Source organism: Sciurus carolinensis, chromosome 3, assembly GCF_902686445.1.
Source record: "Sciurus carolinensis chromosome 3, mSciCar1.2, whole genome shotgun sequence".
NCBI classification, from domain to species: domain Eukaryota; kingdom Metazoa; phylum Chordata; class Mammalia; order Rodentia; family Sciuridae; genus Sciurus; species Sciurus carolinensis.
Genome location: NC_062215.1, coordinates 37,228,185 through 37,300,273, shown reverse-complemented (window position 1 = coordinate 37,300,273; position 72,089 = coordinate 37,228,185). Strand labels below are relative to the sequence as shown.

General features: G+C 41.3%; 1 protein-coding gene across 1 annotated transcript; it reads left to right on the top strand.

The window, feature by feature from the left end:
* The first annotated feature begins 13,003 nt into the window (after positions 1-13,003).
* Heatr6 (HEAT repeat containing 6) lies at positions 13,004-45,329 on the top strand. The gene is made up of 20 exons (XM_047546618.1): positions 13,004-13,254; positions 15,393-15,500; positions 17,233-17,373; positions 17,965-18,080; positions 18,857-18,971; positions 20,378-20,479; positions 21,476-21,613; positions 23,471-23,769; positions 24,582-24,759; positions 30,017-30,223; positions 30,621-30,720; positions 32,465-32,820; positions 33,729-33,851; positions 34,157-34,243; positions 36,412-36,546; positions 37,746-37,868; positions 38,560-38,684; positions 39,805-39,901; positions 41,441-41,645; positions 43,228-45,329. Exons 1-20 carry the CDS (start codon positions 13,036-13,038, stop codon positions 43,797-43,799), a joined length of 3,546 nt encoding a protein of 1,181 aa, XP_047402574.1. The 5' UTR covers positions 13,004-13,035; the 3' UTR covers positions 43,800-45,329.
* Positions 45,330-72,089: the final 26,760 nt, after the last annotated feature.

Genomic DNA, 72,089 nt, shown 5'->3' with positions numbered 1-72,089 from the left:
TGCTTGTGTCTTGACCCAGGTTGCACATGCCGGTCCAGCTCAGGGGGAGGAAGAGTATTAATCTTACCCCGTGTCTGCCCAACCACATTGTCGTCAAAGGGGACCTCACTTAGTAACATCATATTGGTGTAAAATAACTTGTCTTCAATCACCCAGGTGTCTGCTAAGTTGGAATCAGGATTTGAGTGCGGGTAGCCTGGCTCTGAGCACAGGTTCTTGCCTGCTATACTGTCTAGGTCTGATAAAAGATGAAGAGGTATAGGTGGGAAGACATGCCTGTCATTCCCATGGTATCCAAATCTTATCCTACAGGCTGTGCCAGGAACCTCAGCCTTGGTCTCATGCTCTAGTTTCAGAGCGTAGGGGGCAGGGGAGTTGGAATGTGGAATAGCTGAGCACTTACCAGTTGTTGCTGGTAACAAACCCCTCACCTTGTGAAGGTTCTCACTGGGAGCAGGAGCCCTTTGGGTGGACAAGTCCCCCTAGATAATTGCCATGCTTTTCCTTATCTTGTGGAAAGATTATAGAAGATTACTTGTGACTTTATTGACTTTACCTTGGCTAATGATTATTTCAGCAGAAATTGATGATTACGTGCTAAGCTTCTTGACCTCCATATGGGCATCCATGAACCCACATACAATCATTGAGCTAACAGCTAACAATAACACTAGCTTAAGTTTTGGGGTCACTTCATGGCTCAGTTTGAGTACTCAGCAGAACAAAGTAATGTAAAGGTTCTGATTTCTCTTTATTTATTTTGTAGTATTTCCTTAATGATGTGGTACACTTTTGCACAAGCTATCAGTATATGACCTGCTTCAGGGAATAGAAAGACATACATTCCCTTTTTAAAAATCTTCACCATAGTGTCTGCCAGTTTTTAGAACTCTGTCCCAAACCACAAATGAGTATTTTAATTTCCATTCAGTTTGCCCAGCAACAAGGTAGGGAGTATGATCCAAGCTTACAGATGAGTGAAGTGAGAATCCAAAAGGGAAATTAATTTTCCTGAGACTACATAGCTAGTAAGTGATAGAACCCAGTGCAAACCAGATCTGTCACTCTCCAGAGCCCTTACTCCTGACCACTATGCTAAATTTGCTTCAGTCCTATTTTCACAATCGTAAGTCCTTTTTGCACAGTCAGAAAATAGGACCATGTTCTTCTCTCATAAAACCAAAGTTACAGTTTTTGATGGATGACATCTGCCTTTGATCTGATTGAGCACTTAAAATCCATTATAGCAATTAACTTAACTCAAAGTGGTTTTCCTCTTCTAATGAAATCTTGATCATTATTAGGCACTAATACTAGATGGAGCAGAATTCCATGTACTCCTCTGGAGTAAAAAATTATTTTGTGGGCTGGGATTGTGGTTCAGTGGTAGAGCACTTACCAAGCATGTGTAAAGCACTGGGTTCGATTCTCAGCATGGCATAAAACTAAATAAATAAAATAAAGGTCCATCAACAAATTAAAATTTTTTTTTTAATTATTTTGTAAGAATCTGAACCTAGCCTGACAATAATATATACTAGTTAAAAGCACTGAGTTTGGAGTGTGCCCTTGGTTCTACCATTTAATTATTATTTTGGGCATGTTACTAAACCTCTCTGTGGCTTAGTTTCCTCATCTGTAAAATGTCAATAATGATATTGATGTCTATCTGTACTGGAAACCATTTGGAATATTCTAATTACAGAGGCTTCCTGAATGCTCCCCGCCCCCACCTACTCCCAAAAATATACATGGGGCTCTCAGCAACTTTGTATGAACAGTTGGGGCAATGCCTGACTCAAACTGGGCCAATCAAATTCTCTCCTTCAGCATTCTGGTGATCACTTTCCTCCCACCACATGACTTGAAAAACAGAAAGAAGTTCAGCAGAGAGTGAAAGATGAAGTAGATATGAAAGTAAAGCAGAGAGATCCCCCTTCATACTAAATTCTCCCTTTTGGCAACTGGAGTCTTAACTGGCAAACCACTTCACTGTCTTGGTGGGAGTGAAAAACACAAGAACATCTGTAAAGAGTTTGACCTGGAATAAAATGAGTGCACAGAAAATAGCATTAATGGATTGTTACTCCCTTGGCTCACTTCTGGGCTGGGCTTTCTATTCAGACATGGGTCGTGTTAAGCTTGTTAGTTTATACAAGAGAAAAAAAATTCTAGAGGCACTATAGACTAAGAAATGTCTTTAAATTTAACTACAGTTAAATGTTGACTTCACCGGCAGCATAAAATAACTGCACTACAGTTAAATTCAGGTAGGAAAATCATGCATCAACAACTGGGAAATCCTTTGGGGCTTGCTGATTTTTTCTAGAGAGGTGGAGAGCCCAGTCATTTGTGTAAAATGCAAATGGGATTACTCTTGGTAATCTTTGGGGAGCCAGGTGGGTGACATTTGGTTTGCACTTCAAATTGGTGTGTAGGAACAAAACAGTCAGTCTTTTATACCAGCAAGGTTTCTGGAGAATGTGTGTTTACCTCTTTCTCCTTCCTCTAGAATAGAAGCTCCATAAGAGCAAGTACCATGCCCGTCTTGCTCCCATCACATCCCCAGCAATTAGCACAGGTTGTGGCACACAGTAGGACATCAAGAGTATTTTTTAAAAACTCAGGGCTGGGGTTATAGCTCAGTGGTAGAGCACTTGCCTAGCATGTGTGAGGCACTGGGTTTGATCCTCAGCACTATATAAAAATAAATAAATAAAATAAAGGCATTGTGTCCATCTACAACTAAAAATTTTTTTAAAAAATGAATGCAGTTCTTCACTCACTGACATTAATTACTTGCCTACAATCACACATCCCACAAGTGACCACAGGGAGGGATTCAAATAGAAGCATGTTCAGCTCCAAAGTTGTCCTTCCTGCCAGTTGTGTCTTTATGAAATTTCCACTCTGGCAACTTACGGTACCTACACAGATCCATCATCTCTCCTGCTCCAAAAATATGCCCCGACTCTGTCTACTCAACTATTTAACCAAAATCCCCCTTCATTTCTTTCTTTCTCTCTCTCTCTTTCCAACATGTGTCCTTTTATTAATTACAAAGAATAATAAATGCCCATCACTGAGCACTAAAGACAAAAGATAATTGAGACCCCATTCAGTCATCAAGATTCTCATGGGAGGGAAATGTAAAATAATAATAACAGTAATTAAGTATAATATAGCATAATAAGCACTATGACAGATTCCAAGAGAAAGTTACTTTCCCAGGTGTTGGAGTTAAGAAAAGTTTCAGAGATTACATTGGGGCTGAACCTTGATAGAAAAAGAAGAATTTGGACATGCAGAGAAGGAAAGGGAAAAGGAAATCCAAATTCAAGGAACAGTCTCAGTTGGATTAATAAAATGTGATGTTTCAGGCAAGGTGCAGCAACCAGAGCAGCCCAGAGTTCCTGGACAGTGGGGAGTGGGTGAGGAGCAAGAGGGGAGGCAAGGAGGCAGGCTGGGAGCCATTGCCAAGACTCTGAAGGTCCCCCTGGGCTCTGAGCAACCCACAGAGTCAAATAAGCACATGCCTAAGACACCCAAATTGAAATCAGATGGAGACACCTAAAAAAAGTGAGCTTAATTCAACATAACTTTGATGACTGTGCCATTTCAAAGGAATATTTTTATTTCAGCCTTTAACATTTTAAAAATTTTAAAATATCATAACTTTCTCAGCATTTAGGGTCTCTAAAGGTATTTATCAGGCTTTAGCCCTGTTAGAGGAATTAAGTACTAATCAACCTCAGTTTTGAGCTAGGCAGAATTGAGTAAAGGCAGTTTGCAAACTGCTTTATGCATGGTCTATAACTGTACCTCTTAAGTCTCTCAGAAGTACTAGCAATTTTGGTCAATTGTTTACCCAAAGGACCATCAGCTGGCAGCATTTCAGGAACTGTGACAAATGAACTGTAAGAGGGAGGGTCTCTTCCTGTAGCTCCAGAATTAGGAAGTAGGGCTCCCAGTGAAACATCAAATACCCTACTTTCTAAAGTGAAGTCAACCCTCTCCCCCAGGGAGGCTGCAAACTGACCCTGCTACCTCTAACCAGCCCAGACATCTTCTTTATCTCACATTAATATATCTAGTGGGACACAGTTCATGGCCAAAGTTGTACATGCCCTCCCCACTAGAATCACTGGGGAAGGAAGAGGGTATTTTAGAAAGCCACTCATCTAGATTATAAGTGCCTGCAAGAAGGAGGAAATGAAATCTCACGCCTGAGCTGGTTAGTTACTACATCCCCACCCTCCACTCCCACCCTAGTGCTGCAGAATGAGAGGCACCATAGGAGAGTTTAACATGTATATTGGGAGTTTGGGTTCTCAGACATGAAGCTGAACAAGGCAAAGTGGAACTCCATCTCAAGAAAATTACATATATCATTCAGGCAAAGACCATTGCACCTGCCATGTACCCAGCAGAGATGAAGAGATGAAGGCAGAGGGAGAATACAGTAGCCTGCTGTGTCACCAGTAAGGATAGGGAAGCACCCTGCTAGTCTCCCTGCTCTCAATTATAGAGGTGACAGTTGGCAGCAGGGAGAGGAGACGTGCAAGAGCAGACTGCGCTCTTGCTACATGGCACCCAGCTCCTAGATTGGAATTTCCCTGGACATAGTCCACACACGTAGCACATACTTGACACAGAGTAGACATTTAATACTTGTGTTGAAGATGAAAAATTGAATGAAAGCACATAATGAAGGTTAGTGCCCATCTCCCCTCCCCACCCCACCCACCCCACCCCAGCTTTCCCGGTTTAGGAGTCTTATTTGTTGGTTAGAGGAGGGTGTTCCCTTGGCACAGAACCTTGCTTAAGTAACATGGTATTTCCTGGGGCAGATATGGTGCAGTGTCCCACAGTGCCAGTATCTATCTGGGTGGGGTTTAGGCTTCTACTCTCCATAGGCCCACCCCTGACCTTGCATGCCAGCTCAGTGAGTGGGAGAATATAAATTTCAGCTACTCTGAGCCCTGCCACATGCGTACCTAAGACTTTCAACAGCAACATGAAGTTGGGAGGCTTCCTTCTGCTTGTGGCACTCATCTTCCTCAGCCTAGAGGTACAGGAGCTTCAGGCTGCAGTGAGACCACTGCAACTTTTGGGTGAGTCCAGCTAGAAGGCAGCCCTATTCTCCTTCAAATGAAAACTCCAGAAGGTAGGATGTCAGGTACCAGCGTGTGCAAGAGGAAGGGGGTAAGGAGGAGTAAAGGAAAGATCCTCCTTAAGGAGTCACTGAAAGGACCCACGTGTGCCTTGATGGCCACCACTCAGCTCCCTGGTGCAGGAGCTCTCTCCTGCCTCCACTTTCTCTACCTCCTTTCCCTAGTTCATCCCAGATCTGGACTCTCCACTCTTTTTCTGCCCCCTCATCAGCCACCCTCCACCTCCCAGCATCTCCCTCTCCACTAACTTCTTTCTTGAATTGTCTGGAGGAAATATTTTCTTCATCATGTTAAACATGAACTATCACAACTTTTCCTTTTACCATTTTCAAAGAAGCATTCTTAATTCTCTGCACTTACTTGGTAACTTGGTCCTTAACACCTTGAAGCCTCAATTCATGCCCCATTATTCTCCCAAAGCTTCTTTCCCTGGTCCCCTTGAAGAATCCCCTGACTCCTCAGTTGCAAAGTCTTCAACCTCCACAGCATCTCATGCTGTTTGCCCTCCTTCAGTCCTCACTTCCTTCTCTTCTGGAGTACCTTTCACCGTATCTTCTTCTCCCTAAATATCAGAGGATTTAATTTACTCCTCTCTCTTCTTTGCTCTTCTCCTCCCACCCCACCCCATTTTGGTCCACTCTTTGAAACTGTTTCTTCACCTGTTCCTTCACCTCCTACTGCCCCACTGTTTCAGCCTGATTGTTCCATTCTTGGGTCATCTCAACAGCTACCTACCCCCTCTCCTGACCCTCTCTCTCTTCCTTTTGAAGTTTGCTCGCTTATTAAATCCTGCTCCAACTTGTGCTCTGACACCAGAATGAGCCTCACAAATGAACAGCTATCACCTCCCTCTCTGGGCCAATCAAATGAAATCCCAAGTCCATAGGTCCTGGACGTCTGCCCGCCCTTATTGTGTCCCATGCTTGCTTTTCCTGCTTAGCTTCCAACTACTCCCTAATACTTACCCAGACTTCCATTTGTCATTCCTCTTGGATTCCTCTTATTTCAGGATCAGGGGTGAGACCCATGAGGTGCCTAGGGTGCAAGATTTAAAGCTGCACTTGTCGTGGGGTTGCGCAAACTCCTCATGTTTTGGACTATACACACCTCACTGACCTCCCCCTCGCCCCAGCCCTGTTGCATTTTCCCCTTGTGAATTTTTGCTAGTAATTCTTTATCACAACACTCCATCTGCCTCCTCCCACTAATTCTGCTTTCTAAATATCCCTGCACCTCTACACTCACCTTTTAAGATTACTCTAATTGGAAGTAATGTCTTTATTTCCTCTGAGCCTCCTGAGTCTTCTGGATCTACCTCTCTCTGGACACTTGTGAAATACTGCTTTGGTTTTTATACAAACATTTATTTTTTTAAAAAATTGTAGATGGACACACTACCTTTGTTTTATTTATTTATTTATTTATTTATTTATTCATTTTTACATGGTGCTGAGGATCCAACCCAGTGCCTTACATGTGCCAGGCAAGCACTCGACCACTGAGCCACAGCCCCAGCCCCGTTGCTTTGTTTTTAGTACTTTGAATATAAGTTTTATCTCAACTGTTAGCCTCTGAGCTGCTTGTCTTACATCTTTGTATTTCCTGAATAACTTCCTCTATGCTTCTTTATATAGTAAGAAATTAACAGATGAGTACTTACTGAGTGACCGAACTGCCATCAGTGGGGACAAGGGCTCTTTGACCTTCACACATCCAATCAACAGCTACTGGAAACTTGGAGGGATGACACTGATTTTCTCTGAAGCCTGTAAAGTACATTGTAAGCATCCCAGCAGGACCCTTCTTACACCCCTGAGACACTGCTGGTCAATCATGGCACTCTTTTCTCTCTGAGCATGGATACGGCATCAGAGCCTGCTCAACACAGCACCAGAGAGCCATCTCCATTGATTGGAGTTCACAATGGAGAATGATTTTTATTTCTCCTGGGTGATCTAAGGACCCTGTTTTACAGAGGTGGAAACAAAGGCCTAGAGAGGTACAGAGATAGAATCAGGTAGAGCAATTCCTGAAAACAGCTGAGTAGCCAATCTAGGCACAGCATACATTCATCTAGGGCACTGCATGGTACTTTGTTAGAAGTCCCTGTGGAGTCTTAACCATCTCTTTGGTCCTACTTCATTGGTTCCAAAGACCAATCTTGAGACTCTGGGGACTTGGGGAGCCTTCACTCAGGTCAAGAGTGTCTCTTTGAAACTTGGAGATGTTCTCTTCATGTCAGGTCAGTTTCACCACGTGGGACAGCAGAAGGAGCTTGGGCCTAGGGGCCAGGCAGTTATGGGGTGAATCCCACTTCTGTACCTACTAGTAGGCAAGTCATATCTGTGAACCCCAGCTGCAAAACCTATAAAATGGGACTAGTAAGACTCACCACAAGGGTGACTGCAAGGGACCCTTGAAGACAGTCAGTAAATGTGAATCTCCCCTTCCCTGCATGTGGGGAAGTAAGGACATTCAGGGGCCTCTTTGCACTTCCCCTCCACAAACACACACTCTATCCCCATCTCTAAGGTAGGCTTTAGTTTGCGGAGTTTATTTAATTGAAATATACAACATGTTAATGAGTATTAGTCTACCAGTAATCATTTACATGTGCTGACCTGAAAGAAAGAAGTGGAACTTCCTCCTTAATCCAAGGGTGTCATCCCCAGTGCTTGAGGATCACAGTGCTCAGGCACAGTGGGTTTCAGCTGGTCTGTTCTCACTTAGGGTCCTGTGCTGAGCACTGCAGAGGTGACTGGGACTGTGGACCTGGGGAGCATTGTCGCAGCACTGAGTGTGGACAAACCTGTGCTTCGGACTAAAGACAGGTAAAAACATCCTGCTTCCTCAAACCTTGTCCTGCCCAGGCAGGTTGTACACATGGTTCCCACGGGACTTTCCAAAACCAGGTGAGACAGAAGTCTACCTGTCTCCTGGTAGCCTCTCCCTCTTCACCCCCAATAAAAGGTGCATCCCATCACAGAATAGTGATTTCCAAACTTTTAAAATAATTTCCTTACCCAGTATATCCTGGGGGAAAAAAAATCAGGCTATATTTTTAGCAAAAAAAAAAAAAAACAAAAGAAGAAGAAGAAGATAAAAATCACCCATAACCCCCCATCCCCCAAAAATGTCTGCTTAACGTGGTGGTGCATATTTTAAACACAAATATATAATATGCATTTTAAAATGAGACTCTTGTTCCTATTTCAATTTCTCAACTATTTGACTTAAAAATTACTAGTGAAAAATTTTAGTATTAATACTAAGTCCTCCATCCCATCACCTCTACTGGTGTTACAGCCCCTCATATGTGCTCATGTACTCAATAACCTCCATTAATACACACTTAACATAGTTCCTATTTTTATATTATTAATATGACTAGAATGAATACTAAATTAAACAGGTCCTTATGAATTCCCTTGGGATAAATTCTAAGAAGTATAGTTATTGACCAAAGAGTCTATTTATTAAAAGCCTTTGATACATATTGCCATGTTGACCTACAAGGATCCCTTTCCTATAAAAAATATTTCAGGGGACACACATGATAGTTTCTTTATTTTCAGTAGCTATTAATTGAAGTGAGCATAGTAAAAAGCCACCCTGATTCAGTTTTCATTATAAATTAAGTTGTATTTAACACAACAGAATCAGTACACACTTTCAAAACAAACCATTTATGTTCAAAACATAGTATTTGTCCAATCCACCTGCAATCCTTGGAATGCTTAGGATCCTGCTGACTGCTTGCAGCTGCTATGGATTTCCAAAATTGTATTTTGCAGATCCAGGTCCCAAAAAGAGTAGGTCTCACATATACATTTTTTGTCCATTTTTCAAAGAATGATCATAAAGGCCATCTTCTCTAATAACTGCTCATCTTTTCCTGTAGTTTCTGCCTGCGAAGATGGGACTGTTTGGGGCTTCTTGAACAGGAAGAGAGATGAAAATGGGGACCTGTGGATGGAGACTGCAAGTAGTATGGGGAGGGAAGAGGGAGTGTTTGTTTCAATAAACCATCACTGCAAAAGCATCCATGCTACGTGAGTTATTTGGTCAGAGGTGACAGTGAAGATGAGGAAGGTGAGGAGGAAGATACATGACATTTGTTGAACATTTTTTATGCAACAAGGGATATGCTAAATTCTCCATAAGCGTTATCTATGTTATTTTTACAACAATCTTTTGACTATGCTTATCATGACCATTTCATATGTAAGAAATGAGTTTGGGTGAATTAAGTAATTTTCCCAAAGTCATACACAAGATAGGTGTCAGGGCCTACACTTTAATCCCATGTCAAACTCCAAGGGATGGGCATTACAACACAGTATACAGGACCATCCACTCTGAATTTCAAACCAAAGCACACCTCACAGTTGTGGGGCCTTCAGCAAGTACCCTGACATTTTTGTGCTTCAGTTTCCTCATTTGTATAATAGTACAGACATCATAGACCTACAAAGATAAGACTGTAGTTCTTGTAGAGTGCTTGGCATAGTGCCTGACAGAGTGGTCCCAACAGTTAGTTCACTGTATCCATGGGTTCCAAATCCATAGATTCAACCAGCTGCAGGCTGAAAATAGGTGGAACAAAAACAGTTGTATCTGCAATGAACACGTGCAGACTTTTATTCTCTTGTCATTACTCTAAACAATCCAGTATAACAACTATTTAAATGGCATTTGTATTGTAATAGATATTATAAGTAATCTAGAAATGACTTAGACTACTCAGCAAGATGTATGCAGGTGATATGCAAATACTGTGCATTTTATATAAGAGACTTGAACATTCTCAGATTTTTATATCCTTGGGGGGTCCTAGAACCAATCCATCATGAACTCCAAGAGATTACTATATTCAATAAATGTTTACTACTACTACTACTACTACTACTACTACTACTACTACTGTTAATACCAAGTAGATGGGCTGTTGACCCTTTATTTCATAAGACTCCAGAACAGAACCCAAGGCCAATCCTCTTCCTAGTCTCTACTAGCTCAATTTTTAATCTGGATACTGAAGGTCGGTCCCTCATTTCGTTTTTTTTTTTTTTTTCCCTATTACGAAATATGGGAGGTAAAAATATCTAATAATTTCTGGTCTGTATTCTTCATAATCACAGACTTAAGACTCAGCTGGCCTAGGTTAAAGTCTGATTTTGATCAATACTGTTTATGTGGACCTTGACAAACTATTTAAGCTCCCTAGCATCATTTTCTTCACTGTAAAGAGGGAAAATAATAATATATACCTCATTTTGGATGCTAAAATTTATAACTTTACAGTTTACAAAGCATTTTCACAAAAAGTGCCATTTGATTCTCATATCACTCAAGAGGATGGAAAAGAGAGGGCCCAGGATAAACAATGAGTGAATTTACTCATTTTATCAACAAGTATAGGTGTATGCCTACCACATCCATCGACTTGCTAGCACTGAGGATCCAAGGATCCAAGGATCAAGTGCCCTCATGAAACTCACATTCTAGAGGAGGAAACAGATAACATACAAGTAAACAAACAAACAAAAAAGATAACTACAGATTATCATAAATGTTCTCAAAAAATAAAGATGACAACTAGAGTGGAGGTATGCAAGCTGTCTTTAGGTAGTACAATTCAAACCCTAGAAAAGTAATAAAAATGAAGTCTGAAAAAGGTTACAAATGTGAAAGAAATGAAATTCCAGAATAAGGTTCCAGGTCAGTCAATGAAGAATTTGAAAGGAAAATGGCTATAAACTTGCCTAACACTCCTTAAAGCCCCTCAATAACTCTAAGACTATTTAAATGTTACGAATGAGGAGTATCAAAGATGTGTGGGAATTTTCTTGGGAGAGACTGTGAGTTTTCATAGTCTCAGGGTTGGAGGTGGGTGTTGGGGTGCTACTGTCTAAACTCAAGTCAATGAAATGGGCTTTCAAAAGTCTCTCTGGGAGCTTGATAAATTTTTCTTTCAGTTGGTGATCACCAGAAATAAGAATATTTCTTTCTATCCACAAGGATATAATCTATCATAACTCAACAGATTGACATTGATATACTTTACAATACCTGGGTCATTCAGTGTTAAATAACACTATATATGAGTAAACTATGTTGTAGCCTACTATGAAGCCCTCTAAACCCAGGCTTTTCCCACAGTCTCTTCACACTCATCCAGTATGGTAATGACTATGCCTTACATCTTTCTATCCTAGTGTGTTGAACATCTCTTAAGCACTGCTTCAAATACCTTTGGTCTTAAACTCTTGGAATCACAGTTACAGCAATGGTTTACCTCAGTCAACTACTAGCTTAGCACAAATATAAGTTGTCAGAACCTTGCCTCAGACATATACCCTGTATCCCAAACCACCTCAGTTTTGCCTCAGAGCTGCTTTAACTATGCAATAGGAGACTCCTCTAGGAACCATTGCACATTGATGCATGTTAACCACAGAGCTAATGCCTGACCAGGTGATAATTGACAATAGAAGTTAAAAGCTGGCAGATATATGCATCTGTCCTCCATTCCTCAGGAGGGGGTTCTGAGAACATTCCATAAGATTTCTCAGAAACTCCAAAGGGTTGAGCAATCATCTCTTGCAATGCCTAACTCAAGAGCATATGTTTGTATTGATTCTCCTTCCTTCCCTGTTTATTCCTGAATAGATCACTCACATATCAATCTTGTCTGAGGCTCTACTTTGAGGGAGTCCCAATTAAAACAGCTAGTGACTAGGTTTCAGCTTTTGATCTTCTCTGAGCAAATGCTTAAATAGTATCATAAATACACGTGCATACATGCACATATCTAACACTTATACACACATATTCCAAGAATTAACAATAATATACAAGTATAATGGAATATAAATCCAAACAAAAATAAATAAACAAACATTTTCCCCAAAGAAACCCAAAGTCTTCAAAGGACTAGCTCTGCTAAAGCACATTCACAATTTTCAATGATGAGCAGTGTTTCATTCTCAGGATAAAACATGTATATTCAGATGATTTCAAGATTTTTCCAGGAGCCAGAGGTGAGGATTTGCTTTATAATTGTAGTCCTAAAGATGGTTTTTCCAGTCTGCCCAAATGTGAATGTTCAGCCCTCACCTCCTGGGTAACTGAAAATTGATCACAATTGTTTAAATGGCTGCTTTATTTTCCAGCTTCTTGCCTTCAACCTTTCAGAAAATCCTGGGGTCTTCAATCCCAACCAGGTCACCCTGAGGCAGGTTATATTTTACATAGTTCAATTTAAACTTCAAAATTACTTTCCTAGTGGTGAGAGGTGGCTCATGATCCACAAGAGTACTCATTGTCAGAAGGGGAGAAAAGGGACAGAGGCAGTCAGCTGTCACCAAAGTACTGGGAAGCTACCCTATATTTTATTGGCCAGATTTTAATCAGATAGATAGAGCCAATTGCAAAGAATACTGGGTTATGTAACCTTTATTCCGGGTGGTTTTGTGTTTGGGGGACAATCAGGGGCTCTAATACGATGTAAGAGGAGGATAAGGACATCCGAGAACCAGCAGTTTCCACCATTGCCATTCACAGCAACTCCAGTCCTAATCTGAAACTCTAGTACTAAACAGTAAGGAAACCCTGCCCAAGAACAAACTTTCTGAGAGGCCAAATTGAAACCCCACTTTTCAGTATGTGCCCAGAAGAGGTGGGCAGGGAAATATTTCTAAGCTAATTTCAAGCAGCATTTGCAGGGTACCAGACTTAAGGGTACGGTAGTCATGGAAACCCTCCTTTGCCGGTCTGGTCCGTATTAGGTATTTCCGGAACTAGAACGCAGAACCCGGGAATGCCCCGGAAGTATTTCCCCGCACCTTATGAAGGGAAGATGGCGGCGGTGCAAGTTGCCGGCTCCCTTTCGGGCGGGCAGCCACGGGAGGCGCCACGGGAGCCGCCCCCTGAGCAGGACAATGGGTTCCGCCGCTTGTCAGCCAGGCTCCGCGCCCTGCGCCCGGATGACAGCAGCTCCGCACGCACGGAGATCCACCTGCTCTTTGACCAGCTCATCTCCGAGAACTACAGCGAGGGCGGTGGCGTGGCCGCAGAGGTAGGCGCCTCGCGGGTGGGAGGCTGGGAGCGGCGCTGCTGCCCTGGCCCCACCCTTCGCCGAACCCGGCTGGTAGCTCCAGCCTGCCTCTCCTGGCTGTTCCCTACCCGTGCCCCGGATGACTTAATTCCAGCTGGTTTGCTCCCTCCGATCCTGGCGTATTCTCTGCCCTCTTCCATCTCAACGATTCTGCAGTGGTTGGCAAACTCGCATCTTTCGAAACCCAGTTTGATGATTTCTGCTGTTAACACTTCGCATCTGGTACCATCTTTCTTTCCTCACACTCCACTCCCATTCTGTGCATCCCAAACGCTTTTGTCGATTAAATTCGTAACTACAGTTTATTGAATGTATACTTTCCCACGAACCGTTCCAGGAATCTTAGAATGTGCATAATTACTAGGTCAGGTCATTTTTGCCGATTGAAACATCGAAGTTCACAAAGATCCATTTTCACGTTGTTGGCAAACAACAGCTAGAAGTGGAGCCTAGATCTGTAACAAAGTCCCTCTATTTTCCGTTCTTCCTCCACCCCCTCTTTAGGAGTTCTTTTCACTGTTTGAGAAATCTTATTCATACACATCAGGCCTTGAATACCACTTAATTTCCTGAACATTTGAACCACAACCTTCTCATGCTTACAGGCAACTCAAACTTGATAGTTTCTAAAAATGATTGTTTTCTCCATACACTTCCATCCCCAGTCCTTCCCTATTCCATCCTATCGTCAAGAATAGATATGCACAGTCCACCAGATCATGCAAAGCACAAACCCTGGTTCTTTTCCCTTTCCTTTGACTTGGAGACTATTCAATCCATATTCTTCAGAATCTCTTTCAAACATGTTTCTCAGTTCATACCTTCCTTTGTTCCCATTGCTAGTGCCTTAGGCAAGATGACTCTTGCCTGGACTATTGCACTAACTGAATCCTCTAACTGAATTCCTTCCTCCAGCCCAACCTTTTTGCTGTGCTGCCACAATGATTTTTTCTTTGGTTTAAAAAAAAAAAAAACTCTGCCTATAAAAGTGAAAGTCTGATTTGGGAAGCTCTACTATACATTTTGGTAAATGGTTGAAGCAAATTACAAAACAATTCATACAGTCAATATGGAGTTCAAGAAAGGAAGGAAATTTAAAAATATGTGTATGTTTATATGTGCAGGAAAAAATCCAGAAGAGTTCATAGCAAAATAATAGTGTGCTTCACCAGGGAGCACAATGGGATTAAGAAGAAATCAGGAAAACTTGATTTATTTTTATACTTTGCAAAAATAGGTGCTTTTCCAGTTTTCTCTCCTGTCACTCCTCCTTCTGTGTCTTGTCTGCATTTCAAAGGTACTGTTCTTACTGCAGGTGTTTCTCATCTCCCAAGTCTTTGTACAGTATTTTTTTTTCTTGAAGTGTTTTTTTTTTTTGGATAACTGATCTGTTTAGAAAAATTCTATTCATTCTTCGGTTCATTCCAGATTCTATTTAACAGTCCACAAGGCTTGTTAAATAGATGGGAAAATCACTGTTTCCCCATGAAGTTTGTACTTAATTCTTTCAGCTCTTAATTTAATTATTTCTGTGTATTTCTGTCTCCCTCACTAGATTGTGAGCTCTTTGAGGTTCAGGAAAATGTTTGCTTCACCTTTGGAGCCCAAGGATCTAGCCTACTACCTGGCACATAGTAGGTGCTCAGAGCCTTTTTATTCAGTAAACATCAATGAATGAATGATGTGTTTTGCAGATAGGTTCTTTTCTTATAATTCCCCAATTTTACATAAAATCCATCTGTCATTTCCAATTTTCCTAATGACATTGAAATCTAGTTGGTTTACATTTTTTGGTATTTTTAATTTCTTTTTGTGCTTTTATATGCTGGAAGCCTTTCTTTGGTTATTTAATTCTATTATCTGTACATGGCAGAAACTCTGGAGTCTTTAGTTTGACAAAAACCATATTTATACTTTTCCTTTTTTAGCATATTCTGTTTTTGTGCTGTTATTTCATCTTTGCCTCACATTTCATACAGATGTCATCTTTCTTCAGTATGAACATTCACTTTAATTCTTACATTTTCCTGTGTTTGGGGGTGGGGGTGGCTTTCAAATTGGAAATATTACCTTTGTGTGTTGTTGTTGTTTTTTTGTAGGATGTCAGTGCTCTTCTTGTCCAAGCTTGCCGACTGGTACCTCTTAATCAGAATCATCTTGTCAGCAAAGTGTCTCAGCTGATCCACCATTTACTAAACAGATTACAGGTAATCATGTATGTAACTTTAGGATTCAGATCATGAACTTTGGGAATAAGCAAATGCCTTTGAAATACTACATCCATAGTAGGTCTGATAAGCTAATCTTTTGAGATACTAGGAAAAGCAAATACCTCAGTATGATACTAAAGCAAGCCGGGCATGGTGGTGCGTATCTGTAACTCCCTGCAACTCGGGAGGCTGAGGCAGGAGGATCACCAGTTTGATGCCAGCTACTTAGGGAGATCCTCAGCAATTTAGTGATACCATGTCTTAAAATAAAATGTAAAAATGACAAACAAATATAACTCTGACCAGAAAAACACAATTCTGCACAATTCTAGAAGTTTGTCTATTAGAAGTATATTAGAAGTATTCCTATTGATTCAATAACCAATGTGTCATTCAGGCCTCTTAGGCTTAGATTTTTTTTTTTCATGGCACGTACAGTTGACCAAGATACATCTCAGGATTGAAATGATCCCAGAATTCTTTCCTACCAGTATTTTTTCCCCTTTCCTCAACTATCATTTTTGTGATTCACTTTTCATGTACATAAAACCTAAGAAGTAGCTTAGGAGAGCGGGTACACCAGGATAAAAAGACCCCAGTTATTAATATCAAGATCTACACTGCAGCTTCATATCTCTAGAACCTTTTCCAACTTACTCGATAAACCCACAATGATTTTTAGGATTAAGATTGTTATACAGGTACATGAATGTATTTAAGAGTGCAAAGTGTTATCAATTAGCATATGTCTACTAGGATGCTTTGGGTTCAAAAAACAGAAAAGCCAACCCAAAGTACCAAAACAATAAAAAAGAAGAAACAGTTAATGCCACATTGCAAGTCCCAAGGGAATCAACTTTAGCGTCCCTTAATAATAAGAGGTTTACTGACATTTTTCCATTCTGCAATCCTCAGTTCTGTTCCCTGGGGATCAAGACTGCCTCTGGTTGAGAACCACTAAACTAATTAGGATTTGCTTGTGGGTTTCATGTGGGAGAGATGGGCATTAAAGTAGAATCAGAGCTCTCGCATGAGAGGAGAAGATGGATGCAGATAGGTAGCCAAAAGTGTCTACTACATGAGATAAGGCTGTTTTCAAGTTTAGAATGTTTCAAGCTCATGTGAGGTGGCTTCCAAATGTTTACTCTTCTCAGGTGTATACCTGTGGCACCTACAGCCCATAACCAGCTTTCTGGCATTGATGACAGTTTGTCTCAGATGTCCATAAATTGATCCTTGAATTAGCCTGATCTGTCCCAAAAAGATTATAAACTTAGTATGGACAGAGATGTGCCATCTCTTATTGTATTCCCCATACCATGCTAGCAACTTAGTAGCTATTTAGCAGGTATATTAATTCCCCATATATTGTGTGATTACTATGTATAAGGTAGTTGAGTTGAATTAAGACATTTCAGTGTTTTGAGTCCTGTATGTGAGTATTTACCACTGTCAGTGTCTAGTTAGTTCAAGGAAAAGTTACAAAGACTTTACCAGGTTTTACTTTGAGTGGAGGGACTAAAGGGAAAGAAGTGAATGAGTCCCTGGGACAAGTCGAAGTCCCCTATCCTGACCAAACTTTCAAATATTTAGAGCTAATCCTTTTGACACAAAAAAGATGAATATATCCTCCTTGCACAACTTGATTCAGGTGAGCATAGATAATCTGTAAAAAGATAAAAACATTTTTAAGAAGTTCAATCATCTGTATTTTTTCCTCTCTTGGTAGGTGATTGTTGATGAACAGAACTTGGATTTCCTGATGGGATATACTATTTCAGCTATTCAGCAATGTAGTTCCTGGACACACATGGAAATTCTTCAAGCCCTGGCAGCTCTGGTTTACTGCAATGGCTCAAAATGTCAAAAGGTAGTTTTAGGGGCTGGGGTTGTGGCTCAGTGGTAAAGTACTTGCCTCACATGTAAGAGGCACGGGTTCTATCCCCAGCACTGCGTAAAAATAAATAAATAAAGTAAAGGTATTGTGTCCATCTACAACTAAAAGTAAAAATATATTTTTAAAAGGTAGTTTTAACTGTGTTCTTTTTTTTTTTTTTTTTTAACAGTTAGGCACATAGACTTTGGAGCCAACAGACCTGTGTTCAGGTTTCTATCCTGCCATTAATTGGACGTGTAGCTTTGAGCAATCTGAGCCTTATAAATACTTGGCGCTCTTAACTATTAACCATCATTATTATCATTATCCATCATCTTCACAGCTGTGACTAAAGAGCTTCAGCAACTACCTAGTCATGATTCTTACTGCCATTTTTTGGCATATTTTTTACTACACCCTTCTGAAAGATTTACCTAACACCTAGTCTTTTTTTTTTTTTCTTTTTTTAACAGCTAGTCTTTTGACATTTAACTGCCCTTTAGTTAAAAAAATAAAATTTGTCTACACAGTAATATTTTTCTGGAAGTTTTTCTTAAGCCAACATTGACTGTTATTTTGTTTTAGTACCTTCCAGACTTGCTTGGCAAGACCGGTCTCTTAACAACATTGAGTGACTTGGCTCAGTCTGACCCTGAAGTCAGGAGAGCTGCAGTGCATTGTATGGCAAACTTATGTCTCAGGTATGTGGATCCAGGCAGTTTTCCCAGTAATCAGAAGATAGGACCTCTCTTGAGCCCTTTATAAGTTGTTTCATCTGTCTGAAACAAGAGCCAGCTTAGAAAAAATATCACTTTGCATTTCCCATGCTATTTAATAAGGTCATCTTATATTGTGTGATTTTAATCAAATAAAGTTCATAATGAAGAAAAATATATATGCTAAAAGTGATATATGTGCAATATGCCAATATTTTATTTTCTGTTGGTGTGCACTCTAGTCATATTGTCTTTCAGAAAGGTATATTCATACCAGCTTAAACTCTGATGAGATTTATCTGTCGAGACCAGTTTCTTATCTTTTAAGAAGATGGAACTAGTCTACAATATGCAATAGAAAATTAGCAGCACAAACTTGAACTTGTTTCTGTGTAGCATAGTGGTGTCTGGTGGCTAAGAACACAGGTTCAGTCATGTGATTCTAACTCAACAGGACCTCTTTGCATTATTTCTCTCTTAGAACTGAAAAGCAGAACTAAAAACTTGTCTTTCTCCATACTTTTTCCACTACAATCTTCTGTAACTTTTCCCTATGGAAATCACTCTTTCTTCTTCATATTTATTAGAGCCTGGGTCTGTCCCTCAGTGGTAACTAAATGACCAAAGTGCACAGTTTTTTTTAGTAAGATTGCATTCAGGGGTATATTACAATTCTATTATTTTGTATTATTACTATTATTCTTTTGAAGGCACCATTTCAAAGGAGACAGCCTGAGTTGTTCTCTCTGTTTGTGTTTTAGTGTGCCAGGACAGCCATACTTGGAGGAGCCCTACCAAAATATCTGCTTCCAAGCTTTCTTGACCACTTTACAGTCTTCAAAATCATCAGATATGGATGACATAACATTTTGCATGGTAGGTAGAACTATTGCTGATCTTACAGATGTTGTAGATGTGTTTAAAGCAGAAGTAAAACAGGCTGTTACCAAAGAGTTTAATTTCAGCTGCTCTGTTAGTTTTATCTAGAGATATATACAGGTACATGGAATGTTTGTAAGCCAAAAAGACTGAAACCATACCTTTGAGTTTAAATTTCAAGAAACCTTTTTTATTTGTTTTGTTTTCCTTTGCCATTTTAGGTTTTTAAATAAAGCTCTCCTTATTCTTTTTCCTCTTGAGTATAAAAACAATCTAATTTCAGGCTAGTGCCTCATGTTTAAGGTGAAAGGGAAAAGAGTAGATTTCAATGACATCTATACTATTTCTTCTTAAAAGAATTGTATGCAAATATGGCAATTTATTAACATGTTTTAAATTCAGGTTGACACATTCATACATTAAAGATCCAAGATAGTGAAAGTTCCTTATAGTTTCCTTGCTCATATAATCCCTGGAGATGATCTGCGCTCTTAGATTTTTTTTTCCTATGTATGAATGCGTATATTTATCATTTTAAAATAGAATAATGTTTAATATGCTGTTTTGAAACTTTCTGGTTTTTTAAATCTTAATGTCTCTGGGACATCTTTTTAGTACCTATTAATATACCTCATGCTTTCTAATTTCTGTAGCTAGGAGATCTTGGGAAAATTACTTAACTGCTCAGAGCCCATGTGTTCCTCACTGAAATGGTACTAATGTAACTACATTGTAGGGTTCATGTGAGAAGTATATAAAATATGTTTTTAAAGTGCTTACCTGCAACTGTTGTTGCTGAGTTTCACATTTAGAAAGTTAGCTTCTTACATAATCATTGTGATCATTGTAATTGATAAAAATTGCCTTTTTTTAAAAAATTTTTTTCACTATTTCAAACAAGGCTGTTTCACATCCTCCCTCTAGGAAGTATTTCTGAAGGATGGAGTCTAAGAAGTGAGATTACTGAATTAAAAATCAGTCTTGATCCAGAATTTGCCTCCAGAGACCACATTTTTATCATTTATCATCTGCTCCCACATCTACCCTGTTTCCTTTTAAGAGCTGCTAAGGTTGCCATATTAGAGAACTTTCTTGCTTCTGGTTTCTGCTGCCACTTTTTCATTCCTTATCACAGTCTTCTCACTAAATCTCTTCCTTTTTATTTTTCTTGCCCACATTTATACATGCTGGTTTATAAGCATGTACTCTTCTAGAAAATAACTCAAAGTGGATTATCAAGTTTCTTTTCTGAATCTTGACCTCCACTTTGTGAGTGTGTTTCAAAAGGTTTTTTTTCATCATCTAGAGATTTTTCCTCTTCCATTTTAAGTAATGTTAATAGATCCCTGGGCAACCAAAATCTATTCCTCCTCCTAACTCAGTCTCTCTTTTTTCCTCCCTAGTTGTTACAAAATGCATTAAAAGGCATTCAGTCACTTCTAAATGGTGGAAAAATGAAACTAACACAGACCGATGAACTTGGAGCTCTTCTAGCTGTACTAAAGGTAAGGCAGTTCTTCATTATGATCAGTGTTTTTCCCATTTAAACCCCAGATGTGAGTACCATTTTACATCATCTTTCTAAGGCTAACTGTTAAGGTATTAAATGTTCCCATATATATTCTAAGAGAGCAGAATAAAATGTTCATATATATATGTATGTATATATATGAATGTATGTATGTGTGTGTGTGTGTATATATATATATATATATATACATAATATTAAGAACAAATAACCTGCTCTTTAAATAAATGTATCATAATTTTTAAATTATTTTTGAATCTTAGGAAGGAACAAGTTGTGAGATATGATCTGCAGATTATTTCATTACATCTTGTCTTTAACCTGCTTTTACCTGATTGTACGTAAGAAAAGAGTCAGGGCTTCCTCTGGCATCCTTTGCCTTGTAGAAGGCAGGTTAATTAAGACACATGTCAGCACACTGCCATCATTAGCTTCCAAACCTGCCAGGCAGGAGGAGGATGAACTCACCTCGCTGGGGACCCAGCTATCTCCAGTTTGGCCAGGAAAAGAAAAGAGACTTTTGTGCTCACCTTGAGTCAATGCTATCTGTGACAATATAGCTTTATCATAACTAAGTTTTTAACTTTTCTCCTGTGCTATTTCTCTTACCCCCAAATCAAATAAAGACAGATAACTAGATTTAGAGATAGATGACTAAATAAAAATGATAAATTAGTTTTAAAATTAATAGTTAAAATAACTGGATAAAATGTTTGGATTAAATAAATAAGTAAATAAAGGTACACTAAAATCAAACCTAATCTGATGTGGCCAAACCAGATCCAGCTTGAGTGTAGGTGAGATTAAGCTCTTCTTTAAGCCTTAAACTTTCAAGGTGTCTATTTTCTGTCCCATTTTTATTACTTAATAGTCTTTAAATGTTAATCTGTTTGTGTTCTGATCCAGAGCATGGTGAATAATTCTGTTTTAAGATTTATGTTTGTGTGTGTTTTCCTTATTCATCACTATTTAGAAAGCCATGTTTCATGGACTCCCTGGACTAAACATAGAGATGCCCACGGTATTATACCCAACTCCACTTCCTCAGTATGATGGGCGACCACCTGTCAAAGCACAGCAGTCAGAATCCTCTGCTTCTCGACCAACTATGGTACATTTTTGTCTATTTGAATTTAAGTTGTGGGATTGTTTTGAATAGCTTGCTTTGCATATTTTCTGTGTTTTGCTCCAAAAACCCACTTTGAATTTGGTTTCAATTTGAGGTAATTAGCAAAGTAAATTTAAATTTATCAGACTTTTGAAAACATTTAAAGCACCTCATGCTTCTGAGAGGTCCAGGCAGTGTAACAGCTTTCAAAAATGATCATTCACCTTACACACAAAGTCAAGCATCCTCATCCCCATACTTCTCAAGACCAAGGATCAACAATTTTTTTCTGTTAAGGACTGACTGGTAAATATTTTAGCTCTCTATCACAACTACCCACTTCATTGTCATAGCACAAAAGCAGCCAGAGATGCCCTGTGTAAACAGATGGGCATGACTGTATTCCAGTAAACTCTATTTACAGAAACAGACAGTGGGCTGGGCTAGCTTTGACCTCTAGACCATAATTGGTAGCCCTTCTGTGGACCATTAGAAAACCACCTACCTCTCAGCACACTGTCTCCACACTCCTGACATTTACCACATTTCTCAGCCTCCCCCAAAAGCTGTTGTCCCCTTCACATTTCTGTTGGAGAACCTGTAGCATACAGGTATGTGTCCCAAGATTTTACATCCCAAATGTAATACCTGGTTAAAAAGAAAGCTTCAAATTAGGAATTCTTTTACTCATTTACTTATTCAACATTGACCAAACATCTGTTATATCCAAGATATTGTGCTAAACGTGAAGTATACAAACACTGGCTATTCTTAGGAGTTTGGGGTAGAAAGCAAAGATGGATAAGTAAACTACAAAGTAATATTATAATTTCTTTCATCAAAATATTCTCAGAGTACTCAAAACACATGCAGGATACCCAGTCCAAATGGAGGAGGAAGAGGCTTTTAAAAGCTGTGGTGACTAAACTGAGTTTCAGGAATGAATAACAGTACTGAGAAGGAGGAAAGAGTGTTTCAGGAGAACACAGAGAATGACTGTGTATGCTCTTAGTCTAACTGGTAGGGTAGAGTTTCAGATGCATGGAGGGAAAGGGTGGGGCAAATAAATGTGCAGCAGAGGCAAATCACAAGGGTCTTGTATGCTAAGGAATTTGGGTTTGTATCTCGTAGGTGAGGAAAGAATATTAAATAGCAAAATGATGTGATCAGATTTACATCTTAAGAAAACCACCATGGTAGCAAATAAAAGAGTCTGGGCCATATTAGTAGTCCAAGGTAGATGTGATGAGAACCTTCCCTCCTTGCAGAGAGGGACTTTAGAATGCACAGGTTCCAGAGATATTTAAATGTCAGAAAGAAGAAAGTAGGAGAAAAGAAACTGACTTTTATTTAGCATCTACTACTTTATAGCCCCAAGGCCCTAGCACATGCACTGTGTGTAATGGATTAACATCTATCTCACATATCTTAATTGGGAGGACTGAGAAAACAGGCACTTAAGTCATTTTCCATAGGCTTTAATTCTCTTGGATAATCTCCATTGTTTTTACTATAGCTGTTCAAGGTAGGTGCCTCATACTAACAGATCAGGAACTTCAACCTTAGAGAAGCTAAGTGCTTTGTCCAGAGTTACAGAGGTAGAATTTGAATCCAGACCACATGTCTTGCTCTGACCCATGGACTTCATGCCTTATTTCTTAAGTCCAGGATGATGTGTGTGAGTACTTAGCATTGTGCCTGATACATAGGATACTAAGTAAGTGTTATTTTTCTCTTCTCGTTTCTTTAAACTACATGTGGGGAACTTATTTAGTCATTTTTCAAATGAGGAAGTACCAATGATTCAGTTAAAAGTCATTTATAAATAATATGTATGTCTTCGTTTACTCCTAAAATCAGAATAAAAAGAAAAAATACAAAGTTAAGCCAAAGAAAAACCAGCAAGGAGAGGAAGAGGAAGAAGACTCTAGTGGTGAGATGGAAGTGGTCCCAAGCACTGGCACAGGCAGAGTGAACATGCGTGAAGGGAACACTCTGCACTCCTCCTCCCTGGGCATCCAGGGTTTGCCTGTAGATGGAAGTGGAGCTTCTGGAAAAGAGCGAGTCTCCTCACCCTTCACCACTTCCAGCTGGAAAAGGGTCAGCAGTAGCGAGTCAGACTATTCTGATGCCGAAGGAGGCTTGCAGGGTAAAATGAGGTAGTAGTATTTTGTTATGTTTTTATACTTCAGTGTTCTAAGTTGCATGTCAGTTATTACTTTGCTTAAAAACCTGATTGCTACCTGGGATGGAACATGAGAATTTTCACTTACGTGGAGCTTTGCATTGCTCTGAACATTTTTTGGTCACTTGATCTGCCTTTGTATTTTCCTCTCCCTGGAATAGTCTTTTCTCCCACTCATCTCCACCCCCTACCTTTTTTTTCCTTTTTGTATTTTTAATAACTACTCTTCTTCTCAATGAGCTCAAAAATCATATTCTCTGGGAAAACTTGTCCAATCCCTCCCATTCTGGTTTATGGTCCCCCTTCTGTGCGACCCTTTGACTTAACCTTTGCCCTAGCATTATTCAAAATGTGTTATTATATCTTGAACTTTCCTTCACTTCCATTAATAAGCTTATTATGAGCAGGGACTTTGTTTGTCTGCCAGCCCTAGCATAATGTCTGGTACCTACATGAGGTCACTCATGGGATATTTGTTAAATGGGTGGATAAATACTCGGCAGTGTTTAATATCTAACACTAGTTTCCTAACATCAAAATGTTGCCCTCTTATTCTCTAGCTAGTTTTGGCTTTTGTCAGCCTTAATACCTTGTTAGATAAGCAAATTGCCTTAACATGTTTGATCATATGGAAAAAAATTTTTATATCACGGTAACATCTTTAGGGATTATTCAGTAGTTTAATTGCTTAATGTATCATTTTAATTGACTGGAATAAATAGCATTTCATGTTGCATTTTTTAAAAGCTGTTGAAAAACTTTTCTTCCTTATTTTGAACTTGAAAGGTCGTACCAAGCCAAAGTTCGCCAAGGAGCATTAGCCTGTTTTCTTTCTACTATAAAATCAATAGAAAAAAAAGTTCTTTATGGCTACTGGTCAGCCTTTGTTCCTGATACGCCTGAGCTTGGAAGCCCTCAGTCACTGTCCTTAATGACACTTGCATTAAAAGATCCTTCTCCAAAGGTAAGAGTATTTAAATTCTAAGCTTATAATAGGAAGAGAAAATTTATACATTTTGTTTTTTATCTCTGCACCATCCAGTCTTAATACTGCTCTTAGTAATCTTGACTTGAGAACCACTGACAGACAAGAGGGGGATAGGAAATGGGCTTCTGTGAATAACACACTGAGGGGATTCGTGTAGAGGTCACTTCTTGCCCCAGGGCTTGCCTGAAGCCTGAGCATACAGACTTATAACTTGGCTATCCCCTTTGAGCTCCACTGAAGCAGTTGTGCCTCCCTTTTATGAAAATGTTGATTATCATGGAATTTGTAAGAGCAAAAAATCAAGAATGGCTTAAACAACTCATTGGGATTATTATGGTATATAGGTTATAAAGGATTTGTAATGCTCAGAAAAATGCTCACAGTGTTTTGTGAAAGCACAAGATATAGAATTGTGAATGTAGGAGGATCCCAAAGATGTTTTTTTCTTTCAGTTTTTCCATATTTTTAAAAAATCATGTGTAACAAATATTTACTTCTTTGTTTTTTCCCCCTTGCAGTCCTAAGGATCAAACCCAGGGCTTCACACATGCTAGGCAAGCACTCTACAATTGAGTGTTTTTTAAAAATTTTACTTCGAGATAGGGTCTCACTAAATTGCCCAGACTGGCCTTGAACTTGGGATTCTCTTGCCTCAACCTCCTAAGTAGCTGCAATTGCAGGCTTGTGCCACCATGCCTAGCTATAAATATTTGCATATTTTAATAAGAAAAATTTATTTTTTAAAAAGGAAAAAAATTATTTTGGTAGCCATGGATGTTTACAGCAAGATATTCCATGATTGATCAAATATCTGCCTCTGCTTAAATATGTAAGTTCCTCTCTAGAAGTTAGCCTCTTAATCGAATAAGGAAAGCAACCTGGTATTAGAGTCCCCTTACAATAATGCATGTTAAAAAGTCATCCCAATGGCATCTGGACATCCTCAAATAACTACTCACTGAAAGATAATTTTAATTGAGGTTTCTCCTTAAAATGGGTAGTAATCCACAATAGATTGGAACATCCTGTGATCATCTCCTTGAATAGCTAGTTACTATGTAAGAAAACTTCTAGAGGATCCTTTGGAAGCATAGATTAACACTAATTATACACAACAAAACTGAATCAATAATAAATGAAGACCTGGGAGAAAAGTGGAAAATGAATGGTAGCGAAGATACTACTAATGAAGCCATTCTAGTAATTGAAGGGAAAACTACTACAGGGAATTTTAAATGCATATTTGAATACTTTCCACTAGGCCAAACTGCCAGTATGACCAAGGAGATGGTGCTGTGGGGCAAGTAGAAGCCAAGTTCACCACTCACACTCCAACTGCCCAGCTAAGGTGATGAGAGACATTCAGGCTTGGGGGATGAATACAGAAAGGTTATGAGGATGTACCTGATGAAAGCAAGTGAATTGAAATGATTTTCATGGTATTTATATGTTTACGTATAACCTGGGCAGTGACACACCTGTAATCCCAATGACTCAGGAGGCTAAGGCAGGAGGATCACAAGTTCAGCAATTTAGGCCCTAAGCAACTTAAAGAGGCCCTGTTTCAAAATTTAAAAACAATTTTAAAAGGGCTGAAGATGTGGCTGAGTGACTAAGCACCCAGTCCAAAAAAAAATACATATATATATATTACATTTGACTTAAAGTGCTTTACATTTTGTATAGTGGTAAGAAAAAAGATACTTACTTCTGGAGATGTACTAGATCCAGTGCAGAAGCCCATGAAAGTCCTGGAGAAGCAGAAAAACAAGCCATCCTTCTTAACAAGAAAAGATGGAAGAAATTATTAAAATTAGTTCAGTGTAATGGCAAGGGATTATACTCAAGAGATTTTTATAAAATACTAGCTTGGCAGGGTCTAAATAAAGTGGTGATTATTGTCCACAATGAGGTTTGGAGCACACCTCTGCAAACCAATCAAAGGGTAATTAATTGTGCACTAAGCCACATGCTAGAAAAGGTGTTGCGGTAGGTGATGTCGATGAGAGAGGTTCTTATAAAACCTTCTAGAAAACTATCAGGAAAAATGGAAACAGGTGTACTGAAAAACTTTTTCCAGTGAGAAATAGACGAAAAAGCAATTGGAGTCTTCCAGTTGGAATACCAACAGTAAACAGATTACTTTCAGGAAACCAGAACTTGAAATACTAAATCAGTTAATTGGAAAGGAGAAAACTTAGAAATTTTCTTTAGGATTTGGTAATGTGATGGTACTTGGGAAGTTATGTTTCCATGTAGGAAATGTGCTCCAGAATGCACATTTTATGTTTCCAGGAAAGACAGAGCAATTTATCTATGAAAAAACATGACTAATGTAAGAATTTCTTCTGTATAATTTTCTTGAGTGTTATAAAGGCATATTATGGAGACACATCAAGACTTTGACCTAAGGAACAAACTATAGGGCAGACCTTTCTCTTATCACCTTGGGAATTATCTTGATTTTCAAATTCTATGATGAATTTTTATTTCTCTTTGAAATAACTATGAAAAGTGGATACAAGAAAAAATCTAGATAATAGCATAACAAGATAAGAAAATGAAAATGTTAGAATTTGTAACTGTTATGGAATGGTAGTTAACCAGGTTACTTTTATATGGCCAACTAGGAACAGTTAAACTTTACTTGAATGTTTCCAAATCTACTAACCCTGTCACAAGGTTCAGATACCTCCACTTTCAAGACAACCAACTCTGGAAATGTGATCCAAAAAAGTTAACCCTGAAATGTGTGAATAATAATTAGGACTTAAGACTGAGGGTATGTATAACTTAGTGGTACAGTACCATGGTCATACACAAGACCATGGGTTCAATCTGCAGCACTGAAAAAAAAAAATTTAGTACTTGAACAGAGCCAAAGATGAGTTCAGCCTGGTTCCCTGCATGGAAACCTCAATAGGACACACACTCAGGAGAGACTTCTTTATTTTGAGATCATACAGACAAGGAAAAAAATTAAGAGTGACTGAACTATCTCAGCAAACATTTCTGCTGTATTCTTAAAGCAAAAAAATGGAAGAGGGCTTTTTTATTTTATTAACTTTAGACAGGTCTTCATGTCCAAGGAGATGAAACTACACACTAGTAAAACAATGTACACTGATGTTTATAAGATTGCAAAGTCATCCGTTATTGTAAATATTCAGACGGTAAAACATAATCAACAAAATGAGTTCTCTGGAGAGTTGCACCTATTATGATTTGCTTGCTCATCAGTAATTTCTGCTGAAAGTGCTGATTAGAACTAGTAAACAGGATATTATGTGTTGATGTGAGAATAAATGAAGCAGAACTTAGAACAGATTCAGTATCAGAAGTAACAATTTTATGATAACAAAGATACATTAAACAGGATTTAAAGAAAATTAACTCAAAACTATGAAATTATAATCTGAGGTAGTAGCACATTTCTCTATGAATTTTTATACCTCAGTGGGAAAAAGAATTAATTTCAATAACATCCATCTTGTTTTCATCTGTGATAGTGATGGATGTTTCCCACCTTAAGATACCAAAGTTAATTGAGCTGTCATTTTTTTGTCTTTTTGAACATCAGTTTATTTCACAACTTTATTTTTAATTTTATTTGGATTGTGAGCTGCTATAATTGTGATTTTTAATTACCTTCTAAAGAAATGAAATTTTAGCATAACATCTATCTTTTTCAGGACAGACCAGCCATGCAATCATCAGTTGGCAAACTCTGAACTGTAATCAAACCAAATCTAGCTCACCACCTATTTTGTATGACCTGCAAGCTATGATCTATATGCTGTTAAATGTTTTTTTAATAATTAAAAGGAGAATAAAATTTCATGATATGTGAAAAATATATGGAATTCAGATTCCATTTTCTGTAATGTAAGTAAAGTTTTGTTGGAACACAGCCACATTTATTCCTTTACACAGTGCCCATTCCACCAGCACAGAGTTCAGTGGTTGTGACAGAAACACTATAGCCTGCAAGTCTAAAATATAAAATATGTGCTACTGGCCCGCTACAGAAAGAGTTCGCCAGCCCCTGATCTCAGTTCTTGAATCAGCTAGCTTGTGTTCATGGTCTCACTCCTCACACATAAGCACGATTTTCTAATGCATCATTAGCCCACTGACTTAAGTGAGTATGCGTAATTCTGAAGACTCACACTACATACTTCACATTTGTTTTCAAAACAATAAATCTTTAGTTTTTTTTTTTTTTATAATGTCACTCTTCAAAAGGCCTGCAGAAGTGATTTATTATTTGGTTATTTGAAGATAACATAGTTGAAGGCTTTCTGGAAAACCTTTTTTTTTCACTCCAAACTCAGATGTTTCATGTTGAGTAAATATTTAGATTAGATCCTAGAATTGTAATGTTGATTCCTTGCTTTGAAAAAATGTGTCCTGAAGTTGTTTCAATATCATTTCTGGGTGAACTGGCCAAAGAGGGCACAGTATCTTTCTGTAGTAATAGAACTACATTTATTATCTGTATTCCATTTTGGTTCATTTAACTTTCTTCTCATTTCTTTTTTCATTTCTGATTTTTAGTACCACAAAATCATCTGAGGACCAATTAAAAGTAATCTTTTAACCTTATAAAGAGAATCTTGATGCCCTGACACTTTCCTGACATATAGCAGCCCATCACAAAGGTGTACCTTTTTAATTTTCTTTAGCAGATACTCTCACTACAAGCAATATTTCCTTCACACAAAATGTTTCTGAAAGTTGGATCACTTATGGTGCCCACTGATTGTGCACCAAATTCCTTCTCTCTTATTTAACATTGATCACCCTGATGCTTCAAAGTAGAATATAAAGAGTAGATTGTTCTCAGGAACTTTGATACAAAACAGGCTCTTATGCATATTCTACCCCATGGGCCTTTTAGTTCCCTCTTTTTAGTTGGTCTTATGCTGAATAAACCCAGGCCTCTGTCTTTAAATTATTCTCATGTTTAGAATTTCAGGTTTTTGTGCTATAGTGTCAGTTATGTTTATGCCTTACTATAAGAAAATTTAACAGCAATATGATTAAGATTTGTTTTTAGATGTGGGGTATGAAGGGGCTAGTTCATGGCTGCTTTCAGGACTTGAAAATCTCATTGCTTTTAGTCTTCTAATTAAAATGATTCTAAATATTTTGAACATTAAACATATATGGGAGAAAAGAGACTCTGACTCCTGATTTTTCACTAACCAGTGTGATCATCCTGAAATTTCAGACACGTGCCTGTGCCCTACAAGTTTTATCTGCCATACTGGAAGGCTCGAAGCAGTTTCTTTCTGTTGCTGAAGATATCAGTGACCACAGAAGAGCTTTCACTCCCTTCTCTGTTATGATCGCTTCCAGCATTAGGGAGTTGCACAGATGTCTTTTGTTGGCTTTGGTGGCAGAGTCATCTTCACAGACCCTAACTCAGATAATTAAGGTAAATATTCCAAGGTATCTTTGAGTTTCAGAGAGGGTTTCTATGTTTCACTGTTGTATAATGTTTTACATAGTCCAAAAGTAATTTGACATAAGAATATAACTAAATAAAAATTTCATTAAAGATATCCTATTTGGAAGATTGTACCTACCTGCCTGATACAACCTATAATATCTCTATGTCCAAATAAATGATTTGGTAAAAATACTACTTGTGCCTTAATATTAAGTTATTCCAGTGTTTTAAATTTTAAACAAGTTATTGTTTTTAAAGATTAAAAAAAAAAAGAAAATTATTTCTTAAGCATAAAGTCCTTTTAAATTAAGTGCTATGAAGTTGTGTTTCTATGCTGTGATTTAGTCAGGCCTATTGATGAGCTATTTTTTGTGTTTTACAGTGCCTTGCAAATTTAGTATCAAATGCACCTTACAACCGTTTGAAACTCAGCCTGCTAACTAAAGTCTGGAACCAGATAAAACCTTATATCCGCCACAAAGGTTGGTAGTGTTTAAACCAATTACTTCTTTTTCAAATTCAGAGCATTTTTGCAGCTCTAAGAGATCTCTACTTTTCAGCTTTTCACAGCTACCACTGTTGCTAGAGTTCTACTTTTGCCCCCTCAAACTCCTACAGAAGAAAATGAGCAGGAGAATTAATTGTAAAGTTTAATGCCTTTTTGATGCTTCGTGGCAGTGACCAGAGTGTTCCTTTAGATTTAGAAATGAGCCAAGTGCAAGTGGAATCCATCAAGTGTGAAATAATTAGTAACTTTAGGCATAAATTGAAAATGGGTGAATGGACAGACAGATATCACCTTCTTCTTGGGAAAAAAAAAATTGGAATACAAAACCTAACTTCTTTAATGTTATCTCTTCCGAAGGCTCAAATAATATCCCTGAACTTCAAATCCCAAGTGCAGAGTCTTATTTCTTCCTTCTTGTTTCATGTAATGCAATGTGCTATAAACACCTGCCTTTAGAATGTTTTCCTTTTGTTTCCTAGCTTTCAGATCAGAACATATTTGGAAAAGATGAGTTTTTCTGTCATTATCGTAGAGCAAAATATAGATGTTGTCTGTGACATCATGGGAAGAACAGTGGATCTTGAATCAGTGAGGTTCTGCAGTACATTCCCGTTGCCATGGCCCTTACTGACCCTGAAATTCCTCCTAACAGGATAAATTATACCCACTCCATATGATTTTTTTTAAATATTTTTTTTAGTTGTAGGTGGACACAATACCTTTATTTATCTGTTTTTCCATGGTGCTGAGGATCAAACCCCATGCTTTCACACATGCTAGCCAAGTGCTCTTACCACTGAGCTACAACCTCAGCCCTCCATAAGATTTTTATGAGGCCTAAATAAGATATTGCCATGTAAAAACTAAGTCCAGTCCGTTCCTTATACCAATGTCTAAAGCAGGGCTCAGAAAGATAAACTTTCTGCCTTAAAACCACTCATTATGTTTAGTGGCAAAGAGATTAAAAGAACCTAAATCTCCTCAAAGAACTAAACAAATGTAGAGATATTCCATATTTGTGGCTGGGAAGACTCAATATTATCAGAATGTCAGTTCTTCGCAATTTGATCTATAGACTTCCAATCCCAAGTCATTATTTGCATGTCAGCTGATTCTAAAGTTTGTATGGAAAGGGAAAAGACAGAGTAGTCGTCCAGTATTGGGAGAGAATAACAGAAGGATTGACACTACCCAACTTCAAAACTTATTATAGAACATTTGTAACTAAGTCAGTGTAGAATTGGCAAAAGGATAGATCAGTGGAACGGAGAGCCCAGAAATAGACCCATGTTCATATAATCAACTTATCTATGACAGAGGGAGCAGAGAAAACCATTGTTTTCTGCAAATGGTGCTATTTTAGCTTTAATAGCTTTTTTTTAAGCCTTGATTCATTCAAGGTTCATGCATTACATTTAGGTATTGTATCACTTCAGTTTTTGTTAATCATGTGGTCCCTCCACCTTTTTTTTCCCCCCATAATACTGATTTTTGGAGACTCCCAGTCAGTTGTCTTATGGAATATGTAATGTTCTCTTAGTGTCAGATTGTTTCTTTACAATGTTGTCCCTTGTGTTTCTTATGAACTTGAAATTAGGTCTGGACGTTTAAATAGACCTAATTAAACAAGGATCTAATAATACTTATCTACCTACAGAGGTAACTGATATTTATGATAGCGGTTCCTTTGATGATAGCCTCTGACTTTTATTTGATAGATGTAAATGTTCGTGTGTCAAGTCTCACACTCTTGGGAGCTATAGTGTCCACTCATGCACCTTTACCTGAAGTCCAGCTGCTTCTGCAACAGCCCTGTTCTTCTGGACTCAGCAGTAGCAATTCAGCCACTCCTCACCTCAGCCCTGCTGATTGGTGGAAGAAAGCCCCTGCAGGATCCTCTCTGGAAGAAACATCAGTTAGCTCACCGAAGGGGTCTTTGGAACCCTGCTGGCTCATCCGACTTTGTATTTCCACTGTTGTACTGCCCAAAGAGGATTGCTACTCAGGTGGTGATGCTGGCTCTGTAGCAGGAAGCACTTTTGAACCATCCCCCATGCGACTGGAGGCCCTTCAGGTAGAGGTTTCATTTCCACATCTCTAAAAGGAAGTAATCAGGCTGGGGAGATAGCTCAGCTGGTAAAGTGCTTGCCTCGCAAGCACAAGGCCCTGAGTTCGATCCCCAGTACTGCAAAAAAAAAAAAAAAAAAAAAGTAAAAGGAAGTAATCATTCCCCTTTTAGAAGGTGATTGTGAGGAGCAGGCATATGAAAATATTGTAAAAACAAACCATATGATGTTAGTGGGAGTTGTGTTTTAGCTGTGGGTGGTTTGTTTTTGTTGTTATTTTGATGGGGGGAGAGGGCTTTGGTTGTAAAATGTTGTAAAAGCTATTGTAGTTATCTCAGGTATTATATGATAGGTAGGACAGGTGGGTGTAATAGATAGTATACTAGTTCTGAAAGGAAATATAGTTAGTCTTCGAATTCTGCAACTTAAAATGCTTAATTCTCAATAAACTTTATCATCTTGTATCTGCTTAGTGAAACAAAATAATTGCTTCTTCAAAGGAATATACTTTTAACACTGGATAAAAGTATTTGCTCTTTCTATTCTCAGATCTAATCTAAGACACAGGCTTAGAGCTGCTGCTGATATTCTAGATAACATTAAATACGTCTTTTAACCTTTTCAGCCTTAGTTTTTTCAGCTATAAATGCAGTTAATACCTACCTCAAAGGATTACTCAGAGATCTGAGATAACATTAAATGAAAAACAATCACAAACTATAAAGCATCATAGAATTATGTTAGAGTTACTTGATGTTAGTAATAGAATAAAGATTTTGGTTGTTTTTTTCATTTCATTCACATCAGATTTCAGTCACTTGATAGTTGTAAGTGATTTCTGAAATATTGAAATACTTTTCTGGATACTGCAGCCTTGCATTCAGCTCTTGGGGCTAATTCCCTGCTCTCTGTGTAGGTATTGGCTCACCTGGCAAGGGGCTACTTTTCAGTGGCTCAGGTCTACTTGATGGAACTTGGCGAGGTAATTTGCAAATGCATGGGAGAAGCAGATCCATCCATTCAGCTTCATGGAGCAAAGGTAATTTCATTAAAAGCCAGATTTCTTAAGGAGGCTGCAGGTACAGGAGCCATACATTCCTCTATTTTCAGTTCTTATACATAAACCCAAAGAATTGGTTTGGTATTAAATTAACAACTTATAGATGCTGATTTTATTCCTCAGAAGAATGCCTCTTTTATAGGAGTTAATGAGAAAAGAAGGAAAACCACTTAGAAATTATTCTTCCTCATGATTTAAAGTGATCGTCAAATGGAAGTGAGCTGATTTGTTACCTCCAGTTCTAATTCTCTGCTTTGATAATTATTTCTTTTTTATCTTGGCAGCTTCTGGAAGAACTGGGCACAGGCTTAATACAACAGTATAAACCAGATTCTACCATAGCACCTGAGCAGAGAGTTCCAGTCTTCTTGGTAAATACATATCCATGGTTTTTGCTTTTCTTATTGCTTCAGTTACAGTTTTATTGAAATACTGTAAAAACAAACCATATGACATTAGTGGGAGTTGTGTTTTAGCTGTGAGTGGTTTGGCGACTCAGTGATAAAGTAGAATAGATGATATGATTTCTTCCAATGTCACAAACTGTGATTTATAATCTAGCATGACATGAAACTTACATGAATAGGTTTTATTTGTAATTCAGTATGTAGTAGGATTATACATAAGGTACAACCAGGAATAATAAAATTAGTGTTTCTTTTACATAGAATGATGAAAAGATTTTGTATCAGAAGGCATAGGATCAGATTTGGAGAGCATCACTTAATGTATATAGGATTATAAGCATAGTTTCCTTGTAAAGAGGAATGATAATCCTTAAATTGTAAGATTGCTGGAAAAGTTAATAAAATGTAACCATTCACAGGGAGATGAGTTGAGGTTTACAATCATATAGAACTAGGTTGGAATCCAAACTTCTGTCCTCGCTAGAAAGTGGCTGTGGATGGGCCTCTTAACTCTTCACACTCAGGGATTGTTTCATCTCTAGAGAAGACAATAGACTTTCTATATTACTTGTATACTGCTAAGTAATAAATCAACCATAGTCATTTAGCAACTTTAAGTGATATGCATTTATTCTCTCACACGGTCTAGCTTAGCCATGTGGTTCTGGTACAGGTCTCTCATGAGGCTGTGGTCAAGATGCCACCCAGAGTTGCAGTCAACTGAAGGCTTTCCAGGGGTTGGAGGATCTTCTTCCAAGGTGGCTTACTTATGTACCCAACAAGTTAGCATTGGCTTTTGGCAGAAGGCTCATTCAGTTCCTCCCCATGAGGATCTCTCCACAGGGCTGCTTGACTGTCCTGTTGACATGGCAGCCAGCTTCCCTCATAGCAAATGATCCAAGAGGAAGAGCAAGATGGAAGCTGGTGTGTCTTATGATCTAGCTTCAGAAGCTTCACATTGTCACTTTCACAGCATCCATTGGTTATATAGGTCAGCTGTATTCTGTGCAGGAAGGAACTGCACAGAGGTGTAAACGTTAGTAGGTAAGAATAACTATGGGCCACCTTGGAGGCTGGCAACCACACCTGTCCACATTATTCTGTATTGGAGTAGGAAGGGCCCAGACTGGGTTTCCAGGAGCTGAAGTCAGAGGAAGATATAACTATTGCTTGAATATATAGCAAAACCCAGGTCCACATCCATAGGACAGAAACTAGAGTTACCAAAACCACAGATGGATTTACAAATGAACATGAAATACCAGGATTTTTATAAAGCATGGAAATAAAAGTAATCAGATGCCTACCTGAGGGACTTTGAAGTTATATAATTCTTCAAAATGCTGAAAAAAGAGCCTACTGCCCAATTTAAGAGTATCTACCATGTAGGAACTTTTAAGGGTATCCTGTGGAAGGAATTTTGCACACAGTATTATTATCACAGACTCTGCAACATAGATATTTTTGCCCCATTTTATTGAAGAAGAACCAAAGTTTAGGTAGGTTAAGTTACTTAAGTTACTTGCCCAAGGCTGTGGACAGGAAGAAACAGGAAGCAGCAGCTGCAGGATTCAATTCCAGCTCAGCCTCTGGATCCTGTCTGTGCTCCTTGATCTAGAATACAAGCCTGGGACTGTTTTGACACCCTGTGCCCACAGGGAACCAGGCTGAAAGAGCCCTAACTGTCAGTTGATCTGGATTCTAGTTGGCCTCTGCTGCCTATTCACAAGTTATGGTATCACTTTGTGCCTCCGTTTCCTTGTGTGAAAAAAGACATAATGATGTAAGTTGTGCTGAGGGTTTAAACCAGTTGAAGTACTTTAAGCACCTAGAGCAATGCCCAGCATGTGATCAGCTCTCTGAAAACCATTAGCTATTTTACTATCATCTTCATCCTCCTCATTATCGATATTGCTGTTTGACTTCCTTACACTCTAATCTCCTAGTCAATAAAATATGAGGATTTGACTAATTGCTTTCTAAATTCCTTTTTATCATTGTGGAAGAAGAACCAGTGAAGCATTTACAGAAAGCCAGTACTTTAAGGAAACATGTCACACTAAGGCCACATTCAGTATGTGGTAGGCTAACTTTAATTGGTCCCACTGCATTTTTAACTGTGCCTCTTTCAGGTAGTGATGTTCTGGACTGAGATGCTAAAGGGTCCTTTGCCCCGAGCCCTGCAGAGTTCAGAGCACCCGACTCTCCAGGCCAGTGCCTGCGACGCCCTGTCTTCCATCTTGCCCGAGGCCTTCAGCAGTTTACCGGTAACCTTACCTTCAAACTGTGCCCCAAGCACTGGAGCTCAAGTTTGATTCTTTTTTATTTTGAAATATTTTCAAAGTTATCTGTAAGGAAAAGGCGATTATTCTATTTGAGTTTGGCATGAGGGTAGTGGGAACAACAAATGGGAGAACTTAAAGTATAATCTTAATCTGTCAGAAAGCTGTTTTTCCCTGTGTTTTAGAAGGTGGGTGGTGGAGGAAAGTAGCACGACTGTGACGGCAAAGAGAGTTCAGAAAGATTTCCTGCCAGAGTTTAAAAGATCTGGGCTTAAATGCTGGGGCTTTCCAGCTCTATGACTATCTTAACTTTTCTAGAACTTAATATTATCATCTTAAGATGGGAGTCATGTGACAACATAGAGTAGGTGAAGATATTTAAGTTGTTCTTTTTTTTTTTTTTTTTGCGATGCTGGGGCCTTGTGCGAGGCAAGCACTCTACCAAATGAACTATCTCCCCAGCCCAAGGTGAAGATATTTAGATTTGATGCCACCATAGGGTATTTGTCCTAGCCCGCTTGGGCTGCTAAAATAAAATACCATAAACTGGGTGACTTCTAAAAAACAGCAATTTATTTCTCAAAGTTCTGGAGGTTGGTGTTGTTAGGGGCTCAGTCTCTTTCTTAGGTGACTCTGGCTAGCTCACGTGGTGGAAGGGGCAAGACAGCTCTCCAGGTCCTCACTTAAAATGGCATTAATCCCATCTACAAAGGCTCTGCTACCATAACCTAATCACCTCCCCAAGGCCCCAACACCTATTACTGTCACCTTTTGGGAGATTTCAACATATGAATTTGGCAGGGGCATAAATATTCAGATCATAGCAGTATCCAAACTGCTGCTTTTCTATAGTCTTCAGCAGAATGTGCATCTGTTTTTATTTATACAAATTAGCTTTTATAAAGAATGTAACTTTAATGGAGTAAAAGAATAAAAAATGACCTAACTCACACAGTTGAAAAGCTAAATGTGATGAGATGCTGTGTGTGCTTCACACAAAGTAAATGCTGAGGTAACCATTGAGTCTGAATGGAACCTGCACTATACCAGGGTAGCCTGCCCTCAAGATCACAGTGCATTCGACTCCTGAATATGAGTTCAACAGGTACTTCATGGTCATTTGGGGGAAACTTGGCTGTAGTCATTTCATTTTGCTTTTCCCTTTGTCACCCTTATCATTGCAGAACGACAGGCAGATTTTGTGCATTACAATGCTACTTGGCCTGAATGACAGCAAGAACCGTTTAGTGAAAGCTGCGACCTCACGGGCCCTTGGAGTCTACGTGCTTTTTCCTTGTCTCAGACAGGTCAGAGTGAACCTGTTCAGCTCTGCCTTGTCTCTGTGTAATCCACATCACCGCTTTTTTGCCGATATAGAACTCCTGAGTTGGGCAGTAAAGGAAATTAACTTCTTTTATAATCTGGTTTCTTTAATTGCTACAAAAATATGGTAATGCCTATAGTACATTTATTTTAAATTACTTAGCACACCGCCTGGGACCCAGGTATCCAGTGAATGCTTAATGAATGGCTGAATGAAAATGAAATGAGAGTACCATGTGAGAATAATAATTTAGAAAGCTGATACAGGTTTTACTAAGAAAGAGGTGAAGTTCTCCCTCACCCTTCTTTGTGACATTCGTCTCACTGAGAAGTGTATAGTGAGTAGGAAATGTTTTGGAAATGTACTTTATTGTCAGAACAAAGCTTCCTGGAGGTGGAAATCAACCCAAGGACAGAATTCGTGGATAACTATCACAGACCAGGCTGTAAGACATTCAGGAACACATCCACAGGCTGGTTGGGTGTCCATGGCATGGGTGTCTTGAGCATCCAAATTGTAATCTTATAAAAGATTAGTAAATGAATTGATTCTATTTTGATTTCCAAATCAAATTTTGCAATAAAGGGTTATAGCTTTATGTGAAAATAAATTTTGAGTATTTCAGAGGCAGCAGTGTGAACTCCAAGTAATGCGGTGTTTGGTTCATCTTACAGGATGTCATATTTGTTGCAGACACAGCAAATGCCATACTGATGTCACTTCAAGACAAGTCTCTGAATGTCCGCGCCAAAGCAGCCTGGTCCCTGGGCAACCTGACAGACACTCTAATTGTCAACATGTAGGTGACTCGGCTTGTTTTCCCTGGGTGACTTCTGAGGTAGAGGTCCCAAGAGAGCATCTTTCATCCCTACTGTAAAAGAATTAATAATAATTCCCCCAGTTAGTCCGTCTTACTGCTTGTTTTGCTTTATATTCCTTTAAAGGATAAGATTAATAAGCTGTTCTTAACATATATTGGGAATTGCATGTATTAAATATATATAATATTCTATGTATATCTTTATATGTATAAAATATACATAAGTAAATTTTACGTATAATTATATGTATAAAAATACTGTATGCTAATATACATAACATATCCACATTATAGAAAATATAAAAGTAGAAATCCAAAACCTTAGTAATGGTTGCCCTACTTTTAAAATATATTTTTAAATCATATATTCACAAGTTAAAAAAATTCAAATAGTACAAAGGGGTATTCAGTGTAAAACCTGTCTCCTACCTGAATACCTACATCTCCTTCCCCTGTTGTTACTCATACACAAGTGTCTTGCTTTTTGTCCCTTAACCCTGTAAAAGTGGCATGAGTAAGTAACATGTTTAAGCATTCTCCATTATTGACTTCTAATAAGTACTTATTAATTATTATATAGTCATTGCTCTGTAATGAGTTTTTAACCCACTTTACCTAAGCATTTTTTTTAGACTTTAGACTTGTAGGTTTCTGTCCACAGTGAACATTTTTGTGCATAAAATTTCCCTTTTGAGATATTACTTTTGGATACATCCTTTGGTATAGAATTACTGAGTTAAGAAGTACATACCAAAACAGGCACAGTGGCACGTGCCTGTAATGCTAACTACTCAGGAGACTGAGGCAAGAGGATTCCAAGTTCAAGTCCAGCCTGGGCAATGTCTCAAAAACTTAAAAGGACTGGGATGTAGTTCAGTGGTAGAGCACCACTGGGTTCAATCCCCAGTACACTGGAAAAAAAAAGAGAGAGAGAGAAGAAAGATGCATACATACTGTAAGTTCTTGCTGTGGTTTCAACAGATTTGTTAAGCTGTTTTCCTACAGTTTTTGTAGTTATACTAAGTGAATATATTTTTATATGTATATATTTAAGTGGGGTTTACCTTTTAACTTATTTTGCATGCTTTGGGTGGAATAGGGAAACACCAGACCCAAGTTTCCAGGAAGAGTTCTCTGGTCTCCTGCTCTTGAAAATGTTGCGGTCAGCAATAGAAGCCTCCAAGGACAAAGACAAGGTAGACTCAGAACAAAATCTAGTAATTCTTGTTTAAATACTTAGTATTTGTAGTTGTACCATATCCGATAGCTACAGTCCCAAGCAAATGTCCCCTCCTCAAAGGGGGTAGAGAGTATACTCAGGATAAAACTTGACCCACTCTGCACTTATGCCGTTTTTTTATTGTCTCTAGTGTCATGAAAAAAATCAGAGCTTACTGTAATACTACATGATATACTCATATTTTCCTAATATTATTCATTATTTCCCAAAAAATTTTAAGTGGAATTGACAAGTCAAAAAGATGAACCCTTGACTTTGAATATCTTTGATTACATAATATAAACTTAAAAAGCATAGACCTGGGATTTAGGTCAGTGACATGGATTTGAGTCCTGGCTTCCCCTTTAGTAGCTTGGTGACTCTGGTGTGTTCTGTAGCATCTCTGAAGTTCAGTTTCCCCACCTAGAATATGAGAGTCATTGCATATACTTCACTAGACTCTGAGGTGCCTTATGTCAAAGCACCTAGCACAGTACCTGACCCAGACCAAGTGCCTAATTTACTACAGTGGTTCTAAGAACCTGGCAATCACCTGGGAAGCCCTACCTCAAAGTAAGTCAATCAGAATTTCTGGGTCAGAGTACAAGAAATTGGTATAAAAACAAAACCAAAACCTTGGATGATTGTAGTGTGTTGCAAAAGTGAAGATGTTCTGGTCTAATGGAAAACACTGGGCTGGAGTGACGAAGCCTAGCAAACCACCCTGGTCCTGTTGTCTTGGGCCTCAAGCTCCATCTCTGTAAAGCTGGGAAGACAGACCTCTCTGAGGTGCAGTCTAACACCAGCAATCCAAGGCAGGAGCTGCACAGACCTCACCTTTCTTTTTTTTTTTTTTTTTGTATGTTGTCTTCCTCCTGAACACACATAGATGCATTATTCAAGCCAGAACCTGCTTTGCAGATCTGGTCATTTTATTTCCCCTGTCTCTGACTTTTCCTATGTGGCTTGCTAGAGGTTACAATCCTGATTTTAATGAGCAAAGATCTGGTGACTATTCTAGGCCAGAAGCCCACACCTCAACCCCTTTCTTAGCCTGTGGAGGATCTTCCCATGTGAGAATGCTGTCATACATGGAATACAATGGTGACTAAGGTAGTCTTAGTCCCTCTTTTTGTGGAGCATATGGTTTTCCTAGAGAAGAGTAAACAAACATATAAACAGTTAAGTAATTGTAAGTTGCAAAGTATCATGTAGGAAAAGGCAATTAAACTATGATAGAGAAGAATTAGGAAGCCAGCCAGGCAAAGAGTGGGGGTTTTTGTTGTTTTTCTGCTTTTGTACCACGGATTGCAGACCTCACCTTTCTGATAGCTCAGGAGTTAACCAGATATGATCTTGCAGAGTTCCAAGGACTTGCACCCTTACAGGATGTACATTTCATTAATCCTCTTGCTTTGAGAAATCTAGTGTCTCCTGGGGTTTTTAAAGCAGAAATCATACTTTCTGAAACATCTCTGGCAAAACAGATTTCGAAGACTTTTACATTTTATTCTAGGTAAAAAGCAATGCAGTTCGGGCCCTTGGAAATTTGCTTCATTTTCTGCAACCTTGTCATATAGAAAAACCCATATTTGCTGAAATCATTGAGGAGTCTATCCAGGCTCTGATTTCTACTGTTCTGATCGAGGCTGCCATGAAAGTCCGATGGAACGCCTGCTACGCAATGGGAAACGTGTTTAAAAATCCTGCCCTTCCTCTTGGTAAGTTAGTTTCCCTCTTCACTCTAGCGGACAACCTCTTTGTCACAATGTTTTTTGTCACAGTATTAGAAAATAATGGAAACCCAAATTTAGGGAAAAGGAAAAAGAATTTATTGTATATATATTCAGTAGGATATTTTGTTACCATTTAAAATTATATTTACAAAGATTTTTTTTATAATCTGGGAAAATAGTTCTTATGTTACAAAAACTAAAGAAGAATATTAAATAATTTCTATAGTAAGATCTCAATAGGTGAAAAGGAAATTGACCTAATTATTCATACTGGTTGCCTCTGAGTGGATTGATGAGTAGATTTTTTTTCTGCTTTCATTTTCTGAGTTTTCTATAATAAGTATATATGGTTTCAACAAGAAAAATATTTTAAAAATGGAATGGGAAAAAAAGGTACAAATATGAAATCCCATGAGCTCTTGGAACAGAAAAGGAGGCCACATCTAAGGAAGGTGTCTGTCAGTCATACCATCATGACATGACTCACAGCTGGATATACCATTCAGGGCCAGCAGCTGCTTAGGTGTGTGGATCGTAGCCCCAGATGCCACTCACTTTCACTTTGAATGCCAGCATTTGCCTTATACATTGGTCTCTCTGACAAAACTTGAACCTAAGAATGTGTTCCTGGAGAGGAGAAAATCCTCTGGGCCTGCAGAGCCTGTGTCAAGTAAGGAGACCAGAGGGAGCTGGCAGAGAGGTAGCCTCATGACATTTTCCACTGAGGAGGCAGAGCTGTTAGCAACCACAAGAGGAAAGTGAGCCAGGAACCTGACTACGGATGGTGGTGGGACAGCGAGATTCAAGGACCTCAAACGGTGGTCCATTGCAAATGGCAGCAGCATCCACAAATTCTAAGGTCCTACTTGCATGTCCTCAGGGGCAACAAAGAAGTAAGGAAGGGCTGGGAGACTTAAAGGAGCTACATTCTACTCTGGGCTGGTCTTGAAGAATAAGGAGACCACAAAATGAAGTGGGTAACTGGGGAGGAGGAAAGCAGGGTGATTTCTCTGGGCCTTTGGGAATGGAAGAAAGACAGAAATCTGGGCATCTTATTCTTTTTCTTCACAAAAAAATGTATAACTTGCTATGGCCAAAGCAATGTGTGTATGCTAATCTGGGTGAGGAAATTTTTTTTTTGCTAGCATGAATAGGGCTGCTGCATACAGTTGTATGGGTTGTATACTATTGAGCTACACCCAGCTGAGAGGCCAGGTAGGGCTGCAGTTCATTCTGTGCACCTCCCAAATCTCACCCCATTGGAGAGAATCCTCCTAGAAAAGAAATCTTTTTCTAAATCACCAAGGGTCCTGTATTGGGTAGCAAAAGACCTAAGCATGCTGCAGGCTTGTCTATGCAAAGAGAGGTTTGGGGACCAGTATTCAGTCACTTAACCTAGGATCCCACCATTTAGTCACTTGATATCCTGATCTTATGGGATTATTTTAAGAAAGAAATGGGCATATAAAATGACTATCTGGAGCACTAGTGTGCATGCCACCTCCACTGTCCACCCCCCAACTTATTTCTATACCTTTACTGGTTTTAATGACTATATTCTTCCTAGGGACAGCTCCATGGACCTCCCAGGCCTACGATGCCCTGACGTCCGTTGTAACATCATGCAAGAACTTCAAAGTGCGCATCAGATCTGCCACTGCCCTTTCCATCCCGAGCAAGAGAGAGCGGTATGGCTCTGTAGAGCAGTATGCTCAGATCTGGAACGCGTTGGTCACTGCCTTGCAGAAGAGTGAAGACACTACAGACTTTCTGGAATTCAAGTACTGTGCCAGCCTGCGGACCCAGATCTGCCAGGCACTGATTCACCTCTTGAACTTGGCCAGTGCCTCAGACCTGCCCTGCATCAAAGAAACCCTTGAACTCAATGGAGATATGGTCCGGTCCTATCTCCTACAGTTTTTAAAATCTGGAGCAGAGGGAGATGATTCTGGAACAGCCCACAGCCCGCAAGAAAGAGTCCACATGGTCAAAATGGCCCTGAAGCATATAAGCAGTGTACAGGCACTGGCTGGGGACACAGCCAGAAGGACCATCATGGACTTTTTAGAAGATATCCTGACTGTTTATTTTGATGCCTCTGGATCACAAGTGGCACTCCTAGGATTGTCAGATCGGTGACTATTCCACCATACTTTCCAGATGTCAAACATGGTCATAGGAAGATCCAAGCTTGAGCCTAGGTTATGTGGGATTTAATCTTAACAGACAGGAACAGTTAGTTCATCCACTATTTATTTAGAATGGGTTAGCAGTTATCTAATGTCTTCTCAAAGGGCTCGGCTGCTTTGGAGAGTGGCTCCGCTGCACTGGTCATGGTCAGGGTCTTGGGAGCTCTGACCTGGCAAACAGTAACCCACCGGGGGTCAGACTGTAGTGTCAGATGAGCACACTGGGAGGTTGTGAAGTGTGTTTAATCTCAGAAAAAGGAAGGAATTAGATAGAATGTTGTGTATTATATCTCCGGGGATTTTTTTCTTTTAAAATAAACTAATGAAAATAGTGTGGCCACAATCTCCTGTTTTGGTCAGGTCACATTTATAGAAAGCTGTGAGCAGAGCAGATGCTTAGTCAGTCTGCACTGGAACAACTGCACCAGCTGCTAAAATCCAGAAGTAGTTCCTCTTAGTGAGTAGCTGCCGTGCCAGGTCCCCAAGTGCCACCCCAAGGCTCCCTCCAGCCTCTTTTACAATTCAGGAGCCAGAGTGAACTCCTGGCACGCAGGAGCCTCTGGCCTCAGCCACAACCTCAACTCCTATGCAGATTTTCTAATATATTTTGAGAAGAGTAGCCTCATACACTAAATTTATGGTTGTTTTGCCTCCTTTTAATTTGTGCCTTCAAAAAAGACTACTTGTGTAATTTCACTGGTTGAAAGAAAGGTTTTTAAGCTATTTTGATAATGCCCAAGTAATGGTGAAAGTTATTTCTCACAGAATAATTATTTATATTTAGACTTTGCCTTTGTCTCCTGATTGCCAACAATTTATTAGAATTTATCTCAATAAGGAACTTAGGGACATATATGAGCCAATTAAAATATTCCACAATTACTTTTGACGTAAGTAAGAATCAAGATGTAGAGAATGAGCTCTGGTGATCTAGTATTTAATTACCATGGAGCTTGAGATACATATTTTAAGGGTATATACTTTTAATTTTTCGTCTTTGTCTTGAATTGCTCCTTTCTCCCCTCTAACGCGTTGAAAAACTGCTGTTGAGGCAGTGACGAGAGCACGTAGCACTTAGATTTCCTTGAAGTCTTCATTCTTCACTGGTGGAGAACTAGTTTCCGAAGAATTAGACCACAGACACAGGGAAAACATACACAAAGAACATTCTTTAAACTTAATCTCCTTTGGAGATGATTCTGAATATAAATTGCTGGAGAGGACCCAGGAGATGGAATCAAACCTGCCCTGACCTACAGGAATCCTGACCCTTCTCAAATCTTGGAACTTCTTTGTCTTCAGTACATTTAATGGCAACTTCTTGACTTGCGTTTTCATAAAAGTAAAAAGGCGACTTATATAACTTAGTAGCCTGGGTGATTTTGTTTGTTTTTTGGTTTGGGGGGTTTTTTTTGTTTGTTTTGGTTTTGAACTTTGGTGGGTTTCTTGATAAAATATTTGTGAAATGTCTACTGGTTTCATTTGAAGATTCATTCTTATCTTTGGCTTATCTTGAACAAAATCTCCTTTATTTCTTTTTGAACCTGCAGTTTCTACAAAGGTTTCCAGGGCCCTGGTGTGGATGTTAATGTTCACATAAAGGGGAAGAAAAGATTAAGCACCTCTAGAAATTCCAGGAGTTGGGTCTGGACATCTGTCTCAAAGGGATGCTGCTTTTCTTATTGAGGGCAGACACTCCTCTCAGACACCCGGGACTGGTGCCTCAGTAACACTAACAGTACTGAAGCCACCCAGAAAATAGAGTTAGAACTCACTTTGATGCAGAAAACCCTGCGGATTCAGAATTCTAATTCAAATACCAAATTCTGGACCGGGGATGTGGGTCCGTGACACAGAGTTTGCGTAACATGCATGAGATCCTGGACTCAATCCCCAACACCATAAAGATTTTTTTTTTTTTAAATGTTAAAGTCTAAACTGTTTTGATATTTAAAGATTGGAGCTCCAATAGCTAGAGCCTTTCTTCATTGGATTGACAGCACTGAGACTTCTTTGTACCTTTCCTGTGAACAATGTAAAACCTGCTGACTCAAATGGTACGCCTTTACACCATGAACAAGCAGAGAAACAACATGTATCCCATTTGTTTACAATTAAAAAAAAAAAAAAACCTGCTGACTGCCACCCACTTCTAAAACTCCAGAAAGACATCCATGTAACCCCCTCTATGATCTCAGTCAATGGTGAGGCAGGTGTGCTACAGAGATCAGAGGAGATGGAAATCTCCTCTTGAACATAGGGGCAAAGACTTCCTTGATTTCAATAGTCGCAGGTGAATACTGACCATGAGCAAGCCCTCACCATGTTTCCAACCTAAGAGCATGGTGAGCTACTTTGGTTCATTCAGCCTTTACTTCATGAATACTGTGCAGTGATGAAGAACCCGGGCTTAAACCCTGGCTCTCTAGATTTCTATCTGTGAAAATTCCTTAACTTCTTGTGCCTTAGTCTGTGAAATGGAGATAATGGCATCTTCTTTGTATTGACGTTAAAACAATTAGACTAATTAATACATGGAAAGTTCTTAGAACAGCTTCTGGCACTCAATAAATGTCAAACATGTATTTCCTTGCATTTCCAGAGTCCTGGGCAGAGAGACTGCCAACATTCCACCAGCTTTTGTGAGGACAAACAGCTGTACTTTTAGGTGAGGTGATAGCTAGGATGCCTTGAGAATTTGAATCCATCAGTGGGAGAGGTGCCACCATAGGATCTCTAGTCTGCCAACAAGAACCTCAGTATTGTCCCCACAGGTCCCTCAAGGGGAAGCAAAGGGATAGGCCACACTGTCCAGGGGTAAGAACCCTTTCTTGCTTCTGCCTTTCTACCCATCCCAAGAGCCAGTCTTCAGAAACTACAGATCCAGCTTATATGAGCTCCAAAATTACATGCAGCTTTTAAAGGCAGTTCTACTACTTAATAACTATGTCCTCTGGCAAGTTACTTGGACACTTTAAAGTGTGGGTAACCCCACTGAGTACCTCAGAGTTGTTCAGGAGCAGGTCCCATTACAGGAAAGCACCAAGGTCTATGCCTCACCAAACTCTCAGTAAACTTGCCAATTTGTTTTCCCTCTCATATTTCCTGGACTGGACTGAAAAGTAGACCAAAACCTGGGGTTTCATTACCAGAGGCAGACAGAAAGAGCTGCAAGCCTTCTGCTCTGGTTCTAGGAACAGGAAAGAGCATCCTGTAGGTTAGAGTGGAGGAACCCCTTAATGTGTTGCCTCTCGCTTTTCCACCTCAAACTTTAAATCCTGCTAAGTCCCACTGCATCAGTGGCTGTGCAGCCAGCAAGTGCCTAAAACTTGCACCAGAGGAACTATGGTCCCAACAGCAGCAAGTGGATATTTCCCCTTTCTCCCTCTGTTCTTCACTACTTGACCCAAGGTGGTCAGAGCAGGAAAATTGAAACTGTCTTTCTTAAAATCCCTCTCTCTCTCTCTTTCTCTCTCTCTCTCTCTCTCTCTCTCTCTCTCTCTCTCTCTCTCTCTCTCTCTCTCTCTCTTTCTCTCTCTCTCTCTCTCTCTCTCTCTCTCTCTCTCACACACACACACACACACACACACGCACACACAATGCAAACAGAACTTCTCAGTTTCTCGCTATACAGAACACATCTGTTCACCACTGGTTACCCATAGCCAACAGTATGCCAGGGACAAGGACTAAGTGACTAAGAATATTTTTGAATGAATTAAAACCAGTCATTAAAAATGAATCACTGGTACTCAAGAGATAGGCTCTAATTTATGCTTGACTGTTAATGGTCATAACTAGCATTTATTGGCTGCTCTTTATTTACCAAATACTGCAAAATTTTTCCTAGATGCTTTATCCTAATGCATTTAAAACTCTTAGACCATCCTATGACAGACAAGAATGTGCTTTGTAGCTATTTTTGTTTTCTTAAAATTTTCAATTCTTTTTGGTTCTTTTTAATTCTATTAGCAAAATTTTCTAAGTCCAAGCAAGCAGCAATGCCTGGGATACCCCAGTGTAGGTAAATTACAGCAGGGTGGTAGAAAGGCCAGCAGAGGGAGACAGAGAACACAAAGTCGTTCAGACTGTTTTTTACAAGCTGTTTATCTGTTTGGGGTTTTTTGTTTTTGTTTTCTTTTCTTTTTTGTTTTTGATGTGGTTTCGCAGTGTTGGGGGTTGAACCCAGGGCCTTCCACTTGCTAGGCAAGTGCTCTACCACTAAGCTTATAAATCCTTTTAAGCCATTTATTAGGTTCTTCTCATTAGAAATATTAGTTCAAATCCAGCTGTATCTTGAAATCATCCAGGTGAACTTTTTTTTTGGTGGGGGGGCAGGGAAGGGTACTAGGATTGAACCCAGGGGCATTTAACCACTGAGCCACACCCCAGCCCTTTTTTAGAGACAGGGTCTCACTGAGTTGCTTAGGACATTGCTAAGTTGCCAAGGCTGACTTTGAATTCACTATCCTCCTTTCCTCAACCTCCCAAGCCACTGACTGGAAATACAGGCCACCACTCCTGGCCTAGGTGAACTTAAGGCTCACTGATGGACAGGGACCCACAGATTCTGAGTTTAGTGGTCTGAGATATGGTCTTGCCATTGGAAGTTTTAAAAGCTGCTTAAGTGATTCTGATTGCAGCAAAGTCTGACAACTGCCACTTTGGAACATGCTACAATGGTGGGTCTCAACCTGTGGTGTTGCAGAATCACCTGGGAACTTTAGAAACACAGACCCAGGTTGTTGTAGTCTTCATTCTCCTGAACCAGTGTCTGCTGAAATGGTGAAAGAGAAAACTTAAGATAGTTAAATACATAATCAGTATTAAGTCTGAGTCTCATGTGGAGTTCTAATATATCAGAGTAACTTTAGGTATCAATGTTTAAAGAAATGTATGTGTGTGTGGAGGGGTGCTCCTGCGTGCTAGGCACGTGCTCTACTACTGAGCTACACTCCCAGTCCCTGAAAAAAATATTATAGGAAAGAAGTCTTTATTGAGAGAATACAAACCATCAGCCTTATTTTTCCTCTGGAAATGGATATAAGACCAGCTTAGCCACCCCTGAGTCATCTTGTGTGCACAGTAGCAGTTTTCCACAGTGGGCCAGGATTTTCCTCTTCAGAGAAGGACAGGTGTCAGGTGTCAGGTGCCAGATGAGTTACAACACTGTGTTTGGCTGATCCTTGGCACAGTTCTAGGAAAAACAGGACAGCTCAACCCAGTGGGTACCCCGTCTTCATAGGGTCTGCTCCCCAAACTTGTGTTCACTTTCATTTACTGAAGTGTTTAAATTATTTTAATACTAAAGATATTATAAAATAATTTTCTAAAGAACATGTATTTTTCCAGTGTTATAAAAGTAATGTGACTTGAATGTGGAATATTTGAGAAAAAACACAAAAGTATGTGTATGTAAAAATTAGTTGCTATCCCCTAAGAAAAATCACTGTTATCATGTCACATTTTTTATTACAGACTTTTTGTGTGTATGCTGAACTTGTGGACTTATGTACACCTCAAATGTGTGTGTGTGTGTATGCACACAATCTCTTATACCTCATGAAGAATTGAACTACAAAGCTGTAGTCATAAGCTATGTATTTTTTGTGATCTATTCTTTTACTTAATTATAGGTTGTGAGCACTGATGATTCTTCTAAAATTATGACTTTAATAACCAGACAATAGCCCAATGTATTGAGATACAATAATTTAACTAATTCTCTATTGTTGGACGTTGTTTTCCAATTTTTGGTTGATTTACATGTAACTCCTCTTTTTTGGTACCAGGGATTGAACTCAGAGGCACTTAACCACTGAGCCATATCCCAGCCCTTTTGTTATTTTTCATTTCGGAACAGGGTCTCACTAAGTTGCTTAGGACCTTGGTAAGTTGCAGAGGCTGGCTTCGAACTTTCGATCCTCCTGCCTGAGCCTCCTGTGCTGCCATGTAACTTTTTAATAGAGATTTGCACCTTGGATGTGGGACATGAGACCGAGATGTGACTTCGTCACTTCCAAGCACTTGGCCAGCTGTCTCTGCACTGCTGATCTAATACCCAAACCATCCTTTCTAATGGTTTGGGAATGTCTCCCTGCTCACTCCTGCAGGTGTCCGTGCGGCCTTTCCCCTCAGTTCATTCCACCACTCTTCTAATCTCACGCAAGCCCCAGACTTCTTTAACATCCTAACAGAAAGCTCAGTGGTCAGATGACCGACTTAGACAAGATTGGTCTCACTTGGTTCCTGGACCAGATAGGGTTTGACCACCTTTTGCTTGAGAATGTGGATTGTAGCTAACTGTCGCTGAATTTTATGTCTTTATTTTTGTGGTACTGGGGATCAAACCCCAGGCCTTGTACATGCTTGGCAAGTGTACTACCGTAGGGCCACATTCCCAGCCCGAGTACTGAATGTTAAAGCATGCATTTTCTAATCAAGAACAAAAAGTGTGTCAGAGATTACAGAACCAATCCTTCTTACTAACTCCGGTTGTCACCCTTAAAAACACCAATACTGCCACGGTACATCATGACTGCCTGTTACCTGGCGGTCTCCCTGCCAGACCTCAAGTTAGTTCCTCCTGTCCTAGTCACCTTTCTGTCTGTCACCTAGGCCCAGGCCAGGCACACAGAAGGCTCTGAGCAGAGCCTGTTGAATGAATTGGGAAGGATTAACACCACCACCCCATCAGCACCCCTCTCCTAGTGGTACCACTAAGCTACATCCCCAGCCCTTTTTTTTTGAGACAGGGTCTCACTAAGCTGCCCAGGCTGGTCTTGAACGTGCCATCCTCCTGCCTCAACTTCTGACTGCAGGCATGTGCTACCGCACCCAGCTCAAGTGTCTCCTTCCACAGATGAGCAAACGGAGGCCTCAGAGAGAAAAGTGGTTTGTCCCTGATAACACTGCTCATCAAGGGTGGAGCCAGCATGAATTCAGGTCTTGGTGTTTCCTTTGTCCCCTGCACAGCTCTGCCACCCATGCTGTGCTGAGGCCAAACACAAAATACAAAGAGTAGTTGTTTCCAGGTTTGTTGGGTTTTGCCATGTTTGATTTTGATCTTCCCAAACATGGTTTTCCTGATAATTCTGGAACTGAGAGGAAAACCTTCACCCAGCTGGGCTCTCCACTGGAGCAAAACATTCCAGCTGAAGGAGCCTCCAGGACCATTCAGTCCCTCCCACCTGCTAAACCTTAAAGGGAACCAAGGCCCTAGAGGGGAAATGAGTCACCCAGAGCCACATGGTGGCAGCAGAGCTGGACTCCCTTCACAGTGCTCCTCTGATTCTTGAGAAATAAGGCCATTAACGTGGGCTGAGCAACTGTGAGGAACGCAGGGGTTACCAGGACAGAAGCTCATGGAGGTCTCCAGCACCAGCAGCTGGGCCCTGCAGCCTCCGACACGCCCCAGAGACAGCGAAACCAGTGCAGAGGACGGGGGAAGAGGAAAGTCCATGGGTAGTGGGCAGGCGGGCCTCACCCAACCACAGGGACAGCCTGCGCTCTACCCACGTTCTTTACAGCTTTGTCAAGAGAAGGGCAACTGCCTTCCTGAGCCTGGAAATTCATGGTAAAAGAAGGGACAAGGACATTTCATCCTAGTTTGGCCCTTTGAAGGTGGCTTTATATGCTGTATCTCTGGATTGGGCCACTTTGTCTTTAGCGTCAGGAATGACTGCCTCGCCCTGACCCCACACTGCCAACGCCTCCTGGCACCCGGCGGAGGCTGGAGAGACGCAGTTAGGGTCGCCCTGGGATGGGAGTGTGCTGGAACTTGTGGTCCAGGCGAGGCGGGGAGATTGGGGCCTGCTGCATCCTCCAGCATTATTCTGGGGGCTCAGAAGAGTGTGGGTGAACAGCTGGTAAGCGGCCTGCCGGGTCCCTGCTCCCAGGTGGCCCAGCGGGCAGTCCATCCCTCCTTCAGTGCTCACTGCTCATTCCTCACCCTCCCCGCCCCCACACACCACCAAGGAACAAAAGTACCACCTACGAAGTGTCAGGCAGCGACAGATCTCAGGTAGAAAGTTGAATAACACTTGGGCCCTGGCCTTGAGGTGCTCCTAGTGAGCAGGCTGTCCCCAGAGTGGGAGAGAGGCTGGCTCAGGGCTGAGCAGAACGAGGGTTCTGTCCAGCCCACCAGGAGAGAGCAGTCAGGGGAGACTTCCTAGAGGAGGATGACAAGACGGGGAAAGACACTTCAGGTTGGGAGGGCATGGAGACAAGGACCAGCTGGCACACTCGGGAAAGTGCATGTGGCTCAGCAAGGCGGGTGCACGGGGGGCACCCGTGTGAGCACCTGGGAGCTCAGGATGTGTAGTGAGGGGTTTCTAGAAGAGTGTGCTGCCACAGTCAGATGTGAGTGACAGGTAAAGCGTGGCCAGAAGGAAGGAAGGCCATGTGGGGTTTGTGCCCTTAGCTGCACACCGTAGTCACCTGGGGAGCTTCAGGAAGCACTGGTGCCTGGTCCCACCAATAGAGCCGCTGCAATCAGGTGGGGTGTGGCCTGGGCACTGGGACATTGATACTCTCTCCCCTGGGAGCTGAGGGCGACCCACTGGAGAGACCCCCATTTGGAGGCACTGCAACCTTCCAGGGGAGAACTGCAGAGGAGTCTCTCTGGAGATGGAAGCAGGCACAGATTCAAGGCGCGGAATGCCAGGCCATGCAAAAAGAGGCGAAAACAGCGGGCATGTGACTCCTCCTCCTCAGAAGGCTGCACACAGTTACCACGTGACCAGCAACGCTACTCCAAGAACAGCCCAGAGAAATGAGAACGTAGGCTCACCCAAAAATACCTGCACAAATGCTCACAGTAGCCTTGTGCATAATAGTCCCAAACTAGAAACAACCCAGATGCCCACTGACTGATGATGAGTGGATAAACAAAATGCTGTTTACCTATCCAATGGCTGTAGAAATAATGAGAGATTAATATAGTCCCCAACATGGGCGAGACTTGAAAAGTTATGCTGAGTCAAAGAAGCCAGCTACAAATGAGTTGTGTGGATTAGGGGTGGGGTGTCTAAGAAGTGCAGGGCTTCTTTGGGGGGCAATGAAAACATTCTGAAATTGATTGCAGTGCTAGGTCCTTCACTGAGAATAAATAAAAAGCCATTGAATTATACACTTTCAATGGGTGAGCTGCATGGTATGTGAATTACATTTTTTTTTTTTTTACTAAAGCTGTTAAAAATATTAAAAGGGAAGATTCAAGCTTAACCTCAGGTTAGATTTTGTACTTGGGTGTCAGACAAGGGGTAGCTTCATTAATCAGCTAGAAAATGTAGGTAAGAGGAACAATTAGCAAACAGGATGATACTGATTTCTTCACTCGTTCAGTATATAGTGTCTGAGCACCAGGCAGTGGGAAGTATCGGTGAACAAGACCAAAAAAGAAAAGAGAAAAAACTTTTCTTGTGGATCTCATACTCTTGTAGGAAGAGAAAATAATAAAAATAATACAATAAATGATGAGGGTGTAGGGTGATCATCAGGGCAATGGAGATACACAGAGCGAGCGTGGAGAGAGAGCGCTGTGTGAGTCCTGTGACTTTCCATGAGGCCTCAGGGAAGGCCTCTCCGGGAAAGAGACCTTTGAGCAGAAAGTTGAAAGAACAAGAGGTGAATTCAGCAACGTCCAAGGAAGAACATTCTGGGTACATGGCACGTAGGGTCCAAGAGGTGTGTTGGAGGAACAGCAGGAGGCATAGCAGATCAGTGAGGTGACGGAGAAGGGCCAGAGGGCACAGGGACAGAAAAGGCGGAGGCACAGCAGGTGGGGAGCAGGCCTCATCCTCCACCGTGAAGACCTCGATCATCTCACGAGGGCCACGGGAGGCGTGGGAGGAGGGCTGTGAGCAGAGCGGTCCTTGACTCACCTCGCAAGGTGCCTCTGGGTCAGGGCTTCTCAGGGATGGCAGTACTGACACATGGGATGGGATCATTCCTATGCATTGGGGGACACTGAGCAGCATCTGAGACCTCTGCCTTTGAGATGCCAGTAAGAACCCCTCACTCTAGCAGTGACAACCAAAAATATCTCCAGACACTGCCCAGTGTCCCCCAGCGGGGACCAAAACACCCATGGTTGAGAACCACTGGGGGAAGTTGAGGCTCCAAGGAGCTCCGGTGGAGACAGGCTGGATTCAGGGTGCCCATGAGGCCTGCAGAGCGAGATGTCACTTGAGCTACCCAAGCGCACTCAGAGGCTAGGGAAACAAATATCCCAGGAACAAGGGAGCCACACAAATATCCCAGGAACAAGGGAGTGGCTGCTCTGTGTTATTACCTGAACAAGGATTGCACTAAAGACACAGGAGCAAAATGAGCTTCTGACCCACCTCACAAGCAGACACCTCTGTTCAAGGTAATTGTACAGGAGAAGGAGGCCAGAGAATGCAGCTGGTCCAGGAGGAAACCCCACCCAGCATGGAGAGATTTCTAACCCTGCCCTTTAGGTACTGGAGATGGAACCCAGGCGCTCTACCACCGAGCTGCATCCCCAGCTCTTTTGTTTTTTCTTTTGAGACAGGGTCTCACTAAGTTGCTGAGACTAGCCTGGAACTTGTGATCCTCCTGCCTCTGAGTTGCTGGGATTACAAAGATATTTCCTGATTATCTTTTATATGTGAGGCAGTTTCACTCATAAGATCATATTTAATATTTGAAAAATAAAACTTTGAGTTAATGTTATCAGATTTATTTATTTTCAGATTAGGAAACTGGGGCTCAAAAAGTCAGTAATATATTTTAAGGTCACCCTATGCATTTGAATGCAGGCTGCTGGCTTCTAGAAGTTTCTAGGAGGTGAGGTTTGGGCTTGGCATTAAAGACTTCAACAGGCAGTGCAGAGATGGAGTGGGACAAGGACACATGCCAGGAAAGTGGCTGCTTGGGCAGGCTTGGCTGGGGAATGAGGTCCAGGGACTTGGGGCAGGGCTATTTCTTGGAACCTAGAGCTTGCTAGAGTGTTCCAGAAGCCATCTGTCCTATGTTGCCATATCTGCGTAGAATCTACACTATTAACATTTTTATAGGACAACTCAGTTTTTTAAAATTTGAATATGTGTATTTTAAGAGAATTGTTAAACTACTTAAAATGGAAAAATAATACTGCTTACCATGGAAGTAACCACCAAAAGAAGTACATTAAAACAAAACAACATACAAGATTTTGGACTCATAAGCCTTTTGAGCTTGAGCCCTGTTTTCTCTGTTTAACACAGAGTGGGGTTCAAGGGCAAGTGCTATCGGAGAGGAAGGGACAGATTACCAAGAGTTTAAGTTATTCAAATGTCCTGGCCTTGCCACAGACGCCTTAAGGATTCAGAAAGACTGAATGCAGTTCCTTGCTAGAGATTTTGGTTTGTTCTTTATGATTTGCCCACCTGTCACCCTAACCACCCAGCGCACCCACACTGAGGGAGGTGGCACACAGCTCTGGAGCCCCTGAGGGTCTCCTGTCTGTGGTCACTTGCCCCTCGGGTCTGAAACTTAAGGACTGGTGTTTCTACCACTGGCATCTTTTCAGTCCTCTTACAATTCCAAAGGTCTGTCCTTGTTCAAGACTTTGGTGATTGCATGCAACACATTTAATGTCTTCATCATTCATTTGCACAGCACGTTTCGGGGTCTGTAAAACCATAAACTCGCTGGTGCCGTGCCAGTTCTGAGTCTGAAACAGGCCAGGCAAGTAAAAGAGAGCAGGAAGATGCCACCTGTGAGGAAATGGTGGTAGTCAGATAAAAGCTCAGTGAACTTAAGTCCCCCATTAGACAAGGAAATCGAGCGAGGGAGTGAAGAACTGTTACGGAGTTGTTAGAACCACATCTAACCCCCAGTTCAGTGCTGTCTTTCCACTACGGCCCGCCTGAAGCTTACTCAGAACCAAAGTTGACTGTTCTTAATGGGAGAGTTTTAGCTCCTTGGAAATGAATTCCTTTCTAGCTGCAGGGAATTTAATATCAGAGACCATGAAGAAGAGGCAGATCTTGTGAGCTGTCCTCTTTGGGTCCTTGACCTCACTTTGCTCTTTCTTAAATGACACACAGCAGTAGATGCCCCAGGAAGACTACTGGACCTGTGAACTCCTGCAGAAGGAGGGACCTGGTATCATCCATTCAACCAAATTTACAGAGTCTCTCCGTCTCCAAGTGTTTCCAGTGCAGGTCTCATTTTGCAGAACAGACTGAGCCCCAGGGAGGAAGTGTGACTTGCTTCAAATCACCCAGCCAGTAAGTATCGACATTACCACTGGAATGAAAATGTGCCGAGTCCAAGGTTAGTGACTGTCTGGCCGGTGGGATTCTACATCACGTAGGGCCAGAAGAATGAGAACCCATACTCCTAACTAATTAGAACAAATTAAAAAAAAAAAAAAAAAAAAAAAAACTTTTAAAATAAAGTTCACTTTTAAATCCCATGATCATTTATATTAATCATTTCCCTGTACACACTCAACTCTCGGTCCTCCTGCACTTCATCACACTGCTTTGTCAAAGCGACCACCCTGGTTATAGCTGAGGCTCCAATTGGCTCCAGACCTAGTGCAGTTAAACAAGATATGTGATCGAAGCACAATCCTTTGGCTGCTCTCAATTTACAAGTAACCTCGAACTTCAAGCGGCCCCTTCAGGATGCCAGGTAACCCTACCACACATCCCTAGTCAATCCTTATCAGCATATCCTACTCAATATTTGTTGAATGAATGAACAAATGATTTTTTTTTAAATTTAGGATTCCATTCATGCTATAGTTCTGCTTATTCAACTTTTAACAGGTCACAGCATGATTTTTGAAAGTAGCTTTTGATGTCCCTTCTTGTCGTCTGTGTTTGGAAGCTGTCTTCAGGTCTGCCTGGGCAGCTTCAACCTGCAGGTGGACGCAGCTCTTTCTTGTTATCTTAGCCAGTGCTGGACCCAAGAGCCACAGGACTTTACTTCCCTGGGAAGGAGCCTTTTGGAACAAGTCTAGGGGTCGGTCCAAAGCTCAGCAGCTGCAACTCAACCTGTAAAGCCTTTTCAGAGCATCGCTTGCATAAGTAAATAGTTGGCCTCTTATTTTGAGAAAGGATGTGTTTGTTCTCAAAGCTGCCCTGTGTCCTGGGCATTCACAGAGATGCTGGAAAACACACTGCTCCTCCCGGATATGAGGATTTTGAAATAGCCGGAGCTGTTTGGATTCTTCCGCCACTTAAAAAAAAAAAAAGGAGCCCACTGATCCTGGAATGCCACACCTCTTCTCCCTGACTTCTGCCCCTTCACTACCTCCCCACTTCCTAAGAATCCAGCCTTCTTTCCACTCACTGTAGGACCCATGCAGACGCTATGCCTTGCTTGTTTTTCACTGATGTCAGCAGCGGTAATGATTAAGTGGGAACACTCCACCCCATTCAGACGGCTGGCTGTCCCCTACCGCTCCCCATCATGGACCTCAGTGCGCTGTGCCAACTTTTCTCCCAGAACTTGTCACTCAAGTGCAAACGAGGTGAAATTAGAAAGTAAACCCCATTGACCTGAATCAGGCCACCACCACCCTTCCAGCACTGGAATGTCGGCCGGCCTCCTTCCCACACGGAAGTGGCTGTCCTTGGGAAAAGACGGAGCAGACATCTCACTACCAAGTGGCGCTAAACAAAGACAAAAGGCGCAAGCAGAGCAGAAGTGTATGCATACCTAAACACGTATCAAGATATGCGCTTCAGAGCTGTACTCTAGGCATGTATGTATGTAAATTTAATCCATTAGAATCTCTCTTTTATTTTGGCAGTGTTGAGGATCGAACCTAGGGCCTCTCGCATGCTTAGCAAGCGCTCTACCACTGAGTCACACCCTGAGACTTTAGAATTTTTTTAAATAAAGCAGAATTCTAGGTCGTGTCCTAATTAGCATAGGATTTAGGGGTGGGGAGGGGTCAAGCAAGAATGTTATTACCCATTTTAAGATCCCTATGGTCTGGCTTGCCTTTGACAAGAGACTATCAAAGAAAAATTGCCAATTGTTGTTTCGAAAAAAGAACAATAAGAGGTAAGATACCCCACCCTTGTCTTACCCTCACATTCTCAATCCCTACCAGAGATTTAAAAAAGAAAAGCCCAGGAAATTCCAAGCATGCGTGCCTCCCCAGATAAGACAGAAATTGAAAAAAACCAAACTTCTAAAAGTAAGCATTTTGATCTTCATGCAAACATGGAGTTAATCTCGGGACAGCTAAGCACAATTACACAGATGAATTCATTGTGCGAGATGGTCATTGAGCGTAGAGAATGTTAGTGCCGGTTCAGAGTCCAAGCTCTGTAGGGGTCATACCTGAATCTGCTGAGTTGAGCACATGGAAACCTCCGTGTGCATTCAGCCTTGACCATTCTTTTTAACTTATTTCAGAGCTGCTCACTGAGGTGGCTTCAGAAAATGCAAATTGAGTGTCCGTGGCGGTGTTTGAAGACCTGCTGGGTTTTGGTGTGTGTTAAACTGAAAATAAAAATAAAAATCTTTGGGCCTCTGTTTATACGTGTTAAAGTTGTTCTTCAGCCATGGCATGCTTTTTAAAATTCTTCACCCTTCCAAGCTTTTATTCATCTATGAGGCAGCACAGCTTTGGATCGGGTGAGGTGGCAGCCAGGTGCTGACTCGGGCTCTATCTCAAACTCCCCTGGAATCCTGGGAACCTCCTCCCTTGACTCTGGGCCGCCATGTTGTACATTGAGGAGATTGGAGACTAATGGTCCAGCTCCCCAATTCAAAGACTCTTCCTCAGTAGAGTTTGGAAACACCTCCTCATTTTCAGGATTCCTTTTTAAGCAAATGGGAACTATTTCTACAGTGTAAAGTGTTTATGACTCTACAGCCTGATTGACCTACCAAACCCACAGGCTCAAGGCCCTGGTTAGAAAGATCTTAAGTCACTGGGCGTAGTGGTGCATGCCTGTAATCTCGAATATTCTAGAGGCTGAGGCAGGAGGATCACAAGTTCAAGGCTAGCCTGGGTAACTTAGTGAGAACCAGTTTCAAAATATAAAGAAAAGAAGGGCTGGTGGTGTGGTTCAGTGGTAGAGCATTTATTTGCCTGGCATGTGTGAGGCCTTGGGTTCAATCCCCAGTACAAAAAAACAAAAAACAAAAAAAGAAAGAAAGAAAGAACTCAAGTCATTGCTTTAACATCTCTCCCTATTCCAGTCAAAAGAAGATTCTAACCTCCTCAAGTATCATGGGCCAGGGGAAAGTGTGCTTCTCTCACAAAATATTTGCACTGAAAGAGTCCTTAATGGACATGTGGGCCCAGAGAGGTTAAGCAACTTGTCTACAACCATACCAGCAGCAGAGAGGGAATCAAGACCCAACTGCGGGTCTCCCATTCTAGTCTGGTTGGTGCTCCTGCCTGAGCCCTTCAGAGTTAGAGAAGTTCACCTTCTGAATTTGTCTTTCCATTTTCACAGATAGCCTTAACAGGAGTAGAAATGTTGAATGTTGCATTTTAGAGTTAGATCTTGTTGGAATTCATTAGTGAAATACATATGGATGAAAATTCACAACTGCCTCATTTATAGAACAGTTTTCTAGAAGAAATGATAAAGGTCTTCATATGAAGCTGCTCCTGCCTGGTCACCCAGGTGCTCTCCCTCTAAGTCCCAGCCCCAACCCCTGTGCTGACCCTGAAGCATGAATCGTAATAGGTCCTGGCTCCCTGAGGGAGCTCTAATCTAAGGAAAACAGGATTGTCTTGGAGTAAAATACAAAAGACCTGGGTGTGGCCCCAGAACGTCCCCTCCTCTTGTGCTTTGAGAAGCGGACTCCCATTTCCAGCATTCTCAAATGTTTGAACAGCCAACACATTAGTCTCCCAAAGTCAGAGCTCACATTGAAGGCCCACCCTTCCATTCAAATGCAAGCTCAGGGATAGGCTGCGAGGGAGGAAAACTGAAGTAGAGTCTAACAGAAGTCAACATGGCCCCGTGGAAATGACACAGAACCGAAGAAGCCAAGTTTTGTTGCTTTGGAGCTGTGTGACCTTGGACAGGAAATTTTTCCTCTCTGATTGCTCCTCTGTGGGAGGGGAGAATCATACTTCCTGAAAGCATCCTTGGAAGGATGGTTATATGCATTTCCCTTCCTCTCGCCGTCTCCTTAATAGGATCTCTACTGAGAGAGGCCACATTTGCTGAGCACCTACTTGGTGCTGGCCACCCTGAGCTCATCTTTACCTCACAACTGAAAACGTGTCTTCAGATGTCAGGCATGGAAAAATGTGGTACCCAAGGGAGGATGTCACTTTGGCACAGAACCCTCCAACACCCCCAAACCAATTATTACAGTCCCTTGTGGAACAGTGATGGGTGTATCCATCTGTGACTGAGATTGACTTCCGTCTTCCTCTTCTATGAGGTCCCAGTTTCCTGTGTGGCTCACACCTTCCCCATAACGTACACACTCTGGGGAAACTGCCTGCACCAGGTCCAGGTGCAGAAGAAAGCATCTGTCCCGTCAGCCAGGCTCCGTCACTCACTGTGTGGCCTCAGCCAATCCACTTTCTCTCTCTGAGTCCCAGTTTCCCAGTTGTAAATGACAGGATCTGGACAAGGTGCCTCTTGAGGGCCACTCCAGTTCAAAGCCAGCCAGCGTGTGGTGAGAGTCCTCTTCCACCACAAAATGCTTCTCTTTCTAGCTCCCAAACATGGCAAGGCCTCCTCTACTCTTTCTAGTTAATGATATTTTGGGGCTTTCTTTTAAAAAGATGTTGTTTCTCCAGGTTTTCGAGACCCACTGCCACTCAGAGACCCAAATTACCCCACTGTCAGAGACTAACAGCAAATGAGATCAAGAAACATGCCTCATCTCAACCCAATTTCTGCTTTGAAGCTCATGCCAAGTCTAGGGCTTATCAGCCAGGGAGTGTGAATTACCATATGAAAGAACTCTCTGGGACTATATTTAAAGGAGCCATCATTTCAATTTAGGTAAGAAAAATACCCAATCCTTTGAAAAATGCACACAAATTCCTCTCTAAATGTCTAAATAGATTTATGCCCATAGAAGCTATAATTATGTCCTTGTAGGATAAAGGGATTTTCTAGCTGTGGGGAAGAGCCAAGAAGCCAGAACGTTCTGCTCAAGAGGAATCTGTGTTCAATCCCCAGCACCACCAAAAAAACCAAAAGTCAGAAGAGTCTGTGGCAGGGCCCCCACTGAAGGTTGTCCAAGTTGTTCACCGTACAAGTACGCTTGGTTGAGAGGAGCAGGTTGGAAGGAGTGAGTAGGGGCTTAAGTCCAGCCTGCTAGTCTGGCCACATCATGTGCCAAGGTTCTGTCTGTTCAAATGGAGGTGCATCTCTTTGGAATTCGGCAGGGGCACTGTATATGCTAGCAGACAACCTCTAGCATGAAAAGATGTTTTCTTCTCTGTTTAAAAACACACCTTTTCCCAAAGACTGACACCAAGAGCAAATTCAGGAACCCAGTAGGGAAAGCTGAGGGAGGAGTAGGGGAGGGAAGGAAGAAGTTTGTCTTAGAAACACTATCCTGGGTGTCCTGAGGGGCCCAGCCTCCTCATCCAAGCTCAGCCTGCCTGACTCAGTCTGCGTCAGGATCCCCACTGCGGGTTCTGTAAGCACCTTCGTTAGACCTTTATTGCTCTTTCTCATGGTACACCTGAGGGATCTGATGCACCTAGGTCTCCCCCACTGGACTATAAGCTGTGTGAGGACAGGTGGGATCAGGGATTGCGTTTTGCCCTTATACCCCGAGATCCAGTGTGGTGTCTGGGACATGAAGCAGGAACCAAGAATGAATAAAACTGGTGCAAATTAAAAGGCATAGACCTCCTACTCTGCCTCCCTCTTTGCCAAGTCTAAGGGGCTGTCTGGGCACAGTGACATGAAGTCACCATGACCTAAGCCCTGTGCCCAGACCCAGGGGACACAGACCAGAAAAGACATACTCAATCCTGGCCTGGAATCCAAAGCACATGTGAAAATGAATGAAAACTGCTTCCCAGGCCCCACCCCAAGAGGCTGAGGGCCAGGGCTTGGGTTGTAGGTTTAATGAGGTTTAATGGGGTCTCCTAGATGATGGAGAACCCTGCAGAGGCAGAGGCTACTGGAGAACCAAAGGGAAGGAGCCAGGGTCCCATGTGAAGGTGCGTGGGGGGAGCTTCCATGATGACTGACAGCAGGCAACGATGTGGAGAAAGCAGAGAAGGACATCTGAGTGGAGCAGCAGCTTGAGCCAAGGGAGACAGGACCCTGCAGGTGCTGTACTAATGGGAACAGGGCAGTGGGACTGAATCAGAGTGACTAGAATCAGGCTACAGCTGGAAGAGCAAGCAGAAGTCACCTGCCACTCAACTGGGCTCCCAGCACCTTCTCAGGGGAAAAGCCCCCATTTCAGCATCCCACAAGGGGGCTCCTCTGCAGCCCCAGCTTTCACATAGGCCTCGTTCCCATCTTCACTTCCATGCACCTTCTCACTTTCTCTTCTTCTTTTTTTTTTTTTTTTAAGTGCTGGGGTTTGAACCCAGGGCCTCGTGCATGTGAGGCAAGTTCTCTACTAACTGAGCCATATCCCCACCATCTTCTTATTTCTTCAGTAGACTGTGGACTCATGGAAAGGCCTCCTGTATCACTCAGGGCTTCCTTGATCAACACCCCTGACTTCAGAATTCCAAACTCTTCTGGCTAGAAACACAGGGGACTGCCGAAGCTGGCAGAGTAGCAACACCCACACCCAGACCACGGCCTTGCGTCTCCAACGTGGCAGGGTAGAGTTGTTTTATTCAATAAAAAAGCAGCGTCTTAGATATAAAAGTCAGGCCCCGGAAGCACCTGCACATCAGGTCTCACTCCCACCTTTTGGGGGCCCAGAATGAGGTGAGGGTAAGGTAAGGAATGATAGGGGATACATATGGGATGGGAGGGAAGATCCTCAAAGACCTGACTTCCCAGAGCAGGCCACAAGCTGCGTGACTCAGGCTACAGGAATGACCCTTCACCCTCGGCTCCCATCCCTCCTTCCACCCTTCTTATTACCTCCCTTCTCTCCAGCCCTCCCCCACCCTCCTCCAGTCACACAGTTGACCAAGTGGCCTCAGCTGGGTTAGCCTGCCAATGCTTCTTCCTAACTTGACTTTTTATCTGTCCAGGCTGTTCCATGGACGGGTTTTCTGACACATATGCTGGGAGAGGAAGGCAAGTCCTCAGCAGATGCTCCCGCTCTTTGGTCCAGGGGGCCTCTAAGGGAGCAAGGTGGATGTGGAGTTCCCAGCCTCTGCACCAAGCTGCACACCCAGGTGTCTTCTGAGTAATGCCCCGCGCCACAGTTCAGTGCCATCTCGCCAGAGCCTGAACTATCTTGTCTGCTATCCAGTTATAAATTAATCTCTTGTCATCAGTGATTAACTCATTCAAGGCACAGGAGCTGCTGAACCAAAACAGCCCCTTGAGGTGAAAGAATCTCCAGCGTGGTGCGGTGCGTGGATCTGCCTATGACCCTAGTCACTCTGACTCTTGTGCTGTGTCAGCGTCAGTGGGGACGGCCAGCACAGGGGTCCTGCTCTGGGCACTGCTGCCCTGGAATGCTCACTGGTCCATCCATGTGGGGATCCACACTGCAAAGGTCTAGGGTTTGTTTTCTTTTGGGTGTTTGTCTGCCAGGAAGGTTTTGAAAATGGCATTGGTGTGAGGCCTTTTCTCTGGGGCAAGTCACCCGAATACAGCAACCTGGGGTTGATATGGAGGAAAAGTGGAGTCAAACTTTGGAACTTGTGGGACATGGAGGGTCCTCTCTTAGAGCATTAACGGCACATTGGGAAGAAGGAAGCCTTGAAGGTAATCAGTTCCAACCTCCTCATTCTACAGAGACCAAGGAAGAGGGCTTGTCTTGACTTGAAGGTCAAGGCATGTTTGTATGTCCCTGCTAGTCTCCTTTCTTTACCACCAGGATGACAGGCAACATTCAGCTCTCTTTGGAAAAAGATCCAAAGAATCTTTTTATATTCTACTTCCACCATGTGAAGACCTCAAAAGCAAGGTTTCTCAGATTCTTCTCTCTTCCCCAGTGCTGGGGATTGAACCCAAGCCTCCCACGTGCCAGGCAAGTGCTCTACCACTAAGCTACACCCCTAGCTTCTCTGATTTTCTTGAATAACCCTGGCAGCTGGGGTCTCACTTCTTAATTCAGGACACCTCACAGCAATTTATAAATGGCACCCTTTTTCAATTCTCTGACCATGCCCTGAAATGTCATAGCTCCTGTCTAACCAGGCAAAAGACATCAGACTAATCCCATCTGGGGGATATTTGAAAAGAACCTTGACCAGTACTGCTGAAAACTGTGAAGGTCACCAAGGACCAGGAGAGCCCATGAAACTGTCACAGAGCAGGGAAAGCTAAGGAGGTGGGGGGATTAAATGCCTAATGACATAAGGGATGAGGTCCGGAATGGAGAAAGGGCCACTAGGGGAAAACTAGTGGAATCCAAAATAAGTGTAAATAGTGATGTCACAGTGCCAGTTCCTCCTTGGAACAAATGTGCTGTGGTAATAGAAGATATCTAGAAGGCAAAATTGGGTATTTCTGTACTAACTCTGCAACATTTCTATAAATCTAAGATTATTTTGAAATAAAGCACTTATTTAAAAACTGTAAAAAAAAATAGTGCCTTTCAATTTCTCGCAGTCTGGAACCTTCACTGCACGTTTCTTTACAATGGCCCAGCGTGGTAGATATGGAATAATAAGCATTTGAGATGGGAGAGAAGGAATAATGGGAGAAGGGAAGGATGAATGGAGAAGAGAGGAAGGGGGGAAAGAAGGGGAAGAAGAAGGGAGGAAAACACTGAGGTACAAAACCCAAAAGTAAATGTCACTGTCCTTTGACTAATGAAATTATGATATGTCCATACAATGGGATCGTATTTGGTCACAGAAAGAAATTAAGTTCTGATACATACTGTGATGTGGAAGAACTTAGCAACATGCTAAGTGGAGGAAATCCGATGGGAAAGACCACGTATTGCATGAGTCTGTTTATACGAAGTGTCCATACGCAAATATGAAATGTCCAAAAGGCAAATCTGTAGAACAGAAGGTAGGTTAGTGGTTAACTTGGTGGAGAAGGGGGAATGAGGAGTGACATTCACGGATACAGTGTCTCCTCTGTGGTAATGAAACGTTGGAATTAGATAGTGGTGATGCACAACTTCACGAATATACTGTGACCCCAGAACCATACACATTAAAAGGGTGAATTTTATGGTATATGGATCATATGATAAATTTTAAAATAAAACATTTGAAAAACAAATGCAACCCAATCTCTGCCTTCAAGAAGCTCAGAGTGAACAGGGGAAGACCATTCCAATCCCATGATTATAAGCCATGCCTCTCCCATGTGGTCAGGGACCAGGACTGTCCTGTTCACCACTGTGTCCTCAGCACGTGGCACAGTGTCTGGTCCCCAGAAGGCTCTCAAGAAGTACTCACTAAATGAAGAAATGATTGTGTTAAGTCCTGAGATAGGTGTTTATTCAGAGGCCTTGGGGTCACCAAGAAGAGAATAACTTTCTGAGTGTTCCCAAAACCCACAGGCTGCAAGGTACCCACAATCTACCTCATAATGACACCATAAAGATTTTCAAAGTTCTCCCAAAGATGGTGACTAATCCATGTAATCCTGAATCCCCAAGGAAAGCCTACAGAGATGGTTCCTTCCAGCCCACCCATGTCGGCACTTCCTCTTAGATACCTACAAACTCATTGAGTAAGCTTATTGCAGTCCAGACCTATCCATGCTGTCCTACTCCATACTCCATGTCTCCAGTTCATGGCCTGGAGAAGGTGACGTGGGCACTCACACACGCCAAGCCCTGCCTTGACACACTGTGCTGATTTGGAGGGCAGAGGTCTATGCCAGGGGGAGTGGGAAAAAGCCGGGGGTAGGGCAAGTGGTGGAGCAGCTGCCTAGCACACAGGAGGCCCCAGGTTAATCCCAAGCACAGCAAACAAACTAGCAAACAAAACTGTAGTAATCTGGAGCGAGCTGTTCATAGGCCAGGGCAGAGGCAGGTCACAGAAGAGGTGACCTCATTCAAGCATAGAGGTCTTAAGACTGGAGGAAGAGATTGATTCTCAAATTCAGCATCTAGATGGGTATACCTCTGCTATTCCTCCCATAAATCAGCATTTGTTTTCTTATTCCTCTGTTCAATCTATAGATGTAGCCTTTAATGTCATTATCGCAATTCCAGTAAGACCCCCAAGTGACTTGGCAACTCAGAGGTAATTGCCATTTTAAAAAAAGGAGAAAGAAAGAAAGAAAACTGCCTTCTTACTTCCTGAACTAGACAGAAGGAAGTGGACGCTTTTTAAATCTAGGTTCAAAATACTAGGCAGAAATGGCTGGAATGGAGTGTCATTGGCATATGTGGGATTCAGAACTATCCATCACAAGCATGAGCTTTAAGGAGAAAGAAATCTACAGAATTAGGCCTTGTAGGAGAGGCAGAATATGTAGCTGGAAGGGCAAGGGCATGCAATTAGACAAGCCTGGATGTAAAAACAGCCCTGCCATCTGGGGCTGTGTCATCTCAGGAAATAAAAATTCTGAGCCTGAGTTTCCTTGATGTATAACATGGGTCTATAGTCCCCACCTCACTGGGTCACTTTGAGAAGTAAAAAATGCAATGTATGTAAAGTACTCTGATCAATGTTGGTAAATAAGAGATACTAAACAGCAGGCTTCAATCTTCTTTATTATTATAGTCACTATTATAATTATGAAGACATCTTGTAAATTTGGAGGGTGTTTGAAAATAAATTTTCATCCAGAAACCCCCTTCTTGCGCTCCAATTGATTCCAAAACTCATTCAAAGAAGAAATTGAGCTCTGGAGTTTTATCCTGGGATCAATTACAAATGGCGTTGCTGTACGGCCATGTAATAAGTGTGAGTTATTGTAATGAGTATGTTGTTATAAGACCCCAGAAGTACTAAAGCTGAATCTTAGCCTTTCAGACTGGTCTATAAAATAAAATGAAACGAAACAAAAAGAAGAGCCTATTGGCCTCAGTGGATATGCAGAGGGTGTGAGATTTTGATCCTCAAATATCTCGAGCTTCAAAGTGAAATCTGATCTCAATGTTCATTTCTCATAAGCCTTCAGCATTGTGCAACGCAACACTTTCAAGGAACACCTTAAGTATGCAGCAGTGCACATGGCTTAAACAGGAGGAGGGCGAAGAGGAAGGCAACAGGAACCGCCAAGCCCTGTTCCTGGCTAGTACCTTGACTTTGTTTGATAGGGGTCCCTCCTCAGGATGAGCATCTAGTCTACATTGAGTTTTCTTTGGAAAATCAAGGGTAATGTATCACATACAATGCTCTAGGAACCAGGCCTCCCAAGTCTGTTTTGCCTAACTCTGTACCAGTGAGCATCTGCTTCTCTATCACCTGCCACTACTGACCAAGTGGTATTTGGAGATCGTCTTCTCCTTGTCTACCTTCTAACCCTACAAACCAATCTCCTCCTCACGAGGCCTCCAGAGACCACTCTCCATTCTTTAGCTTTGCTGAACTCAAACTCACAAGGTTCACTTAGATGACAGAGGCTTCTTACCCTCCCTCAAATTCTGCAGAATTCCCAAGCCATTAGTAGCCTATCACTGAAATATCTCTGGTGACAGGGAACACATTACAGAAGGTGGCATTCACAGATTCCCTTGTTGACTGACTAGACATGTGACCAAACTCACTTTCCCTGCTACTTCCAGTCCTTGAGACCAGTTCAGCCTCGGGGCTACAGAGGGCAAATCTAACTCCTCTTCCTCAGCAGGGCTGGTCTCATGGGCTGCAACCTATGCAGTTGCCCAGGACTCAGAGCACCCCTTTATGATAAGCTCTGCTTTAACTGCAGAGTGCTCAGGGGTGTGGAAATCATGGTCCCTCCCCTGTGTCTGGAAGAGGTGGCAGACAAGTAAGCAGATACATTATAAACAAGAAGTTCTCAAAGTGCAATCCTTGGACCAGCAGCAACAGCAGCATCTGGGACCTTGTCAGAGAAATGAAAATCTCAGGGCCCCACCCCAGACTTGCTGAACTGGAAATGCTGGAAGTGAGCCCCAATCTGGGTTTTAACAAGCTCACCGCTGATTCTTATGCACTGCTCAAGTTTGACAACCTCTGATACTATGAAATATTATGCAGTCATTTCAATGATATTTCAAAAGATACTTCATAACATTGGAAAATGATCCACTTGGGGGCAAATCAGTTTACAAAATAATATACAAAATTATGCCAATGGGTGGGCAGAAACTGCAGAGAAAGACTACAAATAAATGCTATAAAATATGAATAGTGGCCCTCTCTGGGATTAAAGTGGTTTTTATTTTATTTTTCTTATGTTGCTCCACATTTTCAACATCTTCCACTTTTATGGGCAGAACTTTATAATAGTTGATTATAATTCACCAAGGTCCTGTCTTCCTGGTCAAGGCCATTAAGGTCCATTCATAGCCGGTCAAGTATCTGGCAGGAATCATATTGCTCCTTTCCTGTCCTATGACAAGACTTGGTTCCTGTGTCTTGATGATGGAGCTCTTCCCAGATCTGAATTCTCTCCTCCAGAATGGAAGGAAACTACCCCTTTAGTCTCCTGTACAGAGAAGGAAAGCAATAATATTTACTGAGAGTCTCCCAGGTGCTAAGTACAGGCTAAATATTCTGCACACGTTATCACATTAAATTGTCCTGAGGATCCTAGCAAGTTGGATAAATCATCTTTATTTAACAGATGAGAAAACTGAGAATCAAAAGAATTGAGCAACTTGTCCAAAGATCACACTCCTTGGATATATATATATCACTTCAACTTGTAGTTTTCAACCCTGGTCTCATTTTAGTGCCTTCTAGGGAATTAAAAGAAAAGAAAGAAAAGCAAAGTTTAGTTCCAGTGCAAATCAATTAAATCATAACCTCTGGGGGTACATTTAACACCCCAGGTAATTCCAATGAGTAGCCAGAGACAGATGGTGCAAATTCTTTTGGCATTTAACTCCACTTACCCCAAGTAAGACAGTAAACAGACTTGTCTACCTCCAGGCCTCCTTGGATTTAATCAGGCCAGGCTGACTCTTACTGTACTTGATAGATACTTCAGGGCGCCATGTGCTTATTGTAAAATAATCAGTAGAAACACAAGGAACCATAATAGTTCAAGGGTGAGGGTTGTGTATTAGCAGTCATATGTTAATGAAGTAGTCCAAGGCCTCAGTCACATGTGTGGATGTCACTGTTCAAACACCTGATTCACAAGAGATATCAAATAGTCACTGGACAATCTAAATTGTTGCTCTGATGGTAAATGTTGCATCCAAAAAAGAAAGTAAAAAAAATTTTTTTAAATTAAAGAACTTTTAAAAACTGAAGCATAACCATTTTAGGTTGTTCCTCAGAGGCCTCTTGGTTTCCTCCTTGCCCACGTAACCACTAGGTGGTGCACATTACAAAACATTAACCCTGAAGCTGGCAGCATTTGTCACTTTGCGGCCACCTAAAGTAAATCAGAGGGAGAATAGCTAGATTGAGCTAATAAAAACACATAACTCGCAGTTAAATTTGAATTTCAGATCAACTATTACATGGGCACACCTCTACTAAAAAAATTACTCGTCATTTATCTAAAATTCTATCTCTATTTTCTCTGGCAACTCTGATCAGAGGAAATTTAAGGGTATAAAGTAGCCATCAGCTTTTCCAAATACTAGAATTTGGGGTGACATGCTTGAAGGGATCAGAAGACTCAAACCAACATGAAATAAGCTGGAAATTATTATAATTTTTCCACAAAAAGGAAACTATTGCATGATGTCTTCAGGATCCAAAAGTCTCTAACCTCCATTTCCTGATTAGCCCATGTCCTTGTGTTCCTGCCCTGATCACATTGCTTGTGTAATCAAGACAAAGTTCTTGAATGCTCCAGCAAACTCCCTTGCTTTCTTTGGCAATGGATTGATGCCTCCACTCTGCTTTGAGGCATACAATCTTAATGTTCAATCTGACAGAGAACAGTATAGACAGGCATGTGGAAGAAAAGGTTTACACGTGGATCAGAATTTAACGGCATCTCCGTAAAGCTTGGTGTCACAACCTTGCCCATAGCTGACATCCCTTGGCCGGCCTCAAGTGTAATACTTAATGGAGAGAAAAAAAATTAAAGAGAAACTTTATCTGTGTTCAGAGCTCCTTCTGGCCATGCACTGGTCAATCTCCCTGAGGATAGGATGGGGAGAAGACAGAGAAGGAAATTGAAGAAGCCCAGTTTGGAAAAGTTAGCATCGAAGACCACTCAGAACCCACTCTGATATCTGACTACTCCATTCCTAGGGAAAATGAAGGAATGACGGTCAGAAATCTCAGTCTCAAACCCACTGTTAGGATTCTATTTCTTTCTAGTAGATTCATGGCAGGAGCAGAACCACTAGGTAGTTCCATCCATTTCTTACTCTGATCCAGAGCTTGTGAACCTGTTAAGAAGTCTCAACTGTCTCTTGCTTCCTGAAACCCCTCCAAAGTGGAACAACTCCATGTGATGCTGTCGCCATCATAAGAATAAAAACAGAATATTCACTTAGCAGAGGAGAGAGAACACAGGAGGACCGGGGACCTCTTCTTGGTAAGATTCCTGACAAACTATGTAAGTTCCTGGGCTTTGAGGCATTTGGAGAAGATCATGAGATTTCCATCTATAGAATGGATACATGATCTCTTTACTTCTAGCCCAGTGATTTTTTTTCTTTTTTTCTTTTTTCTTTTTTTTTTTTTTTTTTTCTTTTTATATACGGGAATCAAACCCAGGGCCTTATAAATGTTAGGGGGGCATTCTTCCACTACGTTGTACAGCCCATCTCCTTTCAGTATCTTAATGAATATACCCACACCTAGGAAAGTGCAGGTCTTAAATTAATACCTGTTTGACAGCCCCATAAAAAATGTCAGGAGGCTGGGCATAGGGGCACATGCCTGTAATCCCAGTCTCTTGGGAGCCTGAAGAGGGAGGATCACAAATTGGAAGCCAGTCACAGTAATTTAGCAAGACCCTCAGCAACTTAGCAAGACCCTGTTCTCAAAATGAAAAATAAAAGTGACTGGGGACGTGGCTCAGTGAAGAGCACCCTTGGTTCAATTCCCAGTACCATAAAACAAGGGAGTCTGGCAATGACATGATTTGGACATTTTTGTTCTATGAGATATCCTGAATTCCTTAGGTCAACACATGGGTAAACACAAGCAGGAAAAGAGCCTGCATTTTTGAGCCCTTCCTCACAACCCTCAAGGCATAACGGTTCTAGAGGAAGCTGAGCACCCCTATTTGAGAAGGGAGGGCAAGTATCAAAATGGATTGAAGAGGATCACCCTTACTCTCCTGTTGAGAAGTTCCTCTCTCTGGCAAAGCTGCCAATCTGTGTGGATTAATTCTTATGGATTAATTATTGAGCACATTTTTGGTGCCAGGTGTGGCAGATAAAAATATCATATCTTTTTGCAAATGAAAAAAAACTGACACCCAGAGTTCCCAAGATAACTAGCAAGTGATGCGGCTGAGACCCAAACCTAAGCAGTCAGACTGCAGAGAAGTTGGAGTATTTAACCCTTATAGAAACTTCAACAATAATTGAATGCAGCCTGTTCTGAAGGAGAATATAACCAAATGAGGAAAACAGATATACAGAGCAATAATTAAGTAGAGACGCATCAGAACTAGGGATGAGTAACACAGGGAAGCTATGGAGATTCAACCTGTGACAGGTGAAAGGTGAGCACCAGGTGGCCAAGGGAAGTCTCCTAAGATAAAGAAGTTTGTAAGACAAGGTAGGATCTACCAGGGAAGGAGAGGAAGAAGTGTTTCCTTGCCAAGAAGAACAGGTGCAGTTTCCGTTGTGTTAAGAAGCTTTAAGAAGTCTGTAAGGGCTGGGGAAGTAGCTCAGTGACAGAAAGCTTGTGTAAGGCCTGGATTCCAGACCCATCCCTGAAAAAAAAAAAAAAAAAAACAGTCCATAGAGGATCAATGTTTGGAGATCATTCAAGTGGACAACAAAAGTGAAAGGTAAAGCTGAAGAGGTAGGCAGAGGCAAGTAACAAAGAGCCTTTTTGTTTTGTTTTGTTTTGTGTACCAGGGATTGAACTCAGGGGCACTTGACCACTGAGCCACATCCCCAGTCCTATTTTTTAATTTTATTTAGAGACAGG

Coding starts and splice junctions, on each gene's coding strand:
- Heatr6 (XM_047546618.1), top strand. CDS start 13,036: ATGGCGGCGGTGCAAGTTGCCGGCTCCCTTTCGGGCGGGCAGCCACGG. Junction 20,480..21,475: donor CTCTTCTAGCTGTACTAAAG/GTAAGGCAGTTC, acceptor ATCACTATTTAG/AAAGCCATGTTTCATGGACT. Junction 21,614..23,470: donor CTGCTTCTCGACCAACTATG/GTACATTTTTGT, acceptor TCCTAAAATCAG/AATAAAAAGAAAAAATACAA.